Source organism: Patagioenas fasciata, chromosome 1 (assembly GCF_037038585.1).
Source record: "Patagioenas fasciata isolate bPatFas1 chromosome 1, bPatFas1.hap1, whole genome shotgun sequence".
Classification (NCBI taxonomy): Eukaryota; Metazoa; Chordata; class Aves; order Columbiformes; family Columbidae; genus Patagioenas; species Patagioenas fasciata.
In genome coordinates, this window is record NC_092520.1 from 78,061,783 (window position 1) to 78,133,871 (window position 72,089).

The window sequence follows — 72,089 nt, forward strand, 5'->3', positions numbered from 1 at the left end:
TTTCCTCCTTTCCTAAAACACCAGCAATTAAGCACTCAGATGATGGTGATCATTGAGGGGGGGAGACACTTGTTCATTTTATATGGAGTACACTGTAGCAAAAAAGATAAGTTATATCCATAAATCACTGTCTTAAGGAACATACACTAAACAGACGATTTCTGCTTCTTGACCAGGAAACTTTTATACTGATCCCAGTGGAATTTTAGCCTGATTAATTACTTGCCACATTCACTCACAGACAAGTTTAGGCAGCATGGAGTCAAAGGAGAGAATGAGAATGTAATGTTTTGGCATAAACACAAGTGCTTCTTAAAGACAAAGTACCTTTTCTGTAATTATAATATTGAACTTAAATTAGATTCAGAAAGACTTTTAATTGGCTACTTAAACCTGTGACATTTAGAGACCCTCCTCTCATTTTTCTCATGAAGAGATTAGTGTTTTCTTAGATGGTTTTACTTGTTTTTTTTCAGGTACAGTGACAAAACCAACTATACGGATCTTTTGGTCAAAAGCATCTGAGTTTGAGTTTATTCTAGAATTACCTGCACTCCTCTCAAAACCAGAAGCAAATATAATTTAATTAGTAACATTTTTTCCAGCATTATAAGCACCAGTTTCACCAGCAGATTACATGGTTGCCTTCAGAGCACAGCACAGCAGATATCACTGGATTATGCTTTAAATAGGTATCTACGTATTTACAGTACTAAAAAAACAGCACATACACCCAGTATTTCTCAAGAGCACGGAAACATGTAGTTGATCAAAGACAGGTTTAAGTTTGCATATGCTCACTGTTATTTCCTAACTAATGCTGGGATGTCCTTCAGTGTGCTCTGATTTATGTGGACTGTGACAGATAATGAGTTATCAAAAATGCCTAAGAACCAGTGGTGTATCAGGCTCTGAAAATCAATTACTAAGCTCACATCCACGGGATCAGTCCACAGCGGTCTCATGCTTAGGTGGTTCCATAGTTTAATATTTTCGTTATGAAATCAATACCCAAAGTCCCCACGCCGCAGGAGGCAACAAGGGCCCCATAACCAGAGCACTCTTCTTCCTCCTATCTCATGCAGGGTTAAGTTGGGGAGCAAAAGGAACACAAGTTACCACAACACCTGCATTAACAGATTATGCTGAAGCACATATTAACTGTAACGTTCAAGTACATTTTATTAAGTGTTATAAAATATATACAATCTTAAAATACAGTGCACATCACACAGAGGTTATAAGAACTCATTGGTATCACTGCAGCATTGGCTAAACAATACACTTCCTATCAAATAAGCAGACCAGAAAGTTAGGAAAAAACAAAACTACTCTGTTTCAGGTCACGATCTCTTCCAACACCCCACTGCTTAAGGCCATATTTTGTATTACCTGAGTTGATTTTTTTAACCTCACAAGCTTTCAAATCTCCGTCGTGGAGAGGCAGAGAGGAGTGATTGAGCACGCTTTTCAAAATGCAGAACTAGCAAGAAAAATGTTGGTAGGCACTTCGTAAACTTTGGATTAAAAACATGTAAAAGAAAAAAATGTGGTACTTACAAAACTGAATACAGCCTACTTAACAATCTTGAATCTAAAGTGAGATCAAGTAAAAAACCAGCACTTCATTTCATAATGTACTTCAGTTTCACCATACTTGAAAGTCATGCAAAAAATGATGCCTGTTTCTTCATGTTTATACCACTGTTATGTCACCGATCTTGTGTGCGATGTCATACTATAAAAAGAAAGAATATCATTAATCTATATTAACAAGAGGCTAGATATTGTAATACACAGTAATTAAATGCACTATTCCAATCATCACCAAAGTTACTGTCACTCAGATTAGAGTTTAAACCAGTGTCTTGCAGAAAACCAGTGCAGTGGGGTAGCAAATCGACTCAATTTATCAGTGGACCTTAAATGACTGCACATTTAACTTAAGAGCAAATTGTCAGTATCTTCACCACCTAGGTTATTTGAAAATCCTCATGGATTTCCCAGGGCATAGCTACTGCCACCAATTTTTGAAGTATCTGTCAAAGTCTGTTTAGATATCTCTCTCCCCAGTTTCATAGTAGTAACTTGAATTATCAAAGACCCACATATTGGTTATTTACTGCTATAAATACTCATTTCTCGCAAAGAATCCAGTGACTCATCCCAATCTGCATACTTGCTTGTTTCACCATTTCCTCAGAGGTTCGTTCTAGTTCCTTTGCTATGTTTAACTTTTTCTGGGCATACTTTTTTTTTTTCCCTCAGATAGTAAAAAATTATTCTTTGTTCCAGTTCTTTTTCAGCTCTGTATTCTTTGACTTAATATTCCAAGACTGATACTGTAAGAAAAATGAAAACTAAGCATTTTTGCTACCACTTCATGGAGCAAAACTGCTCTTTCTATATGTGGCCTGTACTCAGACTTTGCTGGGAGTTACCAGTGTTAATTTTCCAAATATAATATTCTAGTAGAAAATCCCTCTTCCTAATTAACAATCCACAAAAGTATACAGATATATTGCATTTACTGCAAACATCTCATTTTCTTACTGCATTTCAGCTTATTAAAGGCTTTTTTTTATTACTCTACCAGTCTTTACAGAATATTAAAACATGCCTCAACAGCACCACAGTTTCCCTGTGAGACCAGTAATTAAAAAAACTGGCTCATGCTACCTCTGTAACATCTCACTTTCTTCCTTTTAAACTGTCACATTGCAACTAGCATTACACATCAAATAAAAACTTCCAGGTGTGTGTGACAGTAAAAATAATTGAGTACATCCACAAAACCTTGCTTGGAAGCATAACTCAAATCAGTATTGAGTAGTGCTTTAGCATTAATTCACCATATTTACCTTCTATTTAAATTATCTAGCATAAGAATCTGTTTTACAACTTAATTCTGGCTATTGCTTATATAAATTTTGTTTTAAGGAATGTAACAGTGTAAAAGTGTATTTTCAAGATAATTTATTTAACATATTTTCCATATTGTCAGACTTTGGCAGCATTTTTTTTTCTGCTGGAACTTATTTTCCACTCTAACCTAACACATCTGTCCTCACAGGAACAAGAACCCTGGTATCATCCTGAAATGATATTTGATCAAATTAACTTATTCTCTGTAAGAGGCAAATTCACTGGGACTGTCCTTTCTGTCTCTATTCTCGTCTCTGTGTCATAGCTAACACAACACTTTACTTCCAACCTTTTGCCTTAACAGCTCTCAAACAGGCAACTAGTCAATAATTAGTAAATATATGCCTTCTAAAAAAGATCAAGCCACTCCCCGCACAGTTCGTCCAATCCCTCTCTACTGGTAAAGCCTGAAGAAACAGAGCTCTTACATGACAAAAAAGTTTATAAATTTAGCTATTCTCTGGGATAAAGCAGGCACGCAAGCAGGGGCTCCTGCAATCATGGTTCTTCATCAAGCACGTCCTGCTCACTCCCTTTCATGAATGAGTCAAGAAAAATTAACATATCCTGCTTATGAAGCAAAAGGCTTGCTACGTGGCACACAGAGACCAGCCGGGATGGGGTGGGAGCTTCTGATCCTCTAGCTGCTTGGAAAAGTACAAGTTAAAAATCAGATGGTGAAATAAGCTAGAAGGGTAAACTGGAACAAATACAACATAATCTGTTCTCCTTTGCCTGCACTGTCCTGATACTTTCAGTGTTGATTTTCTTCTTTCTCTCTCATTTCAGTAAGTCTCTACCAAAAAAAAGTAAAGAAAAATGTAGTCTGGCAAGTGAACCCTATCATGCAGCTAGTTATTCATGCAACCATGATAAAGAAAACAAAAACCATCCAGCATTATAACTTATAAACAAGATGTGATAATTCTTTGGGATCTTTCAAGAAAAAATACCAATTCATGAGAAATGCTGTCTGCCCAAGTACTTGCAATCATAACCTTATTACATTTAAGCTGGAAAACCAGGGGCCAGTCTAAAATATAATTATGTGTATTTAAAGTGCCTAATGACTAAACCAAAGACAAATGAGTGAAACTAGTTAGGAACAACAACTATGATAGAAAAGACCAGTAAAAGGACTGAACCTTCATAAAAGCATGTTCAACAGAGACATACTATACTCAGACAAGGGAAAAACTGTCTACTAAAACTCTGTCCTGCTTCAGTGGTGAAATAAAACCAGTAATCAAACACAAAAAGGCAGAATGGAACAGAAAGAGGAAGGTCAGCCGCCATTGTCAGCGGAAAGCTGTAAGCAGAAGAAAATGGTATAAAAAGCCAAAACCAAAGAGTAATTTGTTGCTGACAGGGCCAATGCAATGACAACAAAAAGGAGCTTTATGCACCTCAGCCTGGTAGTGTAAGTATACACAGCTAGACATCTCCAATACCAGTAGCAATGAAGAGAAGTACTCAACACATCTTGATTCTGTATTTGCTAAAGAAATAGGATGAACTACCCTATCCTGAGAACACCTTCCAACACCCTTGTGAGCAGCAGGGAAAAAGGGTGAAGAGGGGGTGTCAAGTGGCCTAGCAGAGTGATGAGGGACACCAGCCCAGGTGAACACTATCCCACATGCCAGTGAGTGGAAGGAGACAGAAGCCACCTCCTGGGACTTGTGACAAAGCCTCCAGAGGAAACATGTTTCCCCTTGCACTGGCAATGGGTTTTGGGAGATCTTTAACCCTCAAGCAGCTGTCTAATGAGATCTGTCCCACCATTATTTTTTACCACAACTCAAAATACCCAAGTAGTGCTAGAAGTACTGGAAGAGTGACTATTGTCAGGACAGAATTAAAAAACAGCAGCTGGCAGGGGACAGAAAACAACCACAGACGTTCTGACCAAGGTAACTATATTTAAATACATATATTTGAAAATTTTCTGTGATTATGAAAGAAATGAAAATAAGCACTAGATGGGCAGCTGATAAAGACTAAAAAGACTCATCCAGGATAGCTTTAAAAAAATGGCAGTGCTATGGGAAAGTCTAATTCTGAAAGCACCTGAAACTCAACAGAATTATCTCCATTCTAACAAATGAGGAAGCCAAGGAATAAGATGCCAAAGTTTCAAAAAGGAAAAAAATCACATGGTTAAGTCATGACAAAGCTCAGACATCAATCTTCTGTTAATCAGACTCCCTTGCCTTAGGATTTATTATTGTTATTATTACTAGCAGTAAGTGAGCTTCTGATAGACGTGTCCAGCACTAAGGATGCCCTAAGCTTCCCTGTGTCTTCAGCAATTTTCCCCTCATGTACAAACCATAAAGCCAGCAGCAAGTTAACTAGTTAACGTGGTTGGCACAGACATGGGATGTTGTCAGAATACAATTCACATGGGTAATATAATGACCCAATTTTCACTGTCAGTTGGACGCTCCACTCAAAAGTGCTGATTAAAATCCCAGCTTGCCCAGGTAACACCAGGGCAGGGAAATTACACTAATTCAGGCAACAAAAAGGACTGTTGAGCATAAAGGTTTTAACACTCTTTCCAGCTTTTTCACCTACAAATAAAGCATTTTATAGTGGGTTCTCCAAGATTCCAGCCTGCCCACCCAGTTCATGCACTATTAAAAAAATCCCATTGATATGCACATATTTTATTAATACACCTAAATTACTTTAAGTAGGAACATAACCTTGATTTTAAAAGCAATGTCTTTCAAGTACACACATCTAGCGTGATCAGAACTGTATGTTATCTGTACAAGAATCACAACTTCTATTGTCTTGCTCCTAAAAGCAAACCAACAAAACACAATTAAGATGCATCTGAGGAATTTTTTTTCCCTGAATGACCTGCAAATGAAGAAACATAATTCATGACCTGAACTACAGTCATGAAAATAGAAGTTTTATTCACCAACTGTAAGCTCTGGTCCATACTAGTCAATCATGCTTCAGTTACACTTTTTGGGGGTAAATAAAAGGACTGTAGAAGTGTGTACTTCTAGCCTAGCAATACAGTGTGTGTAAAGGCAATATAAATCTAGCATTTCTCACTACAACTGTTAAAATCTATTAAAAATCACCTTAATACCTGAGCTGTACATATCCTTTCATGACCTCTGCACAGTTCACAGCTTTTTGTCAGAGCTTATACAAAAAAATTGATGCAGATTGCTCTTTTCTTACCAAAATATTTTCCTATGTAAGGAATAAGAGAATAACTTTCTGGCAACTTGATGTTATTTTGCTTTCTGTTGGAAAACCTAACATTTCTTAGCAAGTCAGTGCAAACCTCCAGCAGTCACATTGAGTCACTGCCCAAGCCTCAGCCCAAATGAGCACCTGGTATTCCTAAACACATATATATTATGTTGTTTCAATACAAAGCACTCTTATTTAGGCATAATTTTTTTACTAAGTGGGCTAGAGTTGGAAGGGGCGACCATGTTTTTGTGGTTTTTTTTTTTTTTTTTTTAGGTTCTGTGTTTTAAACACAATTCCCTCATCTTAAATAGGGATATAAGGTATTTAAACTAAATACGTTAGATAAAGTTGTCACCCAAACCACAACTCAATTCTGAAGTAAGAGAAAAAGACATTGCAACTCTTAAGCAATTTCATATTGAATTACAGAATACGAGGACAAAAGCAGGGCAAGGCCAGTTCATTGGAAGCTGTGCCCTTTGAGTCAGTTGTAATTTTTCCTGTGTATCAACAAGAAACAGGGAAAGATATATTAAATTCAAGCAACTGCACACTTTATTTTGTATTTTACAGCTCTCACAGCTTAGATGAACTGTTTCTGCTCTTGACAGTTACAGGATTGGAAGTGACATGGAAGGGCATTTTATTTATCCGGATAAGAAGTTCAGTGCTAGCAGCCACAACATAAGCTTTTTGACATGTTCCACAAACCACCAGCTATGCCCCAGAGTTGTCATCTTTAGCAGTCACAAGCAATTCGGTAGCTTTATGTATTATCACCAGTTGTCTCAATTTCTGGTTTAAGGGCATCAGCATCCCCCCCCGCACCTGAGCTATTTTACTAGGAAATGGCAATCTTAAGTAACAATTTTATCTTGATCTCCTACAGTTAAATAAGGCACAGCACATGTTTTGACTTCAGCAAATATTTTCTTAGAAACACTCCCAGTTCAGATGACTAGCGAGATACTGTGAGCTGCTGCTGCTGGTTAAAATCAGAGACCTTAAACACAGAGAATGGATGCTCTGCTGCACACTTTGTCTTCTGTGAAATCTGACTAATCCTGACTGCTGTTTCACAAGTAAAATATTACCAAGCAAAATCAAATAAGGAGATTCAGATTCCTGCATGCAATAGTTGTTTCATTTATAAATCATGGAGTAGGCCAAATCATATGCTGTGAGAGGGTGTTACTTCACTTGTACAGCAGTAACCGGCCACAAGAAACAAAGTCTCAGTTTCTTTCCTATTCACACAGAACATAATTTGCAAAACTGACATAATTAGAAGCTATTATACTAACGATGTATGAAGTTACTTTTACAGCTCTTTACCATTTGATTTACTATTCCTTGACACCACATTGTGAATGAATTGCTACCTAATGTCAGTAACCGCTGCACCCCTGGAGGTGTTTGGGCCAAGAGCATCAAGAAGCTGTGCTGTCACCATTTGCCCTGTGTGAAGTGAAGCATTTAGGAGACTTTAGTCTACAGTTTCTGTTTCTTTATACAGTATTGTTTGCAATAATATAACCAAAGCCATCATATACAGAAGTTAGTTCATGGTAGGAGTATGAGACCCTGAAATTTAAGCAATAAAGATATACTGACTCTATAAGCAACTCTAAACCCAAAGTTTTTGCAGATTGTCTGAAAACCCCTGAACCAGATCTGGCTTGAAAACAGCGTTAGGGAAAGGCTTTAAGAAGCTGGACAGTCCTTTAGAGTTTCCAGAATTCAGGTTCCTCCCACAAACTGATCAGACCTGCTGTTTCCTCTCCCCATTTTTGCAATTAGGAAAAGTACTCTGGGAAAAGAGCCCAATAGCCTTCAGGTACAGCACTCAACTTTGGTCCTGCCTGCCCGCAGCCCACAGAACCACAGCACCCGGCCCTGAGAAGTGGGACAACTGTCAGTGCATCGCAGTTTTCTGCGCTTCCCAGCAGACACACTGCCTCCAGAGGATTTTCCCCTGAGGAAAAAATTAGATTCTTGAAGGCAAAGTGACGTGCTTTCAGATGTTAGCGTCTCTTTAATATTGCCGTGGTTTAAAATTGTTACATAATCAAGTTGTGTAACTAACACACTCAACTTCTTTATAAAGCTGCTCCACTCCCACCATCTAGCAATCCTGGCATCATACCAGGTTCCTGTATGAGTTCCACAACTATCTTAATCTTTCCTGAATAACATGGTAGAATTGTCCTTGATCTGGTCAATGATATCTAAAAAATAAAAAAATGTCAATAACCATGCTGACCCACTAAAATGAGGACCCAGCTACCAGCTGCTGCCACAAAACAATATATCCACTTCGCATGTTCAAAGCCACCTGGTGAGTACTCAGCAGCTGAAAGCTGAAGACTTCAAAACTCCAACTTATGAGGGTGACACTAACATGGACTCACAACAATATGAAAAAAATAAATACATTAAAAAAATAAAAATCAAAGGATCCTTACAGGATCTCTATTTTCAGAAACTTGACTGTGAATGGAAGTCAAACAGGGACAATGCAATCCTCCAGGACAGTTTACTGCCAGAGTGGTTATTTTATAAAATTAAAGGTTCATATTCTTCTCCTGATAGCTGTGCCTTTACGATTCTGCAAAAAGCCTAAAACAAGTGTAAAAAGCAACAGAATAATCATAACTCAAGTACAAATTATTTTTACATTTAGATGCAAGTCTTCATGTTGTGAGCAACCACCTACAGTCACCCCAAAAGTGAAAAGTAATTTTAGAACCTGAAACTTGGAAAAGTAGGCAACACTCATAGATTCTTTCACTCTACTCTTGCTTCTTGATCAGCTGTTTTTTTGTCACAAACTCCTCTGGTTTTGTTTGATGGATTTTACATGCAAGAAAGCAAGGCTAAATGGCTGGCATTAACTGTTTTCTAAAGCAGCCTAACAACTAACTGCTTATCAACATTATCACAGAGCTTGAAAGAACCCAAGCTTCTCCCATCTGAGAAGTAAATTTGAAAATAACAAGCTCAGAGTCTAAGATGTTCAGAGAAAATAAAGAACATGGCAGACTTTTTAAGAAGCTTTACCCCAGGCATTGTCTCATACATATACAAGGACCACAAAGGTCTTGTAGAACCACCACAGGAAGGGTGCCCTCTATATTCTTTCAGGACACTCCTGGGAAAGCACTACTCGCTTTGCTGGAATTGCCACAGACAAGCTGGAGGGACTCAACTCCCTTGAGTCACAGTCACTGCATCTCCAAATCAAAGACCTGGGGCAGCTGAGGCATGCAAGTGCCATCTGTGACAAAACGAAACCTTCGGAAAGGATAAAAGTCTTGAACTGAAGTGGATGTCAACGTTAAAAGGGTGTAGAAAGGTTTCTTAGAGCTCTACAAATACATACAAATAAATCTGAATCTGCATTTTTATTAGGTTTCCTTTTGTATCTAAGCACAAATCTTTATTTGAAATAGAGAAAACTCCTGAAGGTTTTTCCACTAGTACTCTGTTTAACTTCATATGCTTGCGCACACATGTATCAAACAGGTTTTTCAGATATACACAAAGTGACTGAAACATCTGGCACAGCACAGATATACATTAACATATGAAGATATGCACACATTATAAACAAATATAAGCTAATTAGACTTCCAATCAGATAAACGTAATACATGCCATTAACACAAATAGTGCCCATACCAAACTTTGTTTCCTAAAACTATGTGCCCAAGACAACACTGGAAAAACTGCGTTACCTTAGGTAAAATTGCAAGGACAGCAATTAGTTGGTTTGCAAGGCCAAGGGGTGGGAGTATACCAAGACAACTCATTCAAATCAAAAATTATGCACATTAACTGACAATATAAAACCAAACATTTTTATCAACATGCTTTGAGTGCTGTAAACCTGCTTGTTTGATTTTCAAAAGACGAAAATTTAACAGTTCCAGAAATTCTGGGTTCTACCTAAAACGTCGAGGGATTAAATTTAATTTGAAGCTCCTTTCCAGCCTTATGTTTCAGAATAACTGCTGAGATTGTTGCATATGCTTTTAAAATTGATCACTACATCTGTGTATCTATAATTAGACACCACAAGTAAGCGCACGTTGAAAAACACCTGAAGTTTTACTTCCCTCAGATATTAGTGGGGGGAAAAAAGGCAAGAAATCAAATTATTAATGCCAGCATGGTATACATAGCCGTATTTATTAGTTCACTTCCAATTACATAAAGAGAAAGCTGAAGCCATACACAAGTGCTGCTTTAAAATAAAGACAGACTACTGTTTTCTCCAACAGTTTTATTTCAAAAAGTACACAAGTCTGTCATGGAACTACATAATTTTAAAGTTCTGGATTTTGTTTTTACAAAGTCACTCACAATACTTGCATTTTAAAATACCATTCCCCCAAAAGTAGGAATATAAAACCTCATACTGAAATTCATATCAATATTCAAGTCCATGCTTTGTGCATGAGAAGCGTAATGTAACATAACATTTTAGATTCCGGGAAATATTATTGCTCCAATTTCAATTGAGCTGTGCCTCAATGCTAGAGGACCAATAACCAAAGGGTCCCATAAAGCACCTATCAAGTGTATAAAACAAGGTTTAAGTGACACAAATAGCATCATGTCTTTAGACTGAAACAAAGAACTAAAGTGATTCAGAATATACACTGTTAAGAACAAAACCAAAAACCTATCATGGAAACCAGTAATATACAATATTCAGCATTACCGAAAAGCTTGCAATTAAGCAGTTTACTTGTACGATTAAGCAGGAAGCATACATCTAACATGAATGCAACTATCAGAGTTGATAAAGATGTATGCGTTGTACATTTCTTTCAAAAGTCACATTTTACCCCTCCAAAAAGGCATTTCTGTGCACTACACAGTTTTGGAAGTAGTATTCAGTTTTAGGTAAGGAAGTTTCACACAAATATATTTAAATATCCATTTCAGAAAGTTTATGAAAACGCTTGTAACATATGGACAAGTGTTACATAACCTCTACAGTAGTACAAGTCTAAACACTTTAGTCACACCATGCTAAAACTGAGGTTTCTCTTCTATATATAGTAGTCCTGAACAGGCAAGTTTACAGTCATGACATTAACTTGAATTCACTTATTTACATAACGGTAGACTTCCCCCCCCCTTTTTTTTAATAAAATGAGACATTAAAAACGCCACCTTCTAACTGGTATATCAGCTGCCGTTACTTTCAAGAAGACTTCAGTTAGCAGAGTTATCTGTAAGATCGGACACCTCACGTGTTTAACCAGTTCATCTCCTACACAGCTAGAAATCATTGTGAAACTATAGTAGCTGCTTTTGAGAATCATAATCCAGCGTAAGTGAACAATCTATTGACTAAATAAATAATTGTAGTATTATGTTTTCATAGTAGTGTTGTTTCCATTCAGAAAGGCGTGATGACACCAACTTGAGGCGAAGTTTACCCCAAGATGGAAGTTCTTTATTTCAGATAAGGACTATGTCAGATTCGATTTCTTTTCTTTTTCCCTGCAATTGCATAAATAGACAGACACTGTCAAGGCTGCTAAGCCTAACAGTTAGGCTCTGAGGGCACATCAGGTTGTCCTTCTGTTCTGTCCATTTATTATTTTGTAGAAGTTGACAGAGCATTAAGCATGTGTAAACTCTGCTCTGTATGCTTTAGTGAGATAAGTTTCTGTTCTTGAGTGTCTCAGGGCTTACCCGATTGAAAGCACAGGGTCTCAGGCCAAACAAAAAAAGCCCCACAACAATAACAAAAACCAAAACTAAAATAAAGACCAAAACAAAACAGCATCAACAAAAAGGTAAGTAAACAAACAAAAAACAAACCCCACATCTAATCTCCCATATGTCCACAGATGGCTAAGAACCAAATTCAGTAGGTTTGTTGCCTGATTGCTTAGGTTTATAGCTATCTCTCAGTCTGTGATTCAGTTTAGTTTTGGACTCAACTTGTATTTGTAACAACTATACCCTTTTAATTAAGGAAGGCCTTTGTTTTAAGGTAAACAGCGTGTGATTAAAACCTCAGAAGTCTCTTCTATCACAATAATTGGATGCAAGAAGATGTCTCCTCATCTATTGTTCTTCATAAGCATATGTTTGGCACAGTTACTAAACCTAGTATTTACCACACAAGTCAATCATCCACCTCACTGGTACAACAACTGAACAGTTTTCAGGAATATAAACACTTAAATCGTAATTAGCAATTGAAGGAGTAACTGACGTTTTGAAATACAGAACAATACAGAGAGAGCCACTGAAGTCACATCCAAAAATAGGCATGAAGAGGTATAAATAGTACATTAGAATCAAGAAATCAGATCACAGTGTCATGTTTTAAGAACTGTACCATCATCTAAGCACCTGTTCAAAGAGTGAATTTAGGCACCAGAAATTTCATAAAAACCGAAGTTACAATCAGGCAAAGTTTATTGAAAAGGCACACATGAAAGATAAAAAAAACCTGATCTCTAAGAGTATCAGTTTACAATCTAAAAATGTCCCAAATGTGTAAAACTAAATCTAGAATACTTAATAGCCATTCAAGTTTCTAAATTCAGTATGAAGGGTATGTTCTTTACACTACTAGTGCCAGCCAAAAATTGTGCACTTAACTATAGATAGGACAAACATTTAGTAGTAAGCCAAAGGATTTATCACAGATCTATAAGCAGCTACAAAAAAGCAGACACTAAACCTAGAAGTTTGGGGAAATATTTTCTCTCGCACTGTTGCTACATAGAAATAATCCTAACATCTTTCAACAGGCTATTCAGATATTTCCTTCATCAACATCAGTGCCACATACTATTCACCTTTAGAGTTTTCCAAAATACCTTGCAGTTCACAGCTAGAAAAAGCTGAAGGGACTCTCCCCTCTCACCCACCAGCACAGGAAGAGGAAAGAAAGTAAAAAATAGGAAGGAAGGAAGAAGAAAATCCAAATATTCAAACTGCACTAAGCTTTAAATCCTGCTTCTACAGGTATATAATACCAGCCATCAAAAGCTATCAAAAGTCCTTAAGTACATCCAAAAGTTAAGATGAAGAATCATTCTGTACCTTCCGTAATGCATTCGTTAAGTTTGCAAAACTGGGAAGAAGGGGTTTTTAATCCTGAAACATGAGATTTGTATCAACAATTCTGAATAACTATTTCTTCTCAGATTCTGGTTGCATGAAACTCTTACTCTTAAAAGTCTAAGTGTCTGTTAATAAGAATATTTAGGGCTATGGAAGAGGCAAGGAGAAATGAGCTTTAAACTCCTTGCAAAGTCATACAGAAAGATGTTAGCATCTTAAGTAAAGGCTGCCTACACGTATATGGGAAATGATGTTTCCAAGGTGATGTTAGAGCAAGGAGGAGAGATGCCAAATACCAGTTATTTAACAGCTTTCATTAAAATCCCACGGAGCTCCTAGGTAATCCACCTGGAAAGAGCACTGTTGTAGAATCTAAACAGGCTTTGGAAAATGCAAGGTACAGTTAACTTAGGACCTGTATAGAGATACATATTCATTCTCACTGTGACAGTAACAGTTGATCTATAGATTTTGAAGCCTCGATACCACTACCAACAACCTTACAGGATCTCTTACATCAAATAACATAAGTATTAAATTACCTGACACGACCAGAACTAGTTATTTCAGAAAAAATCATGTTTCAAAGAGCTTGCAAGGTCTCCAGTCACATTTCTACTCACTGAAGTTTTAAATTCCGAATAAACCCATGAAATTCATTGAACCAATCAAATAACTGGTAGCCCTGAAATAAGAGTTCAAGAAGTGGTCCAAACAAACATTACCAGGTTAAAGAACTGCATAAGTACTCTGAGTTTCAACAGAATTCAAAGTCATCCTCAGTATTTCAGCCTCCTGCAAGTTCATCAGAGTGGCCAAATTAAAACATCTGTTATTCCAAAACTGAGGACAAAGTTTCAGCAACTCTGAGAAACTTCATGCTCTACATATGAAATGGTTTGTTACTTCTCACTTGTGTCTCACTGTTACATATTCAGAACTGCACAACAGCTGACAATGTCTCTTCAGCAACCTACCAAAGGTCCAAATACCTTTAGTGTCCAATATTTATTTAACAACATCAATGATTTTAGCAAACAGTTCAACTGGCATATGTTAGTAAGTTTAAAATTAAAAATGAGAATTGGTGGCTTTTCAAACTAACTTGTTCATTTTCTTCAAGGAAAATTGCATGCCATTGTTTAAATGAGGAATGGAACACAGTAGATCTCTCTAATACTTACAATGAACACTTTAAAAACCGCATTTAAATTAATAATATTTTATACTATGGACCCATCTTTGCTTTGTGCTGGAATCATCACCGGAACAGCTCCCATTCTACTTAAATTAGGTGCAGCTACCTTTGGAGGTGCAAAGGTTGGGTTTTGAGCAGGAGTACGTTCAAAGTCTTCGCTTGGGACTTGGCTATATGGAGTTTTAGTATATCCTTCCATATTTGAGGGAGACATCGAACCCAGAGAAGAACGATTGCTGCCTATGTAGCTGCGGGCTGTTGAACTGCGACTTTTTGGAGGTGGAACATCTTCTCTGAAATACACAAAGAACAGTTGCAGAACAAGAGTTCAGTCACTATTATTATATGGGAGCTTTCAAAGCAAATTTTCAGTTTGTTCCTTTCTGTTCTGACACAGTAGCAAGAGGCTCACATGTTCCTTTAAGTTAAAAAAAAAAGGAGATTAGGACAGAAGTCTCAACTGTCAAGATCTGACTTGCAAAAATACACGTTTAAAAGTTAATGTTCAAATAACACTGCTCAGAAATTAGAGATACATCGTTACCTGATTTCATGATGTACTTCTTTCTCATATTTCTTTTCTCTGTGTTTCTTACAGCAATGGAAGACGAGAAAAGCCAGTACAAAAAGACCCAACAGAGTTCCTGTAATAGCTCCAGCAATTATACCAGCTGTATTCATAGCTAGAATAGATAAATAAGGATACTGTTTGTTAGTGTCAAATTTATATGACCAGTTTCTTTTCTCTCAACTCAATATTAAAAACAGTACATTTCCACATGATCCAGGTTAAGAGTATATCACCAAATCACAGAGGGTATGCTTCAATGACATGCATTTAAAACAATAATAAGTTACAGCTTTGTGCATAAAAAGCAATATTTCTGAAAGACTTGAAAAAGCAACCATTAGTTATACAACAGGGTTGTGTATTTAGCCTTTTAGGAGTTTAGAGAAACAAGGTTATCCAGTTTTAATACACAAAACACTATGTGACCATTACACAGCGAACACTTACGAGGGGTGACATTCAGCTCAAGAGAACATTCATCTGTGCCAACTCTGTTTGAGGCAACGCAAGTGTATGTACCAGAATTGTCTTGAGAGGCATTTTTCAGCAGAAGTTCTCCTGTATTTTTATCTACAAACAACCAAAGGTAAAGGTTTACCATTGTCCAAAGTTTAATTCCATATTCAATACTGCAGAATTATTAATCTAGGACATAGATGCACTCTTAACTAAAAAAATGCCATATTAAAAATACCCAAATAAAACCAGAAGTCTGTCATGCTGCGAAATACTATTATTTGTAAAAGCCTTTTACCTTGTTAGAAAATTATTCCTCAGCATTTGACTTTAATATTAAGCCTACAGACTAGCTGCTCTGTCAATGGAAAAGAACAGATGCTTAAGGTGGTAAATTTTCTCATCCAAGCACAGAATTCTAAAATACAAAATACTAAAGGCATCCCAGAAGTACCTCCTCCTCTCTGTCTAAACTGCCTCTCCTAGAGAACCCACGTTCAACATGAGGTGGATCTATCCTAACCACCGTACTCCCATGTGCTACCAATTAAGTCTGGTGATGCTGACAGAACAAGAGACACAAATCAGGGAAAACAAAGACAGTATTTCCCCAGGACTTTCAAAAGTCATTGACAGCTCCCTTTGTGAGATTCTACTAGTTGAACTTCCAATGCTTTAATTGTTAATAGATTTGCCATTAGACCTACAAGAGACACCAACACCACAGGAACAAAGCACCAGACAAATACTTCACTCTTCCTGTTGAAGAAGTTCGGTAGCACCCAGATTCTTGAGAACATATTCAGTGTCCCCAAACCTACATTCACAAGCCCAAAATAAACATTATTTTTATCAAGTTACGTGCCACTTTCACATACTTCCTTAGTCATTCTTGCCCAGTACTGATACTGTCAATTGATTTTTTTGTTACCATGAGACAAATTTGGAGAATGAAGGGGAATAGTAACAGAAGCTTAAGGTCTTGAGTGGTAACTGTTCACTTGCAAAACAAGAAAGATACTAAACAGCACTACAAGGAGGCAAGTTCAAAATGAGGAATAGTATGAGATTCTTCATATGGAGTTGATTTTTAGAGATCTGTGTTCCAAGATATTACAGATTCTAACAAACTACAAAAGTTTAAAGGAAACTGGAAAAGTTCAGAGAAGTCAGCTTTTGTTTCAAATCAATTAAACTGAAGGCATATCTGAATTTTCAGGGGCATAAATTACAGGAGTATAGGAGACCCCTTGGAGGAAGAATCAGAAAACTTCGTATTGTCTCTCCCATAGACGTCCACTTTGACTACTCTTAGACATATGATACCACTTCATCCTGTATGTCCTACACAACCCAAATTGAAATATGTCTATTGGTAAGCAGATTCTTGAACTACTTCATCTGCAAGGAAACCCCACCATCTCAAGGTTTAATGTTTCATAACTACAAGGAGGATCAGAAAGAACTGGTACTGAGCAGTACTCTTCTAAAAATATTCCAGAATAGCTTTCACAAAGCAAAAAACCCACAAATTAACTTTCTACAATGAAGTTCTCACAATAAAAGTCCCATACCAGCACTACAATAATTTGGAATCCTATATGTCAGCTCCTGTAAGTAAAGGGTAAACCATTTCTTCTCTGTTACTCTTGACTTTTCTTCTAAAAAAATGTACCCCTTTTTAAGCAAGAAGTTCTGTCACTTGATCAGGAAATTAAGACCTCAGTTCAATCTCTAATGAAATTCAAGCATTTATCTCTACTTCCCTGAAGGCAGCTCTAACCACTAGTCTAGAACTCTGTTCTGACTCTTCCTTACTGTCTTCTTGAGCACAAAAGCAGCCAACATCAGCAAGCAAGAGAACTCAGAACAGTCAGGTACGGGTGGGCATGATTTTGCAGCCTAGTGGTAAGAATCTCAAAGCTTGATACATTTCCCAGTATCAACAAAAAACCTAAAAACCAAAACCACTAAACTCAAAGTCAGCTTTATTTTCCAGTGAGAAGACAGAAGTGACACTTATCTTGACTGTACCAGCGCTAAGCTACAGATGCTCACCAGTCAAGATGAACCAAAACCACAAATGCAATCCTTCTTAAGTATTTCAGAGTAATAAATAAAGTTTGACAGTACTCAGCATGGAAGTGGCAGGGAGTTCCTTTGTGCCAGATACTCTCCTCCAGTCATAAGACAAAAGCGGGGATCCTTCTCGTGATGCACATTTCAAGACAACATCTCTTCCAATCTCCTGTGGTCCTTCAATGGAACACTTAGTTCTTGCTGGCTTTACTAATAAACAAAGTATTATTGAATTAATAACAGTCACAATTAAAATACTTGCTAGTTATGTTCTAGTAGGGCAGTCCATTTTGCTAAGACAACTTGTGCAACAAACCACTTCTATGCATGGAAAGATTTTCTATGAAATACAAACCAGGTGTAGATTTTTTTTAAATGCTCATTATTCTGAATATTACTCCCTTCATCCCCCAGAACAGAATGATGTTTACCCCTCCCAAAGCCTCAATAACGGATGCTTTATGACAGATTCAGAATGACTTTGCCTGACAGAATTTTTCATTTTAGACAAAGATAGAACAGAATAAACACATTAAAAAATGTCACTGAAAATTCAAGAAAAGAATCATCTTACCGAGTACAGTCAAGTGTATTTTTTTGCTTTGAACTCCAGGAGCCTTCTTCACTTTGCACTGGTACGTGCCAGTGTCTGATGACTTTAAGTTCAGGATATCCAATGAACCATCACCAGATTTGGGATCAGGATTAGTAAACTGCATCCGCCCAGTCATAGCAGCATAATAATGATTATAAATCCTGTCTACAGCATACATAATTATCTATTAAAAAAGAAATATTAATCAGAAATCCACTTAGCAAATTATTTTGAATGCTTGCATGCCATCTCCAGATTCTTGAGTTTCTTTCCACTGTTTTAAATAATCCCAGAAGTATGACATAGCCAAATATCTCAATCTTCCGTTTATCACCACATACAGTACTCTAATGAATATTCCAACCAAACAACTGCCCAAGAAGCAACATGTCAGCATTGATTCTTAACTGAAAGGAAACTGTTTAAAATTGCTCTAATTTCATTCTGTAAAACCTCTCTACTTAAATGAGTCATCTTATTGATAAGGTTTCCAAAGAAAGGGAAGAGTTAATATATTTAAAATCAAATCCTCATTAATCAGTTTTCAGTCAGGAAAACAATCCAGGTACAATAGTATAGTTTGTCTTAAATTAAAAAATGCTGTAGTTACAGAAGAGTTCTTCTTTAGGAGACAAGCTCATAGTGAGAAATTCTTTGACATCTCATACTTAATCTGCTATTCCAGAACTTCCCACTATATTTTATATGACTGGTGCTTAAAAGTAATTTCAGGTCACAAGCATACCAACCTGAAAACCTGGGAGTTTAATGTTAGTAACAAAGTTCATATGTTGACCTACTCAAACAACTGAATTAGCACTGTCCAAAAAAAGTCTCTACTTACTATTTCTTCCTTCTTTTGATTATCTGCTGGTATCAATACCCACTCAATATCTAGTGGGCCTTCATCTTCTTTTGAGAGTACAAAAGTACATGGCAACGTCACTTTCTCTCCTTGTGCTTTTTCAAACATTGATTGATTTGAAGTTATATCTAGGCTTCTTGTTAGACCTATAAAAATATATTTTTATGTTTTAAAAACACTTCCCATGCAATTTTCACCATAAGCACTGTATTATATTTTAGTATACATTCAAATCCATCATATACTTCTCCTGTATAGAAACCATGTCATTAGTCAGACTAGTCACCCACTTAAGAGATCCTGTGCAGTATGTTACAGAACAACAATGCAAAGTCATGTACTGTTAACTTGGAATCACATCCAACAGCCAGTTACTTCTTTGCAACCATACAATTTTTTAGTACAATTCAAGTCCCACGCAAAGCTAAACCAAAAAGTTTCAGCAGCAGGTTTTTCAAGTTACCACTACTCTCTCTTTGGTAAAATGAAAGCAAGGAACAGCAATGAAGTCTGCCAGGATGGGCAGAATTGTTGTCAAGTTCCGGGTTGGATCAAATTAAGTCACTCTGCCTTGAAGTATAAGGGCTCTTCCATCTACAGGAGTGGATAAATGAATCCTTTCCAAAACTCTCAATGAGTTTTTTAGATTTCTTCACCCTTTCTGCTTGTCTTACTCCTCAAAAAAGGCTACATAATCCTCATCTGCATGCCTCAAAGCAAAACACGTTTCCAGACAAAAAATTTTCCTCAATTCAGCCCTGAAAAAGAATCTGTATAGTGACATAAACAAACTTACACAAAAAGCCTGAAGCAAGACAGTATCACTACTGGCCATCATCTCTAGAAACGGGTAGATTCAGAGCACATTCATGTTTCCATAAAGCACAGTAGCAAAGAATGCAAATTCCTAATCTGTTTTTCACTGACTTCCATGTTGTTTTTTTCCTCGCTCTTCTCCACTGCTTCAATAGGAAACTGTAACACAATATTTTCAAGTTCATCTCCAAATCACACTTCTGCATTTTCATTTTACTACATTCAATAAGTGAGATGGGATGTCAAGTACAGTTTATTGAATGATGATGAACTACATTAAGATAGTACTTCCATAAAGCTGCATATCTGTAACCCCGGAAATTAAAAGCTTTCATTCTGAAATTAGAGTAAATCACTGAAACAGCATTTCTGCTCTGTGACATCACCTCTAGTAACAGTCACTTTGCCATCTGAGGTTCCACAACAGATGACTGCAGAACATATTTGTTCTTCTCTCCCTGCAAAGGGACCTGCTGAGGATTTCACAGAGTGTTCAGTAATTCAGGTAAGAACAACACACTGACATCTGCCTCTTTGCAGGAGGTAGTGGGTAACCTGATCCATATTTCGGCGATGCTACAACACACCTGTACAGCTAAAAAGTATAAACTCTCTGATTTTTAGCTGACACCTGCTAAAACACACAACATGGGCCAAAGAAACTGGACAGGTGAACACGAATATGTTGATTTTTTTTGACTAATTTTCTAAACAAACAGGACTTGTACAGACAGTGTTCTCTCATTACTTATTCATCTCTGATGAAGCAGAAGTAACAGCGCAACCAGGACTCCCTGAAGTTACTAATTTGTTGTGACATCACTAAGAAGCATTAGACTCTTCAGCTATCTCTGACCCTTCACTGCTAGACAACTCCATCTGACTGTGAGTTCAAGGTGGATGTTATACAACCTGTTTCTCATTCAGATGGCAGAACACAGAGAAAGGGGAGAAAAGTTATGTTAAAAGGTGGAAGTACTACATTTCAGAAACACACTCCTAGCAAACCAGGCTCCAATAGTCCTGCCTGTCACACAGCAGTTTGCTCAAAGTGCTTTAAAAAGCACAAAGAGCAAACACTTCAGTCTGAGGTTCTGCTACAGCACTCATTTCTCTGGTCCAGGGCGTATGAAACAACATAGTGGCCGTAAGTTAATAAAAGCAGAACCAAACACCTCAGGATAGCTTTCAGTCATTCCTACATGTGACGCTCGTAGCACATATTAGCAGATATGAGACATACCCAAAGACTGGTCTGAGTCTTCTAAGTCTCAGAGATTTTTCATAAAACTCTATCATCTTACCGAATGTGCCAATACCTCATTTTATTGTACTAGCGCTCCACACTCTCTCTCTTACGCTAAGAACTCAAGCACATAAAGCTGTTTTCCACACTCATGATTTTTTTTTTGGTCAACATTAGAATGACAGGCAGAAGCAGCAAGCATCTCAATTAAGGCAGGTGTCAGCGCTAGCTGGCTTTGAACTAAGCATCAGCAATATGAGGGAGTGGCAGGTAATATTAGTTGGAGATTCCCTTCTGCAGAATAGACACACACGTCTGCTACCAGATCTGCTGGGTGAATGAGGTTTGCCCAGAGTCAGCATTTAGAGAGACTGCCAAGAGTCCTCCAATCCTTGGAATATTAATTACTAAACTACTACCTATTATTACCACTTTTTTTTTTTTCTCCTAACTATCGCTATTGCCTACTCACACAGGCACCCATGCTATTAACAAAGGAGCCCTGGAGAAAACCAAGAGCGACTAGAAAACTCCAGGGACAAAGGACATGGGACCCCAGAGGACACCTGTTCTCCTTGCTCTTTCATGTGAAGGAAAAAACGGCTTGTGGAGACACATCCTGTGAGTTAGCAATTCACTGCAGGACTGGCACTGGAGGCAGTGTTTTAATTTTTACGGCCACAAGTAACCCTAAGAAATGAGGGCTGCTAAGTTGAGAGATGGGATCCACTCAACAAAGTGGGTTAGGAACATCATCAAATTTGGTGATAAGCACTTTAAATGAGAAGTCTATCAGGAATAGTGATAGAAGTTAAGGGAGGGAATAGAGATTCAAATGTATTAAGTACATGAGTTAGGTTCACAGAAGAAACACAGACCTTGGCAAGGGCAAAATATGTTGAAAGGGGAACCATCTCAAGTACTTGCACACAGAACTACGACAGAGTAACTGAGGCGTGTGGGATTGCTCAGACGACTGGAGCTGTGTCATGGATGCATACAGGCTTTTTAAGAAAGCCAGGAAGGAAAGAACAGCAGGTGAATTGCCTTCTACCCAAGAGAACTGCTGGAACACAGAAAGCTGTTCTACAGGACAGACAACAGCCTGGTTGAGTGCTTGCGGGTCAGGATTAAAGGCGATCTGTATGAGCAACATCACGATCTGAGTTTGTTACAAACCACTTGATCAGGGCAAGAAAGGAGACGAAGTCTTTTTGAACAATTCCGTAAAGTCTTTAAATCATGAAGCCTAGTTATTGTGAGACACTTTAACCTCCCTGACATCTGCTGGAAGGGCAACATAGCAGGACACAAACAATCCAGAAGACTTCTGAAAAATTTCAGGGAAAAACACATGCTAAATGATCCACCTATTTGATACTTCCTTGGAATTGCTTTCAACCAAACAGAGAAGAACTTGCTGTGGATGTGATCATCAACAGCATCCTTGACTGTAGTGATCATGAAACAGCGAAGTTCAAAATCCTGAGAGGAGGAAGACACATCCAGCACAGGCTCTGCACTTCAGAAGGGCAGGCTGACTCATTCAGTACATAGAATTCTGTGGGACCCAGTTCTGAAGGGCAAAAGAGCTCAAGAAAGCTGTCAGATATTTAAGGACAACTGCTGCTATCACATTAGAAGTACATCCCAACACTCAGGAAAATAAGCAGATCAGTCAGCAGCTCTGTCTAAGGAGGAGGAAGACAGAACAGCCTACCAAGGGAGGAATACAGGAACACCACCCAGGCATGCAGCATCCCTGCTAAGGAAGTCAAAACTCAAACAAAGCTGATTAAAGCAAGAAACCTGAATGCAACATGAAAAGCTTGTACTAGTACATGAACACCAAAGAATCAAAAGGGAAAATGGGACGGCTGATTTAGTGACAGCTGACACAGCCATGATCAAAGTACAGAGCACTGACTCTGCTCGGAGCAGAAGGTTGGAGGACTCTCATCACGTTCAATACAAACAATTCTGTAACTGCATTAAAGATCTATATGAAGCCAATGCACATAGTGACAAGATGACATTTTCTCCAAGCTTTCCCAAGCCTCATCTCCTTCAGTTTCCACTCAAATCAGGAAGATTCAATTTCTTTTCACACCATTAGTATGCTCAAAACATGGGTGGATAAACTGTGGCATCTAACTGCTAGTATGTGACAGGCAGATATTTTATCACGGTAAGTGAAGATCTGTATTTGTTTTGATTAGCAGGATTTCATGGATAAAATTTCAGACTTGTTTTAACACACCAGAAAGAAGAGGGTTCCTCCAGTCAGTTACCATGCTTATTCAGAGAGGCTTAGCATTAAAATATCTATTTTTTAATTGCAGCAAACAAATCACTGCCAAGCTTAGACTCAGAAGCGTGCAACAGATTCTCAAAAAAGAACTGAAAACTATTCACCACAGAAGTGCAATTGGTCCAAATGCACGTGTATTGTTCTCCAAATATTTTGTAAGAAAAACATGTGCCATGTTCAGCTGGGCAAACAGAAAATTGAACCCTTGTGACTGGGTGAGAAGAGACAAGTCCCATTCCTCGATACAGAATAATAAGTATTACACCTTATAAAAGTTTATATCAGAAGGTGGTAAGAGGTAGCTACACATTTTGGATCCTAAGCATTCAGATTAAATTTCTTAATATGAATAAAATACTCTTCCTCTGGGAAATTGACCTGAGCACTGTAAACTCTATCTACATGACTGAATAAGTTTCTTGCACTTCTGAAGGGGTGCAAGCCATCTTTAGATAAACTGTATTTCCTTCTGAATATCTGGACATACCTTCAAATACCACTCAAGTGGAACACAGCTTAGCAAATTACGTTATATTTTTAAGAATAATCTAGGTAAAATTAAACGTTTGACAGAACTCGATGGAATGGTTTTCTAGTATAAAAGAATCTTCAACACAGAAAGTAGACAAAACATTAAAATGGAGCAAAGCTTTCTCCATTCCAACACAGATGCAAACAGAGCTGTGATACATACTAACAAACAACAGAAAGTAAATTTTCACTAGACAAATTACTCAGGCATTTAGCGTTTTCTTATTTAAAGAAAAAAGTTAAAGGATACGCTGAAATTCTGGATTGCTGGCTTACACAAATTTAAGTGTAAATTTAAACTTGGCACGAATGTTTCTGGCATTAGATAGCATACAGAAGTGCTACGTAACCCAAAATACACAGTCCCTCCCTAAACACTTTAACAGGGAAGGAACACAACCAGCTGGAACAGCAGAAGGTATGGTGGCTGACACACACTGAGTGGCAGGAACAGGGGAGATTCACACCAAGGCAGGACTGCTGCCGGGTTCAGAATGATGTCTGAAATGACAATTGCCAAGGAGCACAACTGCAAAGAATCGCAGGCTGGTTCTACATGGGGTAAGAGTTGAGTTCAGAGATGTTGCTGTACTTCAAGACATATGTGATCCATCCACAATCTGCATTTGCACTGTACTTCAACTTGATAGGAGGCTCTCCAAAAAAAAAATTGTTTGCCAATTCCCACTTATAAACAAGGAATGGCTGGAAACACATACATGCTTTTCTCCACAAAATGAAGCCTTAGTAAGTAAATACCAATGACAACCAGAAATGCATATTAGTGCTTTGACATACCAGCTATAAAATTCACTTGAGAGATGCTTCAGTTTATACATCTATAATCTATATTTGAAAGAAGAGTATAATAGCTGTGACCAAATCTTTCCTCTTGACTTCAGTCTCAATAATCAACTCCCCACTCATCCATAGCTTATCTACTTTTTTCAGCTAGCTCTAATGATATTAATAAAGCAAAGTTCCCCAGTTCTTCCTTTCCCACCTCCACTCATACAGAAGTTCTACAACATCTTATTTCAAAACCACATTTCTGAAATAAGAGCCAATAGAACTGAGGGAGTCAACTTACATTTACACCCTTGTCAAGTAGAGAGTACACACTGAGGTAGGTACACAGTGCAGAGTGCCTATCTGAGGGAGACTTCCCAGTCTTTACTGGCACAATCTAAACCAAACACAGGTCCCCTTCATGGCTGAAATCCCCACAAGAAGCCACCATCTCAGTCTTCTGCTTCCTCACTACACAAAACTTCAATATCCTCAAGCAATGCCAAAACAAGGCAGTGTGCTCCTAATGATGTAAGTGGATTAAAAGTTGCCTTTGCAAAAATACAGGGAAAAGAGTATCTGACATTATTCATCTTAGTGAATTTTACAGCAGCCCGGAGCTGACTCACATCAGCAGAGCCGAGATGGCCACAAGCAGCAGTTTGCTTATGCTGTTTTACCACAGTTGATCAGAACTGACCATACCACAAACTGAATCCCACCTTTACCAGTCAGATCCTCAAAGGCCAGAAAGCCTAGCTTCAGATTTGGGTTCTCAGACTCCAGCATCTTGCCTCCAACAGCAAGAGCAAGGCCCCATCACACTCAGCCTTCTGGAACTTGGGCCAAAAATGCTATGAAGCTTTGGTGCAACTTACTTTCCTTGCATCATAAACCCTCCAACTTCTGGCAGGCATCACCATGCCACAAAAAATCCTGAAAACATTGTGTCCCTGGACCTGATGAGGTCTGAGACAGATTAAAGCAGGGTTAACCCCACTTCAGTTTCTATAGAAGTTATATCAGGCTTCAGAAACTCAGGCTAAGCAACCTGGGAAAAAAAGTCAATTCCAGTTTTTCTACCAGCTCTAGTCATACTTATTTTCTCCACTGTTCTTCCAGGAGACATGTGACACAGAGCAACACAAAGAAACGTTGCTAACGAGTCTCCTTTAACTTAGTAAACATTAAAGGAATAAGAGCAAGAACTAAAACAGAGGTTTAATAGAATGACAAAAAAATTAGCCATCTTCCCTTTAGAAAGCAAATTCAACAGATTGGGGACTTTTTATGTCAGAATGAAACTCTAAAATTCTCTTTAACAGCCAAAGTACACAGATATTCTCATCAAAAGTTTCAGCGCAGAATCCAAAATAAAATTAGCTCAATACATGTCCTATTAATTTAATCAGGTACCTAGGTACTGGAGAATGCTTAACCTTCACAACAATCTCACCTGAGGCAAAAATAAGCAAGAGATGAGGGAAAGGAACAAGCACTCAACAGGCAATGAACTACCAAAAGCAAGATAATCACGCAGCAGTGAATAAAACAATAAAATAAAAAGTGATACAGCATTACTGCACCTGAATCTATAGTGGATATGTATCCAAAAAGCAGGTTTGGTTTTAGCGTGCAATAACTGTAGAACTCTGCAGAGAATTCAGATTTTCAAGATAATCTACCACTGAAAAAGGTAAATCACAAAGCTTCTCCTAACAAAGAAAGTACTGTCCTGCTAGTATCAAAAGTGTTGAACGGTTAATGTTTAATACACTCCACAGATCATATTTTTCCCATGCTTGACACTCTGTGGTTACCGTACAATGCTACAACACAAACTTAACAGAAAGCACAGTTCAAAGTAGTTAAAAAAATTTTAAAAACCCACCACCCTATCTTAGCAAAAGCATGAAGCACTTGACATCTAACATTTCCAAAGCTACTGACATTAATATATTACATAAGCCTCTTCTTAAAACTCAGGCCCATTCCAAAACAGAGCTAAAAACTTGCCTCTCTATACTAGCCTAAGACCACTAAGGAGAACATCGATTAATCCCCAAAGACAGAAACAGAGACAAAATATGTTCACACCTGCATTTCATACTTCCCAGGATAGTGCTCTCTAAGCTAGTCAAGACTCACATCTTCATGAAGCCCTTCTACTATGCAGAAAAGGCACACTTTATGAAGCCAGAGGAAGTAAAGACAACGCAGGAACAAGAGCACTCAGCTAGGAGAGATTTGGCTCCAAGCTTTGCTCCAAACACTGTCTCCTCTTCCTAGTCCATTTAGTCCCAAACTAAATATAAAAATAGTTCCAGAAACTAAATCCACAAAGCAATATCTGGAGAAAAGAGCTTGAGTTTTATATGGACACTTGGCGTTAGTAGAGACAAGATTTTAAATCCCTCTCACACTTCATCTCAGCTGCCTTACATACAGCAGAATGAAGCTAAGAGATCAAACTGCCAGAGCTCTGGTCCAGTTAAGATTTCAGGACACCTTCTTCCACAGGTGGTACAGCTAAAAGGCTTATGCACATGGAGGAAGGTTTTGCCATAAGCTACTAAGAGAAGCCTGATGAAACAGGAGGAGCACTTCAAGCAAAATACAGAAAAAACCCCTACATGTCAGAATAAGCCTGGCAAAGTTCTACCACCTGGTTAGTCAGCTCTGCCATTGTTGGGTCTCAAAACAGTGTATTTGTATTCCAAACTTTACTTCTTCTGGCCAGTCGGGGTGGGGGGAAGAAGCAATTTTCTGAGGCACATTTACTGGGCAAAGTCTTCCTGTTGTACTTAACCTTAAAGTAACCAGCGTGGCACAACTACTTCAAAGCACAGATTTACTTCCTCCTTGCCTATTTCTGACTTCTTTTCATCTGCTTCCACAATTAAAGTGGACTCCACTACTGAGTCTTATATCCCTTTCTGCTGTCTGATCCCAAGACTCACAGAAGAAACAGTTTTCAGCAACCACTGAAATCCAACCAGTTTCAAAAATGGAAGTTTTGCCACTCTAAGCTCACAATTTCTGCAGAACAGCTTCAGAAGACTTATTCCCCTTCAAAATACCACAAACACCACCTTAAGGTGATCTGCTTTGAACAGAAGCCAAAGTGAAGCAATCCCTTATTGGGCTAGCCTGAAAAATCTGACAAAATACATCAATTCAACAGTAATCGTTAAGTTATTGAGTATCTACCAAAGTTAACCTGAATCCACAAATCCTGTCAATTACAAAAACAAACAAAAACCCCACACGTAACAGAAAGCAGGCTAAGCAGACTTTTTCAATGACAGAAAAAAAAAAAAAAGTTATTTCAGTCTGGATGTCCTCAGACAGCATTAAATGAATAATTAGCTCTAATTCACGTAGTGTTGCATCCCCATGCCCCAATTTAAAACATTCTGCACAATTCAGTTAGAAGATATTCATCCTCCCAATCCAATATAAAAATTCTTAACTTTAAGACTTATAAAAACAGAATTACAAATAACCCCAACTCTGCAAATACCCAGCATGAGCTTAACTTCATTCTCAATTGTAATCCACCAAGATCAGCTGGAATAGTTGAACAACTATGAAAACCTAAAAATCACAGGCTAAAGCTTTACTCATGTTTTTTTTTTTTTGCCCCACAACTTTTGCTTCTTCCCTAACATCGCCTTTCCCTTCAGATTCTATCCAACATCCCTTTCCTCTTACAACTGTCCTTGTGCTCCTTACTTGTTCAGCACATACTTGAAGCTTTTTTGTTGCTAAACCCAAAGTCATCAGCCGGGTCTCCTAGCAACTGCAGCAGTTGATGACCTTACTGGAGAGGGACTCACTTATCAAGTGGAGAGGGAGCATTTGTATCTCATTACTGAAGGAAAATATAAACTTTCGGAGGACAACTTAAAGGAGAAGGGTATACTATAAGAAAAATTGGGGTTAATCTTAATTATAAGCACAGGAGCAGCCCAACATCTGCAGAAGGTCACTATGAGTTCTGAGTCTTAAGGCTTGGTCACATAAATGATCCAGCATGACCTAATCCAAGTGGCAGTATAAAGAGAACGGCAACTAGGACACACTGCATTTGCTGAGGTCCTGCCATCTCATCCTCAGGTTTGATCCGGTCACCTCCCTTTATGCAAAAAGTCAGAAACCCAGAAAAAAAATTGACTCCACTAAAAACTGACTCTGCATAGGAAGTTTTGCTTTTTCTCTCCAGAGGGGGTTCTGTGAAGGAGAGTCCCCCAAGCACAAGCCAGGGAGCACAAAGCCAAGCACAGAAAAGCTTTGAGGCTGCAGTAACCCTGATAAGGGTTTGGCTACCCTGCCAGGGAACCCCACCCACAGAGAGCAATTTCACATTACACCCACACCAACCACGCTGCTGCCAGCTCTCCACACTGCACAGCCACCACACACTTTGTATTGCTGAACTCACCCAGCAGGAAAACAACACACTCCACCAAAAAAAAAAAAAAAGTTTTCATTTGTATCAGCTGAATGGACTCAACACAGCAGCTGTGCGATGCTGCTCTGACAGGAGCAAGGGAAGAAGGAACCCAACACCATGGCTGGAAGCAGGAACAAGCTCAACAGACATGTGAAGTTACATCAGATGTAACCGCATCACATCTGCAATGCAACTAGGTGCAATGTGAAACTGTACCTTCAGACTGCACTTAGGAGCCATTAAGAAACCATCTAGAAATAGTATTAAATAGTGTAAAATTAAATGAGAGCCAACCAAGACTCTTCTCAGTCAAACTTAAAATCTGAACCCTAATCCTGACACAGCTTATTCACACAAAGAGCCCACCTCTTCTCTATCAAGTCTATGTCCACTGCAGGGGTTGTTTTTGCTTTTAGCCCTGCAAGTCACTTATCCTCCCATTACAAACTGCTACTGAAGGCTTACACAAGTCACATGATTCGATTTTTTTTTTCCTGACAATTTGATGGCATTTAAAAGGAAACTGAATGAAGCAGCTCTTCCGCAGTGTGAATGTGTTAAGCACATCTGTCAGTCAGTGCATCAGGGAGTTAAGTACAATCAAACACTTAACTGAGCAGCCATATTATTTTCACTTGAATAAAGGGGTTTTGGCTTTTCCAAGCTACTGAACAGGCAATGCTTTTTCCTTGCACATCATGCAAGTTTTACGTTAAGATTGAAAATTATTTCATTCAGCAGTAGACAGTTGGGTTTTATGGTTTTGGGTTGGTTTTTTTTGTTGCTGTTTTTTTAAAGAAAAAGGTAAACCATCACAATGACAGAAAGGAGTGGCTGTCTGCCCACTTTTGCTTCCCTCAATGCCCCCCATGTAAGAAACAGACAGAAATTAATAAGCTCAAAGAATTAGAATATCCACCCTATGTAGTCACAAAGTTAACTAGTAATTTAAAAACTTACGGAGGCTTTAAAATATGTATATATACACACATTATTCTACATGCCTTAAAAGAAGTGAGATGAAACATTCTTTGTAGTTTATGCTGCTAATATATCTACAAGGAAAAAGTGAAAATGCAGGATCAGTGAATATATGAAATTTCAGTTGCCAATACAGATTTACTCTGTACAAGTTAAGAGTTGTGAATTCATGAAATTCTCATCATTCCTTCTACACACACCAAATAGTTCTTGTTGATTAATCATCTTTCAACATACTAAGTGGTTTTAGCTGTAGGGTATGAAAAACATTATCTATTAAAAAATGTAGCAGCAAGTGGAACTGCAAAACTTGTGACCATCAAGTACCTCAGATGCTTCTTAACTGTAGTTAAAGGACATCACAGCACTGGTGAATGGTTCCAGCCTACAGCCAATAAAGCTCCAAATCTTGCCTCTCTATCAAATCACAAGTTTCAAATACACGATCCAATAAGTAGGTGACATTAAAAAAAAAAATAATCATAAGAAGTCAATAGCAATATACTCCACTCATATGGGTTTGAGCTTCCAGCTGACTCTCTTTTGTTACAACTCCAACTCAATCTCATTGAGTTGGATGAGGAAAAGGAACAGGCAGAAACAACATGAAACAGGATGCAAAAGTTAACTTTGAGGTAACATCTAGCCACTCAACTGATTGCCTGATTTAGCAATGTAGTCAGACTCCCCAACTATGCTCCTCTGAGGCCAAGGTTATACAGACATTACCCTCCTATGGGAGAACATCGATCAAGCAGAATGTTTTCCTCCTAATGTTCTTCTGCCATCCTTCCTGTTACTCGTTACTGCCCTGTACCAGGACAAGTTGTTGGCAAACTCTTGTTTCAAATCATACAATCTAAACTGTTTAAAAAAAGAAAAGAAAAAAAAAAAATCAATGGAAGTTTTACGCTGCCTCAGCTTACACCCATTTGGCATGGACTCACACAATCGAGGCAGTTGTGCAGTAAAGGAAATAACCAGCAAGGATGCAGGGGCTGCTTATGTCCAAGCTGCTACTGAAACAGGTTTCCACAGAACTATAGCTTCACTGCCACTTACTCCCATGGCAACAGGCTGAAGTGGCTCTTACAACCATCTCCTGCAAGATGCAAATTAGTAAAAAGAGGAATTCCCAAGAAGAGCAACTAAATTGATGCAATGGGGGGAAGGGAGGCATTCTTAAAAGCTGGTGAGACACACAAATGTTAAAATTTCTCTGTATTTATGCTTTAAACAGCATCTAAAAGCTCCACTAAATGAACCAGAAATTGCAACAAGAGCAAAAAGAGAATCATCGCCACTAAGAGCTTAAGGATGCATGCAAGCAACAAATTATTAATTTAGTTAGGAAGTATGATGAAACAATACTGGCCTCAAAAACAAGTTCCTTGGTTTGTACAAACCTCTGTGTACACTGCAGCAAATGAGTTCTACAATGCTCAGATATCGAGGCAGATTTCAAGATACTGACAAGGAATTTCTCAAAGCATGAATGGAATCAGTAGCAAAGCATAGAAGTGCTCATATAAAAATGTATTTTTTGTAAAGCAGCAGTAGAATCTAAACCAGTCATTTAGGAGTCACAGTTTCATCTCTATATTAAGCAAACTCAGCTTTGGAAGAGGCTGTGACAAACACTGGAAGTGAAGACAGACAGGAAGCTGAAGTTTGATGGAACACAGGGGAAGCCAGCACAGGGGGAGACCGAAGTGATGAGCTATAATAATCTCTGCAGCAGCATTCTGAATGCATAAAATACCTTCTGATAAACACAGATTAGTTAAGGCACAATTACTAATTCAAATCGCACAGTTGATGTCATGGCAGTAACTAGTTGATTAAGTCAGCTCTGGTTAAAGTTTTTCATACTTCTTGAAATGCTAAAATCCGGGACACCTAGGAAAGGAGTCCTGAACTTCAGATAACTTTTCACATCAATGGACACTTAAGAACTTGAACCCTGCAACTTGCTAAAATTACTTTGCAATGGATGAAGTGTACTGGATTTAGCAATTCAGAAACTGGGATAGGAATGATCATTTTACTCTTGTGACAGGCAAATTTCTCCTAATTTAACTTTCTGCAAGATCCTGTTCCATGCATAAAAACATGAACAGGCTTAAGTTTCTTATTATACGTATTTGACAAAGTGTATTAGCCACCAAATGCTAACTTACCATGCCTACATTAGGTTCTGCTCCTGCATGCATGTTATTGGAAATACTTTTGCAAGTTTGATAGGGCAATAACCCCAACCTTTTCTTAAAGCTCACCCATACTTTATTTAAGAGCTTACTATTCTATTAATAAAGCATCACACATTGTAGAATTTCAATATAGTACAAAATCACCTACTACTACTATTGTAAAAAACAAAAACCACACTACCACAAGAGCAGCAATAAGAGATATCACTACAGACTAAATAAACTCCTGCCTAGTTATTTACCTTAAAACTCTCCTCAAACTCTGAGCATCAATTTGAGCATTTATGTGCACAGCATTACTATTTTGTATCACATCTTCTGAAGGCTAGATGGATCATCACATATGCAATCACTTTTTTTATACCTATATGAAGACAAATACTCATCTGTCTATGTTAACATTTCATAGTTATTTTAAATGTGTCCTGCCATTACATATTATTTTAAAGTTTAACTGGTGTAGGTCAGCATCTTATTTGTTAAATCAGGATCACAAGTTAAGCACCTACATGTATTCTCAGTCTTCTAAAACCCTGTACAAACTTGAATTTGCTCCAAATAGAATAAGATGATGATGCCCCAACACTGTATAGTCAGTAAGAGGTTACCAGTAAGTACACAGTCCCCCTGATGTCACCCATAGGCAAACATGTGCTCAGTGCCACTGAATGAGAAACAATAGACTTTCTTTATATTAGCTCTTGAGATGATCACACATTCTGGAAAGCTTAGAATTAATAACAACAACAACAAAAAAAAATACACCAGTTTACACATCCATAAAGCATAACAAGATTATCTGCCAGCCCTTAAGAGCTTTCCTCTTTAAAACTGAATTCTGTATTGCGTTTTGGAAAACAGTTTAATACTTGGTACCTCAATAAAATATTTCAAGATCTGAAGAGGTACATAATTTCTATTACCCTACTCCAGGATTTGTTGATGACAGCTATACAGTGTTTATTTAAGTTAAACAAACTCTGTACATTTCGGGAATCCCCAACTACCTAGAAAGACTGATCACACGTAACTGCAATACATATCAATAGGAAACAGACCCTTCAAACGGCCATCAAGCTCTCCCTCATCACAGACTTGAAGTGCATTTTTAGATAGAGAAGAACTAGTACAATTAGAAGAACTGTTATGGGTGCAGAGATAGTCATGCAAATGTAAATTCATACCATACTGAATTTCACTACACCAACCTGTTTTGTGGTCATCTTCCAAAAGCACCAATACAAGAAGAAACTGCCACAAGTTATTTATCAGTTGCACAGCCATATAATACCAAGGCATTCACCAGAATTCATTCATTACTAATGAGAAAGATAGAGCAGAAATGAATTGTTCTCCCCTAGTATTGGAAAATGCTCAAGGATGAACTCTTCCCTCCCTGCAAGTGAAAGGGAAGTCCCCAATTTGGTTATTTATGACTGTGAAGCTGACCTTAAGCAGAGTTCAGAGACACCTTAAATCCAAACACTTTCCTATTTCAACATGTAATGGTATAGCCCCCATTGCCTGCTGAAGGTGTATTTTGTACAGTCAAGATACATCTTCTTATTTATACAAAATCAGTTATTTTGAACTATCTACTTTTAGCGATAGTATAACAAGGAAAACAAAGCTTACATGCGGAAAAAAAACCAAACCGTGAAAACATAGCACATGGTGCAAGCCTTAAAATAACATGACAAATTATTCCCGTACCACAAACACAAGATTTCTGCACCTAGATAATCCTCCACTGCCAACAGCTTTCACTCAACTGCACAAAAATTAACTTCCTACAAGTTGGGTCCATATGGAGAACAGCAACTTACTGACATCCGTTCCCTCAGTGAAGGAAGTAATGTCTATCTGGAACGCAGACCCAGAAATATTAACTCAGTCTGATGGGGGGAAAAAGCACAAGCAAGCTCAGAGGACGTATCAACTCATATATATATATAATTAAATTATTTCCTTCAGAGGACTGTGAAATTTATGTCTTTTAGTGTACAGTCATCCAAATAACAGCGCAAAAGACACTCCAAATCAAAAGACAAATATATTACTTTCTTTACAAAATTATCGAATAAAAGTCTGAAGACATCTGTACACTTCAGCACATCTAAAGTGTAAAATTTTGTTCTGGTTCTACATTACTTCATATATTAATTATTCCTAGCTTTATAGTATCATGGTGCTTGATATCCCAGAAGTGATCCAGCTCACCCACAGTACATACAAAAATTCTACTCACAAGCTTTTTTCACAGCTTTAGTTATGTGAAGTGTTTCAACATAAATCTTAATTGTTAACCCTGTCAACTAAATATTAGTAACTCATAGTTCTCACACAGCATCTATATTGTTTCTAACTCTGCTTAAAGAAAGAGTTAATGCAGAACTACCAATACTTTTCATACTGGAGATCAGAGTTCATCACTCCACTACAGACACAGAATTTTGATCCTGTGAGTAATTTCCCAAAAGAGCAGTGACATCAAAGGTATTAACATTTCAACAGGAAACAAAAACTGGCCTCCTGACACCACTGACACACGTTTTACTGTGAACCTGAACCACCACAGGTGTTTTGCAATCTTCTGCAGTTTCACATGAGTTTGGGTCAACTTTAGTAGAAATTTTTTTTTTTTTTTAAAGATATATTTAGGAAACATTAACATGGCACTCCAACTCAGTTAATTGCAGGAACCTAATAACACCAAATGTTTGAAATTAAAAACATTTGCCTACTTTTTAGTAGCCCAGACATGGTTGGTAGCTTTTTTGTTTGATTTGGGTAGTATTTTTGTTGTTGGTTTTCTGGTTTTGGTTTTTTCTTTTAATTGAAAATATCTAATCCTTTGTCTGCTCTCAGCAAGAAAAATAAATGCGTTTAGATCCATCTAATTCAAGTCCTCTCCCTCCCCTCCAAATTTTCTCCCGTTTCCTCCACTGAGTTCAATCGTGGCCATGAGGTCTGTGACAATCTGGTTGCGAGGGCTCCCTGGAAGGTACTTGGCCCCTTCCACCCTTCCAAAGCGAGATCAGCTCGACGTCAAATCCAGATATTAAAGGACTACTGTAAGTGCAGGGTCGGGGTTTTAAATTTAATTCTCTTGCTCTTTTCACTTCGGTTTTCCTGCGTGGCGACCACCCGGCTACACGCCCGCAGCGGGACCCGCTCCTGCCGCCGTCCCGCCGCTCACACCGTTGGCCCCGCCGGCCCGGGGCGCGGCCAGAGGCGGGACGCCGGGAGCGACACCGGGCGTCGTGCAGCACGGCACAGTAGTGCAGCACGGCACGGTAGTGCAGCACGGCACGGTAGTGCCGCCGGGGGCGGCGTGGAAAGCCCATCACGCACAGACCCCGCCGCCACCTGGAGGAAAGGCACGCCGCGGAGACACACGGAGCCCACAGCGGGACGGGTCGTTTCTGCCACGCCGAGGGCTGCCCGGGAAGGGAATGGGCAGAGGTGGGTGGGGGATAAGGGGAAGAAAGACAAACGGCGGCAGCGGCGCTGGCCGTCCCGCCGACGAGCGGCGGACAAAGCCCAGGTGGGCTCCGCAGCGCGCCCCAGCCGCCAGCGCCCACCCGGGCACCGCGTTTCAGGCGCGGCTACCCAGCCGCAGGCAGGGAGTGGGTGGGCGGCGACGCCCGCCCGGGAGAGGGGCTGGCGGAGACGGAGACCCCAGCCCAGCTGCCTCTCCCCCCCTCACACACACACACGCAGGAGCGGCCGCACGGACAGAGGTGTGGCGGGCAGGCGCTCCCCGGCCACCAGGGGAGAAGCCGGGCGGGCAGCAGCGCCCCGCCGTCCTTTCTTCCAGCTCCGCAGAGCCGTCGCCGTCGTCACCTCTCTTCCCTCCCTCCCACCCCTTCCCCTCCACCTGCGCCCGGCGCTCACCTGCGGAGCAGAGCAGCACGAGGGACACCAGCAGCGGCGGCCACGGCTCCATGGCGCGGCGCGATCGGCGGCCAAGCGACACCCGCCGTTCCCTCCCGGAGGGCGCCTCCCCCACCCCCGCGCACCGCCCAGCAGGTGAATCAGCCCAGCCCCGTCACTTCCGGCCGACACCCGCCCCAGCCCCGCCCCGACGGCCGCTCGGTGGCGCCCACCCCTGGCGGCGGTACCTGCTGCCGCCCCCCGCCCGTCCAGCGCGGCTGCGGAGCCCGGCGGGGCCGCCACCACGTGCCCGCACACCGCGGCGAAGGGCAGCCTTAGTCCTCCGCCGGGCTGCGCGGGGCCCTCCGCGCCTCGCCCGGCGGCGCCGCCTGCGGGTAGGGCTCACCGGCCCTGCCGCCCCGGGCTCGCCGCTAGAAACGTGATCGCACGTTGGCCGGGGCGCCTGTAGCCCCGTGTGAGCGAGTGAGGGTTGTCCGTGGGAGCTGAGGTGACGCTAAGGACGCCATGCGGGCGGGCTGCGGGGCTGGTCACCGCCGTGAGCGCGGGGCATCGCTCCCGCCCGGCAGGTGGTGGCCCTTGCGCCGTTAGTATGAGCACCAAAAAGACTCGTCTATTTGTCTTCGTCAGTCCCCATGGCAACGCTGTTGCAACGTCTTGTGCTCTCCTTACGCAGCGCATACGTATTTTGACTGAAAGATCTGGAACTGAAGAAAACTAGCAAGACAAAAGGAAGATAAGATGGTTTGCAGAAGGGTGCAATCAAAACTTGGTAATGTGAGGCAGCTGCACAGCGCTCAAAATGGCAACCCCAGCCAATTTCAGAAATACATGGTTTGTACAACACATATAGCAAAACCCTCTGTTACATTTATCAGAAGATAAAGCAAACTTGACGAGTTTTACTCTCCACAGTTGAGCACATTCGATGAATATATTGCTGTGCATATGTTGCTATATAGTGCAATAGCAAAGCTGTTAAATGACATAAATGTCTTTCCATCGCTGTTTTTTTCTTGTAAAGGGATAAGTTGTACCATGTCCTTTGCCACGTCCACAGCTCTGTCTATATTAAGAAAGCGTCCTCATAACTAAATATTTACACAAATGCAAAAGGTATGTAGTCCAGATTTTGTAGTCCAAACAAATTTTGAAAGGGATCATATTACTGTTTATTATTTTTCTTTGATGTCATAATAAAGTTCCTTCTGCCCTTACTGAAAACATTAGATCAAATGGGTAACCACTCATAAGGTGGTTAGCTAAAAAGGACGTGTTACACCTTTCTTTCAATAAAGGATTCCTAGTGATGAAATCAGCGTTGTCTCTTTTTCTGCTGGAATAATGAATATATGAACATGCACTGATGTTTTTCAAAATGGATGGTTACTCTCAGTAAAGCAGGAGCTCTTACCTGCCAGCTCAGAATTTGTTTTTTGATAAGTAGGGTAAACGCATTGTCATTTTCCATGAAGATACAGGTAAATACTGCTCATATCTTGTAAAGACATGACAATTCACAATGTCTGTTAGATCTCCTTTTAAAAACGAATCTACCCAGCGAGATGCTAGATGCTATATGCAATGCATAGGATTTTAAATCCGGAGATTTCAAGCATTTTATTTAATGACAGAACAGAATTGCCTTTCCCTCCTATGAAGGAAAGAAAATACTGTTCATGTAATGTTAAGCTAAAGAAACCAGAACGTCAAAGTGGGGATATTTAGACTTTGTTTTGTTCTGTTGTTTTTGTATGTGCTGCAGACTTGTGCTTTAAAGGGTAATCTGACTCGAGTATCCTAGGTTGACTGGTTGAGTGAGGTTTTTTGCTGTACATCCACTTGTGTCAACACAGAAATTATATACCATGGAACGTATAATGAGGCAATCACAGTCACTACAGAAAGAGAAAATGATTCGTCATTAGAATGGAGATGCTCGCCCTTCTGTGAAATAAATCTTAGCTATTAATTAAAATAAGTACTGTACTGCATTTAGGAAACATGAGGTCCACACTTTGTCTAGCTTAGACAAACCTATTCCTGGTCTCATTTCAATCAAAAGTGACACTGGTGCAGTCATATTCACACTCCTGAACATTGTTCCCACTCCTGAAAATTAAGGGTACATCAAAAGGCAATGTTTGGATAATAATTATTTTTAAAAAGCAAAAAACCCCTGCTTACCCACTGCAAACATTGGTCAGGCTAATAAGGCATAAAGCTACCAGATTTATTAGAGGATGTGACATTCTGAGATTTTGAGTGGCCTATGCTTCCTGGAACACTAAACACAATGAGGGAAAAACAGAATTATGAAAATTACCAAAACTATTCCACTCACAAAGGGAAAGGTCAAGTTCAAAATTTTTTGAACAGGTTTCTACTAGTGCCAGAGTTTTGGATGAAGCCCAAAAAAGGCTCCAGGGTGAAGGCAGAACAAGGAAGATATATCCACTGGAGCAGAGGCCTGCAGTCCAGACCCACATTTTTCAAATGGATGATTGTTTAGCATTTATTTGATGGAGAATGCTGTCTCATGCTCATGTATCTTAAAATTTATGTAAATATAAAGAATTCATTTAATATGTTTAAGAAAAACTTCAGTATGAGAACCCCTACATTATTGTCAGCCTAGATTTATATATATCTTGAAATAAAATGATAATATCAATACAGTCTTTTATTGTTATTTCATTTATTTATTTATTTTTACTCATAGGTTTTTACACAAAAAGCACAAATTCAGAAATAATTTTAATATAAGTTTACAAAATGGTGTGGTGGCACATGTTGGTATATCAAAACTAAACTTTTCATAACTTGAATAAAATGGTTTGAATATTTCCTTGTCTGTCTGACCCTCCACAAAGTGAAATTACTGTTGGTTTGGTTTTTTGATGGGAAGGGCAGAAGAGTGTCGGGTGAAGTTATCCATAGACTTGACCTGCAGAAGCAATGAAATGGAAATCATCCATGCTTGCGTTACACAGATCACACCATACAAGGAAAATGGGAATATTTTCCATTTCAATTTCCATCATGTGGTCAGCCACCGCAGTTCCTGAGGAGAAATTCCTCATAGGGCTGTATGTTTTCTAACATGGATAACAACACATCTCAAGAAGGGCAAGAGAAAGAAATGGGGAAGAAAGATAAAGAGAAGGAGCGATTAGTACCCTTCAGACATTGAAGCTGGATTTCTACTTGTAGGAGGGAGTCTTTGCATTTTTTTCTGAGACACATTTTCTCCTGGATCCGCAGACTCCATTCATTTGCTCTGTTATTCAGGCCAGAGCCAGCAGGAGAGAGGACTCAGGGGTATTTGGCCAGTAAAGAGGAGGTGGGAGCAGAAGGACAGGGCCATTTCTGCTCAGCAGTTGCAGGCTGCTGCTGTTAGGTGTGAATCCACCTGGAGGCTGGTCATTTAAATTGGAGGTGCTGTGGTCGTGGTCCTTCTCTCCCCTCAACCCCAGTATTCCCAAGTGTGCACTTGTGCTGTAGCACATGACCCTAGCTGATAAGTAAGTTTGGGAAGCCAGGCTGGCCACAGATGAGGACCTTTTGTTTTCAGCCAGCTGAGCTCCCTTGAACTCTTTTCCTGATTATTTGCCCGAGTGCCAGCTGGCATAAATAAAAAGGGGGGTGGGTGGCAGGAAGGGAAAGGGCAGGACAGTGAATCAACTGAGATCAGTTTAAAGTGGCACCACATCCAGAGCCGCAAGAAGAGAAAGGTCTAGCTTGCACAACCACTTTTTTTTTTACAAATTAATTTTCTGAATTGCTTATACTGGTGTCCATGCCCCCATGTGAGGAACAAGCACTTTCCTACTGCTGAGCTTTTTGGCACTCGCTGTCCTTATCAGCATTAGTTAAACCAGCCCAGGGCAAATCAGGCTGATATGCTGAAAATAGATACCAGAGTCAAGAGAGAATCTACATTAAGGTCTCACCAACATGGAGAGGTTACAGTAAAGGATTTTAAAACACAAATGTACTAAGTGTTTCATAATAAAGCTTTGAGCGTAGGCTCTGACATCATGACAGAGCCCGGAGCAGCATCACATTCCTGTGGCCTTCCAGCTTCCCCACTGGGACGGGTCTGACTGGGTACCACCACCCCCTTCCTCACCTCATCTTCTGGAGAGAGAGCACCTGGTGATGCCTGGGAGGAGTCACAGATCTGCATGCATCAGGTGACTGGATGACCAGGTTCTGCCTTTTTCTTTCACAACCTTGGGCTGTTTCCAATGAAGCATCCCTTGCTACCTTTTAGGAATTATAAACTAAATGCAATCCATTACTGGGGAAAATAAAAAGAAATAAAGGAAAAAATAGCCAACAATAGCTGGGGTTTAATTTTCCTTCATTCAGGTTCATGTTTTTCATAGATTGTCTTGTTCAGAGTTAAAATAATAGCTTTCACATTTAGCACCTCAATCAAGTGACACTTGCTATCAGAGTAAAACTCACAGCTTATTGTGCTCCTCTTTTTGGAGAGACTATTTTTAGCAAAGACATTTTAAGAGGGCAGCAATTTTCACTTTTGTTTTCCTGTGATATTAAAGTTTAGAAATATAATTGCCTTGAATAATTTTTTCCTAGAGGTCACTTGAATGTTTGCATTGTTTAGATGCAAAAACAGCAGAAAGAAGGAACACCAGTCCCCTATTGATGGCAGCCAGAGTTGACCCAAACGTAAAGCTACGTATTTATGCTGTGAAAGGGAAGCAAAATCCATGTAGTATAAGACAGATTTGATTTGTTCAAAGTTCAGCAGAGGAGTGCATCCTGTGATTTGTCTTTATAAAAAACTAGTGCTACACATATTTTATTAGTTATACATTAGAAGCTTAATTGTATTCAAACTTCCATTGTGTATGCACATGCAGTAAAAGTGCAATGTCTGTTGGCTGGAACATTAATATAATTGGCAATACCCTTCTGTCATGTAACAAACTATTTTTCATCACAGTGATGCCTTGATTTAAGAAAACTTCCCTTTAGAGGAAAAATACATGTGATTTCATGAAGTGATGAGGAAATGCTTCTTTAGCAGCTGATCTGAAGATTTGTTGTCTCCTAAAGAGGTGACATTCACATTCCTGTCTCCACTTTTCTCTCTGTCTCTCTTGTTGCATGGAATTTAAGCTGTGACATCTGCTGATGCCAGTATGACCCAGCAACAGCATTTCACAGAAAGCACAGTACCAGTTCCCTCTCCCCACTCTCAGCTTTGTAGTCACCAGAGTTTCCCTTTGTGCCAGGTTTGATGGTCATCTGACAATTTAGTGAGCTAATTTAGCTCACCAGACTAGCAAATAATTACTGCCATCTACTTTTTTATTAGCTTGGTTTACCTGCAGAATGGATTACTGACCACTGCTGGTCCCATAAAACCAGCACAAGTGAGGTGAAGTTGTGAGAAAGGTTTGGAAGAACAGGCCCATGCTTGCTGATTGTAGCAATAACTAGATCTTCTCATCTGCCTCCTGAAATTAGGCCTTTGGAGTGAAATCAGGTGTATGACAGGATGGTTGTGTTGAAATACAATTGTGCTCGTGAAGAAGTGCTGCATTCCCACTCCTACAACTGGCTCCCTTGGAGGCAACTCAGGTCTGACACCCAGCATTCATCTAGGTGTTCACCCGTAACATGGATCTTCAAAATTACAGTCAGAAAAAGAAAGCAGTTGTGTGCTTCCATGCAGGGCTGGTATGGGTTATGCTTGGTTTGGGTTGTATTTGCCAATTGGAGCTGCTCAACACTGGGGCGATTCTTCCATGGCCAGGCTGGATGGGATCATTACAGACCTAATAGACCAAAGGAAACATGGAAACCACCCATAAATAAATTGAAAGGTATAGGAGCTGGCATCTGTGGTTAAAAGGTGTTTGTAATATGTTTCTCTAGTGCCCAGAAAAAATTGAGTTCATCTTGTGAGAACTGAGTGGGCAAGGCTAGGAACAGGATCCACCCTTGCAAAGGAGAAACTATATCTGAAAACCAAGTGCATTCCTGAGCTAAGACTAGTGGGAAGGGGTTTATCTGACCCTTCAGGGAGTACAGTAGAACAGGACGATAATCATAGATGTGCCAGAGACAATGGCGTTTCATATTGAATCCCCAAATTAGGTCAGCGTTGATAGCACAGAACTAACAGCTGATGGCATCATGAACTTTCACATTATTTTGTTTGTGCAAGGCATTTATGAGTGGTGCCCTAGCACTTACTGGCCTCTTTGGTGCCTGTATTCACTTCAGACACCAATGACATTTTCTGAACTGCTACTCAACTGCCACTATCCCACTGGGCATCCCAGTTTCTCCTGGTTGTCACTGCTGACATTGCCCACTCACTAGGAAGCTGCTCAAATCTCTTTCCTGAAGTGAAATTCCGGAACCCCTTAGGCAAGATTCTCCATAATCAGGGGAAATTACCCTTTCATACCAAGCTCAAGGCTATGTGTTAAGTGGTGTGAGAGAGAGCCTATGACCTGGAGTGCACAAGTCTTTCTAGTGACTGCCTTAACTACTGTGTCGTGATATAACCATTAGCCAGTGGAAACAGGAAGGAGGTAAATTAAGGCAGGAGCCAACTGCATGTAACACTCACTTCCTCTGACATTCATTTGCTTATTCTGCCAGTGAGACCAGATCCCGCAGGCATGCCCAGATCACTCCTAATGTCTCTGGCCTACCAGCCCATGTGCCTGAAGGTCTGGGTACCAGCCAATGGTGGATGAAAGAACAGGGTGTCAGCACGAAAGACAGTGGGAGGAATAGAACAACGGGGCAAAAATAAGCGATAGGGATGGTGCTGTAAGGAAGGTGTTCATAACTGAAGATCTTGAGAACAGGTAGGTAGGCAGGTGCCACTTCAGGTCCATCAGCTAGTTGTACGGAATCAGTTGCTTAGATGTGACACACTTAACTCCTTGTCCCACACTTTGCCTTTGGGCTATATCAGAGAGTTATACTCTCTGCTCAGCTGGATGCTTTCTGAAATACTTCTTGCATAGGTGTCTGATACTCCCCTTTCCCAGACAAGCCTAGCTGGTTAGCTTGGGGCTGTAAAATCTGCTTATCACAGGAGTTTAGGTTTTCCAGGGTAAATGCAACCGTTCTTAATGCTGATCTCCTCAAAGGTATCTCAGAGTTAATTGCTGTTGTTTCCAACATAAGAGTTAAGTAACACTGAGTGTCTCCATGTTGGGGTCCACAGTTATAAAGATACTGTGGTACTTCCATCAAATATCTATTGTTGCTATACATGAGATCACTGAAGAATGGCAATTTTCTCCGATTTATCTGAAGCCCCGTGCTGTTCAGTCTTCTCTATTCTTTTAAGGTATCAGCTTCTACAGTCATGAAAAACAGAACTTTAATTAAAAATGAATAAATATTAGAACCTGTTTGCAGCTGGTAGGCTGAGAATACCTGCAGAAATCACACAGAAAAAAAAAAAAATCTTAACTTTATTTTTTAATAAGATTTGTATATGTAGATATATAATCTCAGTATTTGGGTGTGTAGGAAGAAGGCATTTACTCATAAAGTTTTGGTTTACAGTACCATATAACAGGGTTTCCCAGCCCTTTCTGAGATCGATGCCACCTCCTCGTCCTCCTCACCATTCCCACAAACTCCTGCCTTTTCTGCTTAACCTCCAACATTGCCTCTCCAGGTTCCCTTTCTTAAATTCCATTTTTTCTCAGGTGAACATGTATACAGGCTACATTTAACTAGGGAAATCCCTAAAATCCCAAAAATTTGCTTAACAGTGCCTCAGAGCTTGAGAATGCTGAAACTGATGTTGCGCAGATGCCCTTCCTATAAATTACACTGTGTATCAAGGGGGTTCTGCACAAGTAGAAGAATGAATGTGACTGCCCAAATAGCAAACTACAAGTAAAATAGTCATACTGTTGTCCTCATGTTTCTTCCACTTCCATTATGTTGTCTTTCATTTCTCTCATTTCTCTTACTCTTGATCATGTACCCTCAGAGTAGATCCAGCTGAGCGATACATTGGCAAGTGTGCCATAAACCACCCTTTGCCCTTCGTTACTTCCTTCATTGCAGCCACACCTGCTGGGTATGGCAGGAACCTTGGTCCAGGGAATCCCCGTTTTTTCTCCAGACTAAAGTTTCTAATTCTCTGAGTTGGAAGTTCTGGAGGAGCCTTCTCTCATGGGGGCAAAAGGAAAGGTCTAAAAACTTTACCAGTTTGTGGAAGGGAGTATATGACATAGCTACTTGAGATAGCAATGGTTGTTGCTCACTGACCTGAAGACGAACTCTCTCAAATGTGCAGGTGTCCTTCACTGAGATTTTTCTTTCCCACCCAGTGCATTTAAACAGCATCCTGTAATAAGTGTGAGTTCCAGTTTGTGTTCCAGGTTGACTTGGATGCATTTCTATGTTGCCGGATCATTTAACATTACACCACTGTAAAATGTGTAAAAATTTCACTTGGTAAAGGGTTTTTTTTGTGTTTTGTTTTGTTATTTTTTTTAGGGTTATGTAATTTTCTTTCCTACTCTATAAACGGGTTGGATTGGTTTCAATAGTGCTTTGTAATTACTTTGGCTCAGGAAAAAATGCTGACAGTGTAAGGAATACATATTTTTTCTGATAACAACCTTTGTAATGTCTTGCGTAACTATTTACAGTCAAACCTGCTTTAAATGGCCTCCCAGACAGTCAATGAAAAGTATTTGCCCAGTAGGAGTAGCCCTGAAATGGAATTCTAGCACTGTTAACCTGATAGCAAACTGTAATACTGACATTGCTTATTGAAAATGGTGCTTATTGCAGAATTGTGGTGTACCTGGGGACATTCTGCAAGTAGTCCTCTACAAAGAAATGAAACTTTTCTACAAAGAAATGAAACTACTTTTCAAATTCTGCTTTTTTTTTCTGAAATATTTTTTTCCCTTTCCTCCATGGTTTCGGCTTATTACCTCTTGTTAAGGAATATTTCAGCGGTGAATGTCATCCTGAATTATGTTTTAATCTTTCATCAATTAGTGGAATGCTCCAGGAGGATGAGCAAAATGTATTCAGGGGTTCAAAGCCAAATGGCATGACATGGAGAGTGGGACAGCCAGAGTCTTAGTTTTGCTGTTTCTTGAAATCTCTCGGCAATTTGCTTCATCGTCATCTGAATAACTGTATAATTAAATATTTGTCTGTCTGAAAGGGGCAATATGAAAAACTAAAATCAGTAACTTAATCTTGGCAAAACACTGTCGTACCCCTTCATACAGGAAATACTGGAAGTGCAAGAAATGTTATAGGTGCAACAACATCCATTTCATAGGACGATTTAATGCATTTTATGACCTCTCACTGAAAGTTCAGAGATCTGTTTACAGTACAGGGTGGCAAAGGCTGATGCTTGGTCTGGAGTGCCAATGAAAGAAGCATTCGTGGCCCTTCCCTTCCCCCATGCTCTCACTGCTCCCTGCTTCTCCTCAGTGCTTGCACGTGTTCATTGCCTTGCAGCCGCTGGGAGGATGGGATCAGGCAAATCCCACAATTTTGAAAGAGGGAAAGGAGCATCAAACCAGGGCAGATGAGAGTTGCTGTCTGCCTCTTACAGCAGCAAACTTTTAGATCAGCTCAGCTGTCTTATGAAACCTTATCTTGAAAAAGCAGAGATTGATGGAAGCTATTGATACTTCATCTAAGTACAGGCTACAGGAGAAATCCTGACACCACGGTAATTAAGGGTCCAGCTCTCACCCAGCTCACAGAGTTCAGAGCTTCCCTGTGCAAGGTTTGGCTTCCTACCAGCTCTGGGGCAGCAGACTGGGATGACTCAGGCAGCAGCCGACACAGCCCCACTGGTGGCAACATCTCTCTTCACCCATCCGCTGCATCAGTTCCTGAGTCACCTACTGCTCGTTAGGAGTATGCATGTAAGGATCTTATCGCTCTCTACAACTACCTGAAAGGAGGTTGTAGCATGGAGGTTGTTGGTCTCTTCTCCCACGTGACAAGCAATAGGACAAGAGGAAATGGCCTCACATTGCAGCAGGGAAGGTTCAGATTGGATATTAGGAAAAATTTCTTCACAGAAAGGGTTGTCAGGCATTGGAAGAGTCTGCCCAGGGAAGTGGTGGAATTGCCATCCCTGGAGGTGTTTAAAAGACGTGTAGATGAGGTTCTTAGGGATATGGTTTAGAGGTAGACTTGACAGTGATAGGTTAATGGTAAGACTTGATGATCTTAAAGCTCTCTTCCAACCTAAATGATTCTATGGTTCTGTGATCAACATTTGTGTTCATGACATCACTGCCGGACTATCATTTTTACAAAAAGACAAGGATGACTGTGTGGCTGGGATTATTACCACAACTGAAGTGATTGTCATTTTATCTAAATCTGCTATTAAAAGACTGTCAAAACTGTGTATAGTATTGTCTGTTTGTGCTACAGCGTGTCTGAAGGCTCCGGTTATGAATTGCGCCTCTGTTTCCCTAAGTATGCATAACAAGATGTTGATCTGTGTCTTAAGTAATGTGTCTACTCTGTTCTCTGAAGTTAGTGTTTCTTAGTGCTCCTAAAGGTCTGCAATTAAACTGTCATAATGAACCCAGTTATTTCAAGATTCATTGTCAGTAAAGATAGGGCACTTTAATTTTACCACAAAGTAATATTACTTGGATGATAATTCACCTGGCATTGTAGCCTCATGTCAGGTCAAACATGATTAATTTTCAGTGTGACATTATTTCATAACATTCTTATGGCTGTAGCCTCCTAGCGTTTTTTATTTTTGCAGTCATCTAAGATGCTACTGTTCCAAATGTTTTTCATCTCAGTGAGAGATTACTGTTCCTATAGCAGGAGCAGCAAAATAGCAGATGTATTCACACCTCAGCTTCTCCTGCTTGCTGTTTGGAAATCCATCAAATCAAAGAGCTTTCAGCTCGTCAGCTTCAGGGTGAACTGCAGTGATCAGAAAAGGGAAGGAAGGAGAACAATCCTTTTTGTTCCTGCTTCTGCTGCCTGAAGTAACTTTCGGTGGCTGGAGGCTGGGGGGCTTATTTTAGTGGAGGGAGTGGGACAGGACACTCTGTAAACTATCATTCTTTTAAAAAACCCAAGATAATTTGCTTTAGCTGGCCTGAAGCTGAGTATTTTACATATGGCATCCCTTAGCAGTCCAGAGAAATCAGAACTAAACCTAAGTATTTATAGTCTTGACCAGAACTATGGAGGGTACACTTCTCCCTACAAAACAAAAACAAAACCAAACCAAACCCAAGCAAACACAACCGCCAACAACAAAAACAACCAACCAACCAAAAACAACCAAAGGTATGACACAGACAGTTAAAATGTATGCAAAAATTAAAAAACTTGTAGTGATGATATATACTAAGTGCCTCCAAGGTAAGTATGAAATGGATGGAAGGAGATGGTCATGATACAAGTAATAACAACTAACTGCCTACTTACTAGCAAACTATTCATGTTTCCTGGGAGAGAGAAGGTTTAAGCAAGGATGTGGAATAAATTAACCTAGTGGCCTCATCTTTTTTTTTTTTTTTTTTTTTTTTTTTCCTGGGGAAGTCCCTTGCTGCCACTGAGAACCAAAGAGAAAGCAGAAAGGTGTTAGGGGCAATAAAAGATGATGCCACCTGACAAAGCACAGGCCAGGAAGGTGAACAGATTGAAAGGATGTAAGAAAATAGAGTAGATCTCAGCCAACACAGTACCAAATCAAGTAGTATTTGTGACATGGTGGAAAGAAGGAAATAACACAGACACACGAAAGCAGAGATGGTGTGGTCAAAGGGATGAGCCTGGAAGGAAGATGTGATTATACTACAACTTAGAAAACAACATTGTATCTGCCAAACTGGGGCAAAAGCGATGGCAGCAGCTTATCTACGTGACCCTGCTATAACATAAGAAACAAACACTTCATAATTTAAGAAAAGCTTCCCATGAAGTTGCCCAGCAACATTTATAATGAAGATAGAATTTGAAGACAAAGAATAAACTGACTCCTTTCCAGATTCCTTACGCTTTCTTCTAATAAAATCTATTGCCTTTCTCTGTAGGTGTATATCTTTTAGAGCATTTTAGAAGTGGCTAATATCTCTTCAGACTGTCAAAACAATCCTGATGTTTTGATGGGCTTACATTTTCCTTCATGGATTTAAAGTGAAGACCAAACAGTCTTCCCCTCAATGATTTGTGTTCCGTTATCTTTGGCCCTATCATGTTCCACTCTCTCCTTGTTCATGTACAAATGTGAACTGAGTGGTCTATTATGAATATTACAAAATAATAGCACACAGCAGTTACTCTCACCAACCATCAGGACCTCCACTGCCACCAGTAGCAATCTGTTGCTGGCACAGGGACTGTTACCATTATGCAGAAGATTTTCCTCAGGACCTAGTCCAAGACTCGTTCCAACAGAAATACTTCAAGCCTTCTCATGTTGACACAAATATAAACCTCATTCTTTTCAGTTCTTTCTTCAGTGTCACAGTTAAGATATGTATTTACCAAAACCAAACCAAAACAAACAAAAAACCCAAACCAAATAGAACTATTCTTTCTTTCCAGGAAGGAAAAAGGTTGAGCCAGATGCTGATTTGTGTTTCCACTTCTTATCTCTTTTATTTGTTATCTTTTGTATTTGTTAATGGTTATAAAATGATCAAGTACCTCACAGCTGAGCAGAACACAGCCATTTATGAACACTGAAGATTGATCAGGTTGGCAAGAGGGACTGGGAGATTTTGACACTTGTTTTAAGCATGTTGGAAACACCCTATAGCCCCCTGAAACTTTCTCGGATGGAAAGAGCTGCCCATAGTGCAGTTGTGCCACCACCGAGGAGCCTGTCCCAGGCGAGGGCAGGCTCATCACCAACTGCTGGATCAGAGCGAAGCTTGTCCTGGGATTTCCAACGTTCCTGGCAGTGGTTTCCCCAGCCACGCTCTATCTCCAGCCACTACAACTACAGGCATAGAATTCAAGAAGGTATTTTAGAAGAGATGGACTTCACTGGCTACTGACTGGAGCCAGTGCAGTTCAGCAATGCCAAATAAATGCTTCCAGCCCCTTGGCTCCTACCTCGCACCACATCTCTCTCTTCTTTAGCTCACGTCATTTCAGGCAATTCTGTTATGAGACAACCCCTCAAAAATTTGCCTGGGCACCAGTGCAGGGACAGTGAGCTGCTGGACCCCTGGGAGCAGCCAATGGCATTAAGAAAGGGGACAGGTGGGTGAGGAGTTTCTTGGGGCTGGGCTGGGGAACATGGCCTGCCCTTCAGTGGCACCGAAGGACGAGTGCGCTGGCCTGGGCACAGGAGAATCCAGAAAGAGGACAGGAGGAGACTCAGCCTGAGAAACGTTTTTGTCTCCATTAAAGAAAGTGTCAGTGACATTTTTCAGTAGATGTGGTGGTAAGGTACCCAGTTATAATCTCTTGAATTTGAAAACGTTGCCCACAGGCTATACAAATGAGAGATGTATTAATAGAAGCAAATAAAGCTAGACAAATAATGTTTGACATTTCCCTACATCCTCTGCTCAGCTAACTCGGCATGTTTCTACATTCAGAGAGCTTATTGTTAGGGATACATGGGGAACAATCACAGCAAAAAGTGCTGCAGGTAAAATAGGGTGATAAAGGCAAACTGGACTGAGTTCAACCATTTAAGTGCATTTTAAGCACTAATAAACTCATAAGCACTGGTGAAGACATAATCTTTTAACAAAGTGAGGCAAGTAAACAAATATAAGAGCTAGGTTTGTAGTTACCCTACAGGAAGAAATAAGGAACAACCAAATGAATAATATAATTCTTTGAGCTAAAAAGCCTGCAGGGACCATTTAAATTCAAGCCTACACAGATGCCAGCTTTAGTTTTTAAAGACCAGGAGGGATGCTTAGAAATGCAAACTTTTTTTTTTTTTTTTTTTTTTAAATATGATAACATTCCAAATAATTCCTGTAAAGACCTCTCTCCTTTTCTGAAGGTCTCCAGGTTCTTAATTGTGTCTCTGAAGTGAGTGAGGCTATGTAAGGAAAAAACAAGACACAGAAACAGAGAAAAAGATATTGTTCAAAAAGATAATTAAAAAAGCATAGCCTTTGAAAGTGTAAACGAAGCCCAGCCTTCCAAGAAAAAAACAAAACAAAACAACCAACCAATCAACCAAAAATAATAATAATAATTAAAAAAAGAACAAACAAAAAACCTCCTCAGACAAATATTTCATTGCATACAAAACAAAACAATTTCTGAAATATGAATCAAACTGTGGTGCTGCTTAATTTCTAAATTTAACTTTCAAAACAAAGGGGTGTTCTGATATGTTTTTTTGTCATTTCTATCAACATTAACATGGGCAGAAAGGATTTTTTTCTTGAATGTGCCTGTTTCTTTATGTTCGGAATTTGCTGTTTACAAAAAGGGCCCTTTATTTTCAAATATATGTTGAGTCCACGGCAAATATTGCTTTTATGATTTTTTTTTTCTGCGAATAGTCATCATTCTTGCACTTTATAGTGGCACTCTACTTATAGTATTTTGTGCCAGTGTAACTGCAGTCACACAAAAAGCTACAGCTACTCTTCCTCCACCTCGTCAAGCATCTGTGTTAAAAAAATACCTTCCAGACAAGACGATTACAGACAAGACCAAAGGCAGGAAAAAAGGAACATTTAAAATAAAAGATACATCTAAAAATGTAGGCTTTATCAATAGATTATAAAAGAAACAAAAATAAATAATTATATATAAAAATCCAGAGTGCTTCTAAGATGCTGAAATGGCTCAAGCAGCATTGCCAGCATGAGGCAGTTCTGTCATGAACTACAAAAAGAACCAAAAGGTGAAAGTTCCAGCTCTCTTCCAAAGTAACTTTTTTTTTTTTTTTAATATAAAAAAATAGGTATTTGGGGAATTTCAGAGGTCTAGAGAAGTGCTTTCTTCAGCAAAAAACAGAAGTCAAGAAGTAGAATCAAACCTGAAGTAAATTGAAGGCAGAAAAACATTGAGTGTAGGGCAGCAACAAAAAAAAGAATGAAGATTAATACAAAGAGTGGAAAAGTGGAATTAAGCATGAAAACAACAACCAACTAAACAACAAGGGGGAAAAAAAAGGCCGATTTTTTTTTTTCCTGGTTCTTTTTTGTTTATCTTTTCCTGAATGGGATTAGTCTTTCTAAGTATTCAATTTATTTTACCAGGCAAAATCAAACACAAAGACAATGCAAGGCAGTCAGGAATGCAGCGCTTTCACACTGAAATCTGATACCACCAAGCTGGATGTAGCCTCCGCGAAGCACTTTTTGGTCAAAGAAGGGATGATTAGCAAAATGAACTCTGAATCACATTTCATTATGCTCAGTTAAAATTAAAAAAAAAAAAAACCAAAAAAAAAACGGAAAGGAAAGAAAAGAAAACCAACAAAAAAGCACTAGACCAGCTTGGTGGAGCAGAAGAACAAAACGAAAATAAAACATCCAAGAGATATCTCTGGTACAGCATGTTGACTATGTGAAGCAATTTCTCAGATTTTTCTCAGACTTTTTTTGCACATAAACAAGACCAGCTCGTTGAGAGCTCAACGTGCAGTGGCTATATGGGGCTCTGTATATACAGAGATAAAGCTGACCAGACAAAAACTGCAGCAGCCTGCCAGAACACTATCATCTTCTAGGAAAACAAATGGCACAGCCTGAAAACAGAGAACTTCGGGCAAATCCTTCCCCTCCTCCCTTTCTCCCTCCCTCCCCGCCCCTGCACACCCAGACACAGCCTCGGGCTGGCAATTCAGCCATTGAAAAGGTGCAATCCATAGAATAACAATGCTGCTATTTTCCTTTGGTGCTGATAATGAGATATGACGCTTTCTGGGAAATTTCATTTCCGATCAGGAAAAACAATGATATTCCCACCTCAGCAATTAATTAACGAACTAGCTTATTTTAAATTACATGTTTGGCTCTGCAATGTGTGCCTTTATAAACCAACATGGACGAAAAATAAAAATAATCTGTTCAAAACGCATTGACTGACTACCCCAACACGTGTGGTAGTAAAACGGACCAGAATGACGACAGGACTGGTAACCCAGCATCTAATTACCATGCACCCAGCTATCTGTTCCTCCTTCAGACACTTCAGAAAAAGGAGGTCAGTGGTGTGACTTGAGGGTTAACAAATGCAGCCTGCGTCTGCTGTCAAGGGAAGCATGCGAGTACCTGCCATGCATTATTTACCATGCATTAACTATGATAAAACCGTGTTTGCAGACTGTCACTCAAGGTTTGCCGGTGCTAACGCATTTTTGGCCTCTCACTGTCATTGGTAGCAGCTTTGTTGGCTTTACCACTCAGGTACCTTTTCTCACGATTCAGCTATATTAAGCATCAGAAGAGGGGCTGCTCCTATCAGGCTCTTCCACGCAGCTGTCTGGCAGCAGCAGCAGGGCTCTCTGCAATAACAGCAAGTCGAGGCATTTGCTCTTTACAGCATCATTAGCACCAGATAACAGGAGCAGCGCCGGGGTTTTGTTGGTGTTTCCTTTTTTTTCTTTCCCTTCCCTTTCTTTCTAGGTACTGCCCAGAATGTCAGAAACAAAGAGCAGAAAGAAGAAAAATGTGGAAAAGAGAGACCAGCAATCAAAATGCACAAGAAGAGAACAAAAGAGGAAAAAGACAGAGGAGGACGTGCCTTAAGGAATTAAAATAAAAAACTAATTTCACATTCATTTCTACTATATGGAGTGTTTCTCTGTAAAGCTTGAATATATTGCATACATTCACCCATGTCTCCCAGTGTCTGGTAAACTGCTGCATTAGAAAATACTCAGGTCTCAAAGAAAATGTGAAGTGCTCTTGTTAGATAGATTAATATTTTGCAGTGCTATAAACCCATTTTACATTTTTGGTTACATATTACCATATAAATGCTGAAAGTAACCCAGGACTGGGTGTATATACCTTCATTTCATTTAACTGGTTCATATGTTGCTGCTTATTTGCTGCCTTTGACTGGGTGGAGTCCTATGAGAACTGGTTCTTTCACAAACTTCTCAGTTCTGCTGCTTGTGAAATGTATATAACTCATCATACAGACACATTTACTTTCTAAAAGATACCTCTATACCCTTTGTTATTCATCTTAACCCAGCAAGAACTTCCTTGATTTGTAAGACTGATAATATGATACTTACATTTAATGGTGATTTCTCATGTTTACAAACTTTCCTAGACACCCTTTATGAGTCAGAACGAGGGATGAGACACAGACAAGTGCGGTTCTGCTGAATTATTGATGTAGCCCTGCCAGCCAAAGACACTAATTGCAATGAAGAAATTAGAAAACATAAAACAGATCAAGAGGAATGTGGACCTTTAGTGGACAGTGTCAACATCCTTGGGGTTGTCTGTTGCAGGAGAAGGTATTATTGAACAATCAAGTAGTTCTGCATAAATACATTTTATTAAGCAAGGGATATTTAACCTCTTTGTGGGGTATATTTGTAAATACTGGAAAACCAGTCTTCAGATTAGAGGAAAAGGTGTGAGGTCTAATACCTAATGGGTAAGCATGGGAACAGATGTTGAGAAGAGAAGAAAACGTGATGCCCAGCCACTGATGGGAGGCAAGTGCAGTGCCTGTTCAAGGCATAGGGTCTTGAGGAGCACAGAGGGAGCCCAGGTAAAAAGTTGCAGCATGGGAAGTGGCACTGCCTTCCTGCTGTCTGTCCTGCACCCAGGAGTCAGGGCTGGCTGCTCCCCTGGAGCCATGCATATGTCCTCTCTGGGCTATAAGTGCTATGGACCACACTGAAGGGAGCAGAAGCTGCCTGTGCCATTGCCTATGCTGCACAGCCTCCCGCGTGAAGTCCCTGACCTGTGAGCATCTGGGCTGGGCTCCTACACATTTTGCTCATGGAGATTCAAGAGGTAGGGACCTGCTGTTGTAGCCGTACCAAGCTTTGATTCTTCATGAACAGACATGTGCGGACGTTTAACACATGGACACCTTACAGTTTACGGGTTCTGTACCTTGAAGCAGTACTACAAAGGGACTAGGTGATGAGACGACATGTAATTTTACAGGTTGGTTCTCTTTGTGTGTGCTGTAAAACAGTCTTTTAATGATGAAAGAAAATGCCAGAGGAGAAATTGCTGGTGGTGGTGTTTCACAGCTCGTCATTTGTTGTGGTTTCTTTGGTCACTAGATCAACAATGAACCTCTCTCTCTGTATTCTGTCAAAATAACTTCAGTTACAAAAGGGCTTGCTATGAGTAAATGAGTGCTAGTATTTGAACAGAGATTGCTGAAATGGCCTGTTGGCCAATTAAAATTATGTATAGGAGCTCCAGGATCTGGATAATTCCCACTCATCAGGTTAACAATTTGGCTTATATTAGGAAAATGTATGAATTTACTGACTTTTAGACATGCCCAGTGTAGCTTCTGCAGCATGTCACAAAAGTCACTATGTGAGAATTACTTACAATTGAACTTCAGGTGCAGGGGAAAGGAATGTGTCTCACTGTGTCGACAGTGCAACTTGAAGTTGTCCAGCTTTCAGTTTAGTTTATCCAATATGCTAATTGACGCAGAAAGATTTAATAAGACACTTTGCTGGAGCCCTCAACATTTTTTTAACAGTTTTTGTCAATCACTTTCCAATTAATTAGAAATCTTTGTTAGACAAAACAATTTAGTAATTCAGGTGATAGTTGGCTATTTTCAAGTAGAATCAGGAGATAAGCAAATCTGGGCAGCGGGTACTGATGGGAGTGGGGAAAAAAATGGGCACACTTGGAAAACCTCTTACCTTGGGAAAACCACTCCGTAAGGCTCAACTACTTTGATAACTTTCAGGTAAGTACCTCTATCATTTATCTATGGAAATATACTTTTACTCCATTCACCAAAACATCTGAGTAATTCATTAATATATTGTTCTAGTTTCAGACTTCTTTGGATTTGACCAGTCTGATATCTTTTTGTCATTAGTATGCTCATTATTCTGACTAGGATTTTTTTGCTGTTTGTGGTCACCCATACTTCCTCTTTTTGTTCACTTCTGAATTAACATTGCAGTATATGTGCCCACACCCATGCTTTCAACACGTTTCATTTCTTGCATCAGCTCCATGATGACTTTACAGGACAGTTCAGCTGTTGGCCATAATTTGCTATAATAATGAAGTTCAGGGTCATAAAGTTAGATGTGTTTGGAGTACAGGACTGGATATTTTTAGGGAAAAAGACCTATGATGGATTTGAAATTTGATGTATTGTGAAACAACAGTGCAAAGAAACATTTTGTATCAGCAGAGAACATTAATTACTAGACAGTCTGCTGTAGGCACCTATGGTTTAGAAGCTCTCTGATGTTAGTGTCATGTCCTCCTGATTTTCATTATTTCTTTGGTTTCCCAGTTACCATTTAGATATATTTTAGTACATTGATTCTTTAGATGGGCTAATTTGGCATGGCAGTTCTTTGCAACAGCTAAGTCTCTGGTTAGAGCAGTAATTCTCAATATGGACAGTTCGTGTGGGTGAGCATGTTAAATTAATCATGCAGCAAAATGTATAACACTGCAGAAGTCAATGGAGGCACTTTGCATGTACACCAGTGCTGCTGAGAGCACATCCCTCACCGTTATTTATAAATGATGTGGAAGATTCCCCTCCAGCAGCATATTGATTTAACAGCCAATAGACACACACAATATAATACCTTCTGTTGTTCTCAATCCACAATCAGAGCAAGTTCAAGGGCGCAAACCCCAAATATTATCAGCTAGGTTACTCCAGTGAGTTTACACTGCATCTACTAGTAAACATTTTTCTACTCAGCTTTGTGCAAGAGCAAAGTTTGGGACAGAATTGGAAGAAAGGAAGTGTCATAACTGAGTTATGCCCTAGAAATGTGATCACTGGACATAGCCACCAGACTGCAGCCAAATAAAGGCAGACCAGATAGTCCAGTATTTAATCGAGTTTGATAGGCACTGTTTTCTAGACAGTGTTACTGGGAACTGAAAGAGCAGCAGGTACACCTACAGGCCACTCAGCAAGTATCAGAACCAGGGGAACTTGATTTCCTGCATATTTGTCAAATGCATGACTGACTTGGGTGCTTTTCCTGCTGCTGGAAGGTTCTGATCTTTGTCTCTCTGCTTCCTCTCAGCTTTCCCAGGTAAACTCAAGTGTATTTTAAGGTATGAGCTCACACAGTAGCTTCAGAAGGTAATCACTGGAGTCTCTATATGTTATAATGACACTTAAAGCACATGAATTATTAGTGAGACCTCTATATGTACCTGTGAAGTTAAACTGGCCAGCATTTCCTGAGCTACTGAGGAACAGGAGGGACCTGCGAGCAGAGATATACACAAATTGGAAGTATGATCATAAAAGCCTTGTTTCTGTAGAAAACCAGCTAAAAATGGGAAAGTTCAGTCAGTAAGTCAGTGAACCTTATCCATTTTTATAGTAAAAAGATACAAAATTTACTGAGCTGTGACAATGTACATGTTGGTGATGTCAAATGGAGGGAATGATGTTTTTGGCAATTTGTGAACTTCCCATGGCATTAATACAACAACAAATAAATCTTGATTCTGAAATTACACTAGAGAAACTTGATCAAAACAAAATAAAAAAGAAGAGAAAAAGCACAAATGCTTATGGAATAATATAATTTTATATTTTATGCACGCATATCTACAGAGGGACATATTACTCGGAATTTCATTCTCTTGTGATTAGTTTTGAGGAATTAATTTATCTCTACTTATAGATGGTCTTAAGATTGCCAAGTTAAAAGCACGGGGAATGCAAAGTATTTTAGCATCATTCCGTTTATAATTTATCATTTACGAAATACTTTAACTCAAATCCATTTTTTTCTGGATGAACTCATCTCTTTCGTTGATTAAATGTGTCGCCTATTTTTCTTTTTAACAATAATAGAGTTTTAAAGGGTAAAGATTGTTTTACTTCAGCTGTTAACATTTTAGAGTCTGTGTACTTCTAAATGTGTGTAATTTTAATGGAGGTGAGAAACAGGAACTGGAAAACATGACCTATCAGTAAGTAGGCTGAGTTTGAGAATCTAGTTTATAAGCTCTTGGAATAGTGACAGTAGAAAATCAGATGGCAAATGCAGTCCCAATCCAAAATTTCTCTTGTAAAGTTCCCAGAAATTCATTTATTTGCTTGCTTCAGCAGCATTTGTTTACTACTGAAATGCTCAAGGTCTGTTCTGCAATCACCTTCTCCCTGTCCTGTATCCATCCTTAGCAAAGTGATATACAGGCAGGAATAAAGGATATCAACTGACCCTTGCAAGTCAGTCTCCCAAAGTAGATGCAGCGTCAGTGCAGTGATGATGCTATATTTATTTTGTTATGTCACAGATCTCACAAGCTCTCACAAAATTACTCAGAATTGATTGTTTCTGGAAATCAATCAAATTTTGCTGGTTGCAGCACAGAGGCCTGGAATTTGAGAAGATAAATTTCATTTGCACAGGTTTTAAAACCAAACCAAACCCACAAAAAGAATTTATATTTTCAACATGTATAAGCATACATATTATTCATTAAAAAAATGGAAAATACCTTTTCTTGTTGCTCCCACACCTTGAGGACTCATAACTTTTAATTTTCTTTTCTCTTGGAAAGCAACTTACAGAAGATAGTCCATGGTGTTGGTGGTCTATATACCTTCTCTTTTGTAAGTGGATTTCCAGCCGCATCCTCTGTAAGTGGTTGGCTCTGACTGCTGGTCACACGTTGAGCAGCAGGAAGCGCTCTTCACCACACAGGGCCTGGGAATCAGCAAGCAGTGTTGAGGAGAAAGTGCCACAGGTTTTGATCCTGCTGGTGATGAAGACATGGATCTCAGCCTGCTTCCAGCCTCCCAGAAGTACACTCTAATAATCACCTCAGAGTGGCCCCTTTCTTCTCCCCTTCTGCTCCTTTGCAACAGCTCAGCAAAGAGATGCCATACCCAAAATAGCGGATAACCCTTCAGGGTAGGATTTGTCCTAAAGAAGTGCAAAACAAGTTTTATAAGAAAGTTGTTGCTCTTACTGAATTTTGTGGAGTCCTAGGCTGCTGGTTGCATAAACTGAAATTGGAGCACAATGGCTAGCAGGGGGCTAGTATTTAGGTACAGATAAATTTTTTTAATAAAAACATCTCAGTGTTTACACATGAATAGTTGCAAAGCCAAAATGAACTCCACACAATTCTGCTGCTGTCAATTGCATTATCTGGATCTATACCCTGAAACTGTGGGCTGAATAGCTTTTGGCACATTCTGTACAGGCTTCTTACAGAAGAGTATTAAATGCAATTAATAACAGCCTGCTAGCAAAGCTTTTCAGCTGTAAAATATTGGAAAATAATTCAGTGTACTTACGAAATGGCACAATTGTAAATTGAGAATTCTGAATTAAATTCCCAGCTGGGAATTTAAAAGCATATGTTCTATTTATTTTTTCACTACTCCTTTTTGCTGTCCACAGTGAGAACTGGTCCATTGCTAAAGGCAGATAACAGATGGTAAAGCTCCACTGCCATATGACTCTGCTATTATCCCATTCCTCTGCATACCTAATCTAATAAATTGAGTGTAATTGACTATAAGTCTTCACCCTACGTGTGAACGCATCCTAGTATGATATAGCTCTAACAAGAGGAACTGGTGCTGCATTTCCCATGTCTATTCACTTACACAATCTAGAGCAGTCAGGATAATTTAAATGTAAAGTTCAATATGGAAAGTAAGCTTCTTGGACCACTGGCAGAATTCCACTTCCATCAGGTCCTCAAATCCAAAATGAAACAGCTTATCAGACTTACCCAGTTCTACTAAAGCACAATAAACACCACAGACAGTAAACAATGTGTATCATCACTTTAAAAAAAATACCTGGGGTTTAATTCCTATAATCTCATCATCATTGAGCAGATCTTTGTGCTATCAGTTTCAGCTTGAAACATAATAACGCAATTACTTCCCTAGATTTCGAAGTTTTAATTTTCTTTTCTTCTTTATCACTATTTTAGTAGCTTTCAAAAGACATTAACCTGCATGGTTCTCAGTCTCTAAATCAATGCCCCCATGGAGAAAAACATGTAGGTGGACATTTAGTTTTAAGCTCATCCTGAATCCTATTGCTTTTAGTGAAATTCAAGTGTGTGCTGAAGGGTGTTCCCAAACAAGGGCACTTAACTGGAATTCATCTTTCCCTGGATTAAGTAGGAGATTCATGTGGGCATCAAGGAACACTGATGCATTCCGGGCTCATCATCAGCTGTATCCTAACCAGTACCTTTTTTTTAGAGTCCTCATTTATTTTACTGTTATTTAGTACTCACTGTTTACTATGGTCTTGTAGGCCTAGTCTGGATGAGGGTGCTATTTTGATAAGTGTCGTATTAATGCAAATCAGATCCACAGCTACAGCACCATGATTATAGTACTCAGAAGTATTTCCCTTTAAGCTGAAATTCTTAACTGAATTATCATGGCTTAATAAGTTACTGTGGACCAAGTGAGCCATGATAACAATCCACGTGAATGCTTCTAGCTCATGGTAAATCTGAAGTGATACAACTTGGCGGAGCTTTTATCGCAAGACAGTGCTTTGTTTCAATGAGACCAGAATTGTTCAGCTGACATCACAAAATGTGGATATGAACCTTATCATCTCATCGGGGTAGAACAATACAAATATTTATGTCTGTCAATATAACTAAAATAGTGCAATCTTCCCACTTACAGTATATCTAGCATGATATCTGTTTAGCGCATTTAATTATAGCATAATTAAACCAGCATGTTTCCAGTGTGAATTTCCAATTAGTATAAAAAAGTTTTATACCAGTATAGTTGTTTTCAGAGGGAAGACTAAAGACTGCCTTGTGGACTTCAACCTGGAAGTGTAGCTACATCCATTCTAAAAGTTATTCCTCACTTATTATTTCACTGTCTAAAATTTGCAAATGAAAGCTACTGGAGAAGAATGCTCTTACGGTTGAAGCAGTCATGGTAACTTTAGTTAAGATTATTCACAATAACCCTCTAAATTCCTGGGTTTGGTTGTTTCTAACCTTACCAAATATATGTTGTCTAAGCTCTAATTTTTCCAGTCCCATTTTTTCTATGTTGGATGTATACTTCAGGTTGATTTACAATGAAATTAATGAAAAGATTTTGACAAATATAGCTTTTCTGAGAATGATATTAGAGGGAAACAAACCTTATTTTCTATGGAAGAAGAGAACAGATTTGTTGAAAAGTCCTACTATTCATTTTCCATGACAGTTGAATACTTTTTTCCTCTCTCCCACCTCTCAACCCAGACAGCTGGGCTGCTCTGCTCTGCAGTGGGACCTGTGAGCTTGTTTAAAGGTGTTTGCCCTGACACTGTTTTTCTCCTCCAGCAGTTTGCAGACATTTCTATTGCGGATTTGGCTATTCCTGCTTTGATGGTGGCATAAGCCCAGCCTTGGAATATGCTGTATTCATTTATTATTTGGGAGGCTGCCAGCGTGTTTCTCTGGCATGCAAGCCATAGAAGCAAAACCAGAATGGAACTTTATGAAATTAAGTAGGTTAATTAAATTGTATGCATTTAATCCAACTTCATTGGCAGTGAGGGGGCACTTTTCTGTTAAATTGCGAAGACCTGTTATACTGATGACAATAACATTTTATAAAATGGTTATAAATTTGAGTTCAAAGTATTTTATATCACTACCAGTGCATACTTGGCACATGGAAGAGAAGTTACTACCAGCCACTTCTGTCATAATGAACACATTGATGTTTTTAAGATATCACAAATAGATATAGTTCACAAATAGTATACGTTCTTCTCCTAGTCTCAGCAATTCCTTTTATACAGGTGTATTAGCAAAGGTGGTTCCTAAGGAATGGTTTAAATGACCTTACAAATCAGGTCAGGGAGGATTTTCCCTATGTGTGAGCGTTCTTTGCTGAGTTAATTTAAGTAATTGGTGAGGGCAGTCACTCCACAAAGTGTTACAGGAGTTACTGTGTCAGCACTTCCTGGGATTTCTGGGGATATATCCCATGGCTCTTTCACTCCATTATGATGAATCAACCCATTATCCCAATGAACTGTGGGAAAATGTTTCCTTCTGAACAACTCTAGAAGACTGACTGCACTGAAGTTGTTTAGTGTTCTTCCAAATCCTGGAGGGATATCTTTCAGTGCTGATTAAGGTTTTTTGCGTAGGCCCCAGGGCAGGTTAGCAACTGTGTTTGAAAGCAGCATCATTCAGGTGTCAGGGAATTCTGCTTGTGAAAAAAAGTTTTTAGGGAGAGCACCTAAGTGAGTCTCGCTTTATTTCAGTATAATTCACTCCAGTAATTCTTGCATTAGTATTTCAATGAGTACATGTCCTAGGAGGTCCTGTCAGCAGGAAGCCCAAGCCACGTGCAGATAAACCTGAGGAACAAAGAGGTGAGTCTGGCATCCCTGACCAAAGAGCAGAGGCTGTGGGGGGTGGGATGACAGAAAGCAAGTAACGGAGAAGAACAAATAGAGGGAAATACCATTGTTGCTTTTCTGAAACAGAAACCAAACATGTCAATATTGGGTGGGGTGATAGCTGCACCAACCAAACAACGCTGAATAAACTATGTATTTGGGTTAACCTCTCCCTGAAAATCATGAAACTGCCTGCCTTTTCCTGGCGTCTTTCTGTTCCTGTACATATGATCAGAGGCCACAAATATGAGTACAAACAAAATAAAGGCAATGTAACTGTTTAAAGTCTGGTACGTTAGGAAGTCAAAGCATGATTTTCTTTGCACCTATGCATGCCTTTGATGTCAGCTGAATGTATACATAAGCCCAATTTTGACCTGAGTGTTAACAGACACTGCTTTCCAAGGAGGAATGTAGGGCTAAGATCAGGCTAGTGTTGCTTAGTAACCTCTAATCAAAGGCTCAGCCACAAACCAGAAACCTTTCTGCCTGTTTGTCTTTTTGCCTTGAACAGCCATTTCTTTTTCCAAATAAATAAAATGAGGAATAGCTATTTCTTATCTAAGATTTTGCAGTTACGGCACTCACAGCACTTCGCAAGACCAGGACAATTAATCCGATTATTAAAAAAATGACTTATTAAACATTCTTTTGATTAGAGAAGGATGAAGGAATTCTCATTTTCAAGGCAGACAAAGACAATGCTGGACTTTTTCCTGCAAGGGAGGTGATTAATCCTGACATTCCCACCTAGGGCCCTCCTAATCTGTTTTCCATCCCTGTGTGTGGCACCTTACTGTATCTATGCCAGGATGAATGTCAGTTTGCCTGGCATTTTTCAACTAAACGCCCAGTCTCACTTTTTATTTTCCGAAGTAAATGTCACGGGCTTTTTTTCCTCATTGTTAATGGTTGTTCTGTGTCTGTGAACAGGATATAGAGAACCCTCTTTGTGAATCTCATACTTCTAGAGTAGTAAAATATGTGTAAGAATTTTGCAATGGAACAGAGGCGTTAAATATTGGCCACCTGGAGGGAACTGCCTTATTTCTGCTCTGCAAGTAAGTGCAGGAATAGAGAACGAGGATGGGAAGAGACTCTCTTTTCATTACAGCAGTGCCAAGATCTTGTGACTGTGACAGCCAAGATTTTAAAGAATATGGATAAGAGGGATTATTCTACCTAATCCCCGCCTAATTAATTTCTGTACAGAACAGGACAACAAAAGTGATCAAAAAAATGAGCAGCCATGACCCAAATCCTTGTATGATGCAGCTGTGATGGATGTCACGTCAGCTGCATGTGCTACGTCTGTGCCCTGTGCCTTTCCCATCATGCAAGCCTGCTCAACAGGTAGCCAAGGAAAACTAAATAGAGACGTTGGAATCCTTTATAGAAGAAAAAGGTATGACATAGACTGTATTTCATTATTTGACCCTCAGCTGGTGGCCCTGAGACGTGCTGGCCTCACTGGAGCACATTTGAGATCTTTTGGAGATGAGCCAGGGGCTTCTGAAGCCAACAGGAAAACACTAGTGAAATACTTCAAAAGAATTAAGGTGTGTTCCTCTAAGAATGTGACATGGCCAACAGCCCAACTGAAGTGCCTCTACACCAATGCATGCAGCATGGGCAAGAACCAGGAGGAGCTGGAAGCCACCAGGCTGCTAGAAGGCTACAACCTAGTGGCCATTACTGAAACTTTGTGGGATGAATCCCATGACTGGAGTGTGGCAATCAATGGCTACAGGCTGTTCAGAAGGGACAGGTAAGGAAGGAAGGCTGGAGGGGTTGCCCTCTACATGAAGAGATGGATAGAGCATGAAGATCTGCCTCTGAAGAATACCCACAAGCAGGCTGAAAGCTTTTGGGCAAGAATTGGAGACAGAGGCAACAAAGGAAACTTAGTGGTTGATGTCTACTACAGACCACCCAATCAGGGGGAGACTATTGATAAATCCTTCTTACTCCAGCTACAGGAGGCATTGTGCTCACAGGCTCTTTTCCTGCTAGGGGACTTCAACTGCTCCAACGTTTTCTGAAAAAGTAGCATGGGAAGCTGTAAGCAATCCAGGAGACTCCTGGAGTGCATTGAGAATAACTTCCTAAGCCAGGTAATAGACAGCCCTACCAGGGGTGATGTGATACTGGACCTGATGGTCACCAATGCAAGTGAGCTAATCGTTGACATCAAGATTGGAGACAGCCTGGGTTGCACTGATCACGTGTTCATGGAGTTCTCAGTCCTGAGGGATGTGGGACAGGAGAAGAGTAAAGTCAGGACCCTGAATTTTAGGAAAGCCAACTTCCAGCTCTTCAAGGAGTTAGTCAACAGGACCCCCTGGGAAACTGCCCTCAGGCATAAGGGAGCAGAACAGAGCTGGCAGATCTTTAAGGATGCTTTTCATAGAGCACAAGAGCTTTCAATCCCTAGGCGTAAGAAATTGGGTAAAGAAGGCAAGATGCTGGCATGGACAAGTTGAGAAGGAAATCCACAGGCAATGGAAGCAGGGACAAGTATCCTGGGAAGAGTATAGGGACACTGCCCAGTTGTATCAGGGATAGGTTCAAGAAAGACCAGGCGCAGCTGGAGCTGAACTTAGCAAGGGACACAAAGAATGCCAAGAAGGGCTTTTACAGGTATGTCAACCAGAAAAGGAAGGTCAAAGAAAGTCTACCCCATCCAATGAGTAGGACTGGTAAACTGGTAACAATGAATGAGGAGAAGGCTGAGGTACTCAACAACTTATTTGCCTCAGTCTTCACTGGCAAACTCTCTTACCACACCTCTTGAGTGATGGGCCACAAAACAGGGACTAGGGGAGCAAAGTCTCTCCCACAGTAAGTGAGGGTCATGTTCATGACCACTTGAGAAACCTGAACATATATAAGTCCATGGGACCTGATGAGATGCATCCCAGAGTCCTGAAGGAATTGGATGATGCAGTTCCCAAGCCACTCTCTATGATTTTTGAAAAGTCATGGCAGTCAGATGAAGTCCCTGGTGACTGGAAACAGGGAAACATCGCACCCATTTTTGAATGGAAAGAAAGGAGGACCCCAGGAACTACCAACCTGTCAGCCTCACATCCATGGCTTGGAAGATCATGTAACAGATCCTCCTAGAAGCTATGCTAAGGAACATGGAAGACAGGCAGGTGATTCAAGATAGCCAGCATGGCTTCACCAAGGGCAACTCCTGCCTGACCAACCTAGTGGCCTTCTACGGTGGAGTAACTATGTCGGTGGACAAAGGAAGGGCTACAGATGTCATCTATCTGGACTTCTGTAGGGTCTTTGACATGGTCCCCCACAACATCATTCTCTCTAAATGGGAGAGGAATGGATTTGGTGGGTGGACTGTTTGGTGGATGAAGTACTGGCTGGATGGTCACACCCAGAGAGTGGTGGTCAATGGCACAATGTCTGGGTGTGGTGTCCTTCAGTGGTCCGTACTGGGACCAGTACTGTTTAATATCTTCATCAGTGACACAGACATTGGGATCGAGTGCATCCTCAGCAAGTTTGCATATGACACCAAGCTGAGTGGTGCAGTTGACACACCTGAGGGACTCAGACAATCTAGAGAAGTGGGCCCATGTAAACCTCATGAGGTTCAACAAGGTCAAGTGCAAGGTCCTGCTCCTGGGTTGGGGCAACCCCTGGTATCAATACAGGCAGGGGGATGAAGAAATTGAGAGCAGCCCTGCAGAGAAGGACTTGGGGGTCACTGATGGAGGAAAGATTGTACAAGAGCCAGCAATGTGTACTTGCAGCCCAGAAGGCCAAACATATCTTGGGCGGTGTCAAAAGCAGTGTGGCCAGCAGGTCAAGTGAGGTGATTCTGCCCCTCTACTCTGCTCTGGTGAGACCCCACCTGGAGTTGTGTCTCCAGCTCTGGAGCCCTCAATACAGGAAAGACATGGACCTGTTGGAGAGGGGCCAGAGGAGGCCACAAAAATGATCAGAGGGACAGAACACGTCTCCTATGAGGACAGGCTGAGACAGTTGGGGTTGTTCAGCCTGGAGAAGGGAAGGCTCCGGGGAGACCTAAGTGTGGCCTTTCAGTATTTCAAATGAGCCTATAAGAAAGATGGGGACAGACTTCAGCAGGGCCTGTTATGACAGGACAAGGCACAATGGTTTAAAACTAAAAGATGTCAGACTCAAGCTAGACACGAGGAAGAAATTTTTTATTATGAAGGTGGTGAAACACTGGAACAGGTTGGCCAGAGAGGTGGTAGATGCCCCATTCCTGGAGATATTCCAGGCCAGGCTGAACAGAGCTCTGAGCAACCTGATCTGGTTGAAGATGTCCCTGCTCATGGCAGGAGGGTTGGACTAGATGACCTATGAAGGTCTCTTCCAACCCAAACAATTCTATGATTCATAATATTATTTCCAAATCTCTTTGTCTCCTTTGCGGTCTGTGTGTCTGTATATGGTGAGGATAGAAAGGAAGTTTGTTGTTTTGTTCTTAATGCACACTGTGGTAACTAAAACCTTTAGAAATAAGTGTGGAAACACCCACCTTGGCTGTATGCAATGATGAATTCCCGCTAATCCCCACGTAGATGATGAATTCCCACTAACTTGGGTAGGACGTAAACTGCCTAAATACTAAAAGTTTAGACCTTAGAAGACACCCTGCTTAAGAAAAAAAAGGTGACAAAAAGAGACAAAACTTGATTGATTGATTAAAACTATTTTTCCTGTCAGTAGAGTCAGAGGTATGAAGCTTATAGAATTTATGACTTATCAATGGATGATAGAAACAGACTGGGAAGGACTTTGAGAGGGCATGTTGCCACCCTAATGGCCAAGCAAGGATCAAGTATGCCACAAATACTCCCAACAGACATTTGGAGGTTTTACAGCTCTACAGTGCATCTCTTGCTTGCCAGGAGAAACTTTTTTTAGTACCCAGGTTCACTTGCAGTTCAAGCCTATTAGAGAGTCCACTAAGAAGGAAAGACTGATTTCCTCCTTTACAGCAGTGTCTCTCCTCACACATCTCCTCTCCAGACTCAACAATCCATTTCTTTCAGCCTTTCTGTCATTGCCTATGTTTCATACAGCCACTGTCATCCACGTCCTTCTCCCCTGGACTCTGCAAATCCCTGTGAGAGTTTGCATTTGTCTAATGCAGCTGCGCTGGCAAAGCTGACTCTCAGCTGGGCAGCCAGACCCTGGTGGGGGTGGCATGAAATGTGCTCAGGGCCTTGATACTTATATATACCTTTATGGATTTTAGTAAGCTGCTGCGTATCTTTGAGGGGACCATTTGCATTTCTAGTGTGCAAAAAAGCAGAAATTTCTCCTGTGAGCTTTCCTCACTTTGGCTCCAAGTCCATGTGAAACTGAAAGCCCAACTCCCCCAGAAGCCAGTCACGGCACTTCTGATACATCAGCCACAAACAGAACAACTATCAACAGGCATTTTGCAAACTAGATGAAAAAAAATATTATGTTTTAGCCATGTGTGATTTTCCCTCCAAACTGAATATGTGGGTTTCAGGCTTGGCTTCAGTGTTCCAACACTGCTGTGCTTACCTCTTGGTCTGGTTTATGGGACAGTCTTAAAACATACAGCCTCTACATAAAGAAATCCATGCAAAGAGATCTGTCTGTATTGCACTCTTACAGGATGAGGAACATATAGTTAACACAGAACATCCACGCTCACGTGCAGTCTGACTCTGGAGACACCTGAAATCTGCATTTGATCCTGAAGGTGCACCAGGTGCTGAGAACTTTTGTTCTTGGTTAGATTCAGAAGCACTTGGGTTGTGACAAGGCTAAATATTAAGGCTGAACAGCTCATCCTCATGTCCCTAAAACTATGGGTGAGATTTCTTTCACCTAAACTCAGAGGTCTGCATCTCAGTAACAGTTCACCCTACTGTAGCCTTTATGGTTAACAGTGTAATATGAGCACTTCCAGTGCTTAGAGTGAGAGGAACCACTTATTAGAAGAGCCTATTTCTCTCTTCAGACAACAAAAACATGTAGATGACTCATTCTACACAGAGGTACATATTTTGCCACCTGGAAAGTGCTTCCTCTGGGTTTCTCTGAGGACTGCACCCACTAAGCATTTCCAAAGGATGCAAGGCCCATCCTGGAGGATGAGAAGCTTCCAGCTCAGTACTCATGGACACATAGGCAGCCTGGTGACTGGAATACAGAATCCCTCTTCATTTGCGAAGATCAATTATGTAGCAGTTTTGGACGTTCTTTGAGCTGGGCAACAGCATCGGGAGAAAATACCATACCGTAAACCGAGGCAGAGCCTCAGCCAGGAGAGGCCTGTGTGCTAGCACAGCTGCTTAGGACACTCGAGTGTGCAATTAAATGGGAGAAACAGGTAGGTCGGAGACTCACGTACCTATTTTAACCAGAGCAGCTGATGCCTGCAATAGGCACCAGTTTTGCAGCGGGGGAGAGTCTGTCTCTGTCAGACACTGTCCTCTGCTGGTGATTTTCCCAATTACAGGTTGGATTTCCACACTCCTGCCTACAGTTACGTCAACCACTTCAATAGGGCCGATTTCCTAATTCTCTCCCAAAGTTTGACTTGAAATCCTAGGAGATCTTGGTGTACAACAGACCAATAACTCTGACATGTCCATAGACAGTCCCAGTACCTTTGGCTTGCTTTCACAAAAACAGCCTTGGGAAAAAAAAAAAAAAAAGAAAATCACAAACTATTACAAGCCCAGACCCCAGAATTACTTCTTTACCTTTAATCATGATATTAATAGTAAAAAAACATGGCTACACCTTATGTCTTATTCATTAGGCAGAAAACCATAAGAAATGCAACTTTCTGCACTATGGTTATTCAGGTTGAGGAGTGCAATGCTCTATCTCTGGGGATTTCGGAGCACTTAATGAATATATAAAACCACTAAAACCACTGTGCAAACAAAGTCCCCTTCTCCTTTCCCCACAAACTTGCTCATGTATGCCTCTTTATCAACACCAGTGGTCAAGATGGGCAAAAAAGTAACAGTAGGTACTTGTGCTTTTATTACTACTACCACTTACATAGTAGAAGCCTAGGACAGCCTCTCCCAAGACTGTGAAGCACTAGTATGAAACGGGAAGCCCTCAGGTGCCGATTTATTCCTTCATTACTCACATACGAACTCATGAACTGTGTGGGATTTACTGCCACATTATCAACAGAACAAGCTAAGCTGTACTGCTTGAGCAGTATGGTGATAACCAGCAGGTGAGGATGGGCACGGACTGCTGTGCCATGGCTACAGGATTGCAAAGTGTGTTGTGAACCCTGTGGCCTTGATAACCCTCCACAGGAGTAAAGGAACAGCTGGAGCAGTGGAAATTGTCTACACGTGGTAGGCTGGACAAGTGAAGCTGAACACAGGCATTACATATTGACAGGCAGTATCTCTTGCTGGTTTTACCTGCTTTCTCTCAGCTTTTCTTCTCTTTACTTGTAATTTTCCTAAAGCTATGAACCTTGCTAAATGCAATCTTTGTAAAAAAAATCATTCTATCTGGGAGAAACAGAGCAGGCTCTTGGCAGAAGTAAACTAGAGAGCTGTTAAGGAACAGATAGATGGGCACAGCACATGGAGTATGACCCAATGGCTACATTATCTAAGCCTGGTTGCTGTTGCCACTGCAGGGCAAGAAGTGCTGTGTGGTGGCAGCAGAAGTAAAGGGCCACCTCCGCAGCAGCAGTTGCCATTCTCAGCATATCCCCTTCATCCACCAGCAGCAGAAACTCTCCTCATCCCTCCCTTCTCTCCTGGCAAGAGAACTCCAACCCAGGTCTCTTTGCCTGTACTGCTGTAAGACCTTGAGCTAGCTTTGACCAGAGGCTATATACATGGAGTATCAAGACTGTCTCATTGCATCCCACTTGATGTCTGTTTTCAAATAATTTTGGAGCATTCCCTATATTAGAGGCAGCAGTCATTCTGCTGTAATACTTCTTAAGCTAAAGGATAATTCCTGTATGTCTCTTAGAACAAGTCCACACAGTGGAATACAGTGGTGTGTCAGACAGCTCCCGTTTAATCCCATACAGGCTGATATGTCTACACAACATAAGGTAGTATCATGTCACTGTGTTAGCTTAGGTCTCAGAAGCAGCATGGACTAGTTAGCCCTGTTTCTCCATCAGATATTGCCACGGCAATAAACTGTGGCAGATACCATCCTGGTATTTATGCTCCAGCACTTGCAAACAGCCAGGTGAGAAGGGCTTCTTCAGGAGTCTCTGTGAGCAGCTATGTTGTCCACCTGTGCTCCATTTCAAATCACCCCATGCCTGCATTTAGTGATCAAAGCATACAGGAACTGGGCCACCTGATGAGGCAGAAGCCAAAAAAGGGTTCTTATCAGAAGTTATCTATAGCACACCGATACCCTTGTGCTCTGCCTTTGCACTCTGCTGTTCTTCAAGCAGAACAGTAATTCCTTCTGCAGTGGCTGTCACAGTAAAGCTGTCAGTCTAAGCAAAAAGAACATGAAGAAGGACGCAGAGCATTTGCATAAAATACATAGCATCCAAATATCTCTTAAGAGGTCATTTATACAAGTGAGCACTGTCTGTGCTTAGCATCCAAGGACACTCCCACTCATCTGAGATGTACTCTACTGATTTCCTCTACAGGAGATCATAGTCTGTCCTTTGGTACTTAATCAGATATCTCCAGAGTATTCATAAGTGTCTCACTGATACTCTGTTATGGTGGATCTGCATGAGATAATAGTTCTATGAGTAGCAGGACATAGAAAGCCTACCCTCTTCCAGCTTTTCTGTCCTATGTATTCTGGATCTTCTATGGTAGCATATGGATTTCCTCTTCTTGTTCCATACAGCCAGTGCTGCAATATTCCGAGATTCTCTTTTTTTCCCCCAAAACCATCTCTGTACTTCATTTTCTTCTGTGCTCTCCGAAGTCAGCTAAGACACTTAGCTCCCTCCTGTGTTGCCTAGGGCCTCCTGCTACACTCATCTCAGCTCTCATGCCTTCTGTAGCTCTCTTGAACTATTCCTATTCCAATTGTTCTATATGGTGGCTGTGCAAGATGCATTATGTACTGTGGCTGACTGAAAGTCTAGGCGTGCTACTCAGTCAACTGCCTGGCAGGTGTACCAGAAAGAGTAACAGCTGAACTTCACTGAGCAATAAAGCATTATCTGCTCACCAGTTTTTAAGAAACCTGTGGGACACAAGATCTTTAAGGTGCAACTCTATCTGTGACATTACTATGTTAATGGTTTAAAGGGTTTAAAAGGCGGTGAAGACAGCATGGCTGCACAAGTCTTGTCTCTGTGTGAAATCTGACTAAAACCCAAAAACTGTTCTGGAGCAGTAGACAAGAGAGATAACGGTGGCATCAAATCAAAGCTAGTATAAGGTCGGCTATGTAGTTGTCAGCTGGCAGCTACTGCTCTTCAGGTATGGATATTCTACTACAGAAAAGTCTTAAATTACAAGGCTACCAGGAAGTTATACCTTGAAAACCCTACTAATCATACAGTGAACAAAAAGTCACTAGAAATTAGTCCACAATGCTCAAAGCACCTCAGAGAACTTGGCATGTCCCTCAACAGCACAGAGTAAACCCACACATAACAGATCACTCCCCAACCTGGAGAAGGGGATCTTCCCTCTGCCCTGTAGCAGGGCAGAGCTGATTCCTCTCGCTGAAAAGGTCTAGAATCCATACTGTCCAGGGCCTGAATTTTCAAAGGATACAGCAGGATAAGTGTTGCGGACTTTCACTTAAACCTGGGCTGAAGGTTATGTTTGAAAAATAAATTTCAAATGAGTTAAGAACTCTTGAAAAAGTGATCCTTTTGCCTAGCTGCTTATACAGTGCTCTGTCTTGCCTAAACACACTAAGTAATGAAAATAATTTGGTCTTTTGAGAGATTCTTTTTTTTTTTTTCCCAAATTTTATTGTATTTTTTTGCATCTAGTTTTCTTCAGTCTCGATCTTAAATGGTTTAATCTTTAATCTTAAATATTTAATCTTCTAAATCTTTCTTTACCACTTAGAATGGGAGAGGAGATATTGCTGCAACTGAGCACAATGCCTACACATAGAAAGGTATAATTAGAGCTAATCTAAATTCACTTTACAGTCATAGAGAGAACTAAGAATTTTTAATACATGATGCATCTAAGTGAGGGGAGTTCTGGCCTTTTTCAATGACCAGCTCTCTGAGCTCTATCACTTTTCCAAGCCCAGACATAGCAGCCTTCGACAACTGGCAAGATACAACATACTTTCCTCC

At 40.2% G+C, this 72,089-nt stretch overlaps 1 protein-coding gene across 2 annotated transcripts; it reads right to left on the reverse strand.

Moving 5' to 3' along the window:
* Window positions 1-1,157: 1,157 nt before the first annotated feature.
* CXADR (CXADR Ig-like cell adhesion molecule) lies at window positions 1,158-36,391 on the reverse strand. 2 transcript variants are annotated; one of them, XM_065829189.2, is made up of 8 exons: window positions 36,253-36,391; window positions 18,995-19,161; window positions 18,130-18,334; window positions 17,610-17,765; window positions 15,468-15,590; window positions 14,994-15,132; window positions 14,556-14,742; window positions 1,158-1,738 (listed from the first exon to the last, which is right to left on the reverse strand). In XM_065829189.2, exons 1-8 carry the CDS (start codon window positions 36,302-36,304, stop codon window positions 1,697-1,699), a joined length of 1,071 nt encoding a protein of 356 aa, XP_065685261.1. In that variant the 5' UTR covers window positions 36,305-36,391; the 3' UTR covers window positions 1,158-1,696. The 2 variants fall into 2 exon arrangements, with proteins under 2 accessions (XP_065685261.1, XP_065685259.1); XM_065829187.2 differs by lacking the exon at window positions 1,158-1,738 and having other exon boundaries at window positions 10,323-14,742.
* Window positions 36,392-72,089: the final 35,698 nt, after the last annotated feature.

Bases quoted from the DNA above. Each gene is read 5' to 3' on its own strand.
- CXADR (XM_065829187.2), bottom strand. From the start codon at position 36,304: ATGGAGCCGTGGCCGCCGCTGCTGGTGTCCCTCGTGCTGCTCTGCTCC. The intron at 18,335-18,994 runs GTAAGTAGAGAC...CTTTTTTAATAG, and splicing joins ATCAAAAGAAGGAAGAAATA to ATAATTATGTATGCTGTAGA. The intron at 17,766-18,129 runs GTAAGATGATTC...TTTGTTTATTAG, and splicing joins AATACACTTGACTGTACTCG to TAAAGCCAGCAAGAACTAAG.